At 34.6% G+C, this 72,089-nt stretch overlaps 1 protein-coding gene across 3 annotated transcripts; it reads left to right on the top strand.

Moving 5' to 3' along the window:
• The first annotated feature begins 29,042 nt into the window (after positions 1-29,042).
• Positions 29,043-67,725, top strand: LOC107841216 (NEDD8-activating enzyme E1 catalytic subunit). Of its 3 annotated transcripts, none has more exons than XM_016685198.2 (9): positions 29,043-29,344; positions 29,455-29,618; positions 30,704-30,906; positions 38,469-38,701; positions 38,781-38,843; positions 38,954-39,010; positions 41,616-41,737; positions 42,397-42,514; positions 44,152-44,662. In XM_016685198.2, the coding sequence occupies exons 1-9, from the start codon at positions 29,102-29,104 to the stop codon at positions 44,425-44,427; spliced, it is 1,479 nt and encodes a 492-aa protein (XP_016540684.2). In that variant the 5' UTR covers positions 29,043-29,101; the 3' UTR covers positions 44,428-44,662. The 3 variants fall into 3 exon arrangements, with proteins under 3 accessions (XP_016540684.2, XP_016540690.2, XP_016540694.1); XM_016685204.2 differs by lacking the exon at positions 44,152-44,662 and adding an exon at positions 67,353-67,725 and having other exon boundaries at positions 29,096-29,344; XM_016685208.2 differs by having other exon boundaries at positions 29,096-29,344; positions 44,057-44,662.
• The last annotated feature ends 4,364 nt before the right edge of the window (positions 67,726-72,089 follow it).

Raw genomic sequence — 72,089 nt, 5'->3', positions numbered from 1 at the left:
AGCTCTCGACTGGCGGATCTATTTGAAAGGTAATAGCCTCTCGACTGGCGAGGCTATGAAGAGTTAAGAGCTCTCAACTGCTGAAGCTATTTGAAAGGTAATAGCCTCTTGACTGGTGGGGCTATGGAAATATAGGATCTCTCGACTGGCAGAACAATAAAAGGTAATAGTCTCTCGATTGATGGGGCTTTTGAAATAAAGAAGCTCTCGACTGGCGGAGCAATTGAAAGATAATAGCCTCTCGACTGGCGGGGCTATTAAAATAAAGGAGCTCTCGACTGGTGAAGCAATTGAAGGGTAATAGCCTCTCGACAGGTGGGGCTATTAAAATAAAGGAGATCTCGATAAGAAGGAGAACACCTAATAGAAAAGCAAAGTATCTATGTTTGAATGCGAGAGCTTGAAAAGAAAAGTCAATTGCCTATATTTCAATGTGGGTGTGTTTAATGAAAAGTGTAATACATGTATGTGAAGGTATGTTCTTGAAAGGAAAAGCTAACTACCCGTATTTGGAGGTAGGCATCTAGAATGAAAAGCATAATGTATGTATTTGAAGGTGAATGTCATGAGAAAGAAAGAAAACTATTTTGTATTTTCTTTCAAAAATATTGAAAGATGAAAAATACAGAGAAAGTGCTTTGTATTTTCTTTGTGAGAAATGTGAAAAGGTGAAAAATGCAGAAAATTATTTTGTATCATCTTCGTAAGAAATGCTGAAAGGTAATAATGTAGTAAATTTTTTGTATTTCCTTTGTAAGAAATGCTGAAAAGTGAAAATGTAGAAAATTGTTTTGATTTTCTCTAGAAGAAATGTTGAAAGGTGAAAATGCAGAAGATTGTTTTGTATTTCTTTGTAAGAAATGTGGAAAGGTGAAAAGATATAATCGTGTCTTGACTGCAGTTGGTACCAATAATTAGTAGTGTGTATAAGAATTCCCCCATCTCTTGCTCAGCTAATCGAGATTGACTTTTGGGTAATTCATATAATTTTAAATGGTACCTCAGATATACCTAAGTATCGACAAAATTTATTCATCTTGCTTCAAACAAAGATTTTCAACTATTCCTATTCTCATGCTTCAAATGTACTCTCCATAAAGAATGTCTCATTTTCACACCTATTTGAGTAATATTTTTTTTTGAATTTTGGGACGTCTAGAGATATACACTCACACTCAGAAAAAAGTTCAATGAATGCAATTGTGATACCATAGGCTTGACCTTTATGTAAATATTCACCAATGTGAGAACACTTTGAATAAGATCTTGTAGGACTTGTTATTGGCTTGTAATGTAGGCTTGGGGACGGCTAGCATGATATTTGAGATAAAAGTGACTAATTCCTCAATGATCATTGCGCTGTATCGCTTTTGACATTTGTTGCGCTTTGACATTCGATCTTCTTTGCCCCTTGTTTTGTATTTGCTTCAACTCCTTTTGAATATTGTGTTAGAGTTTTTCCCCTTTCTTTTCAATATATTCTTTTTTGTTGTTGTTGTTGTTTTGTGATGATTCTCCACCTTTGTCGAAATTATCTCTTTTTTGGGGAGGGTTTTGCTCTTTTTTCTTTGAAGCCATCCTTTCATCTTTGCTCTTCTGGGACACATGTCCTTTGTCTTTGAAAGCTTTGATTTTGACTCTTCGTCTAAATTTGTGCGTATTTAGTGTGCTCACAGAGGTGGTCCGAGAGAGGGATAACGTGTGTAAGCACTCAAAAGGTATAGACTCAGATGTAGTTATCCAAAAAAAGGTTTCGGGCTCAAAGGGAAGGTGTGAAATACTTGGGATTAATGTCATTTGATAGGTTGTAGAAGGCCCAATCGGGTCAAGGAAGCCCTACAATCTTTACCCAAACTAAGTGTAACTCTGACTTTTACCTCAACAAACATTTAGGCCAAGTTTTAGATCAATAAATGCAATGCAATGAACTAATCTAAAGCTCACCATACAATGCACTTGAAATGAGTAGGTTGGCTTCGTTCTTGTCTTAGATTTATACAAGAGAATATTTCAAGTGTTACTCAGGTGTGATTAAAATGTACCAAAATAATCTATGGTTTACCATGAAGTCGGTCCTTTCTATCATACCAATTGGTTCTTTCTTAGACACACTCTTAACTATGCTATATCAACCAAGTCTAAATTCTAATTTTTTATTTATTTTTTAAAAATTAGACCAAATCTAAGTGAGGGTTGCCTATGTATCTTGTGAAATCAAGAATCAAGTCTGCATAGTTCAGGCGGATTTATGAATTTGAATGTGTCATGTATGATTAAAAGAGTGGTGGTCATCCTTGAAAATGATGTGAAAGACGGCCAGGAAGTAATTTCCTATAGCATAAAAATTACTTTGATTAGACGATTAAGAAGAAGGATGTCAAGCATGATAAGAGTTTTGACACTACTTCAGTATGTTGACAAGATTGAGAAGGTCGGACATTGAAAAAGTTATGACATTATTTCTCCGCAGTTGGCAGGATTGTTATGACTAAAAGGGTGTTGAACCCTTGCTTTTGAAAGTGAAGATCGGTACGTGATAAATTTAATAGTTTGTGACATTCAAAATAAGAAACTAGGAGTTCTCGAACCCAAAATAGGGTGGGGATTTGGAGATAGGTCAGGTAGGCACTAATGTTATTGAGATTTGGATTTAAGGAGATTTTTATTCGCGCTCTTTAAAGACCTTCGGAGAGCGTCTTTGAACTATAACAGAAAAATTACCTCAGTTTGAATACCGAGAAATTATTCTTAAATAGTAAAGAGACCAAACCTCAATATAGGGTTGCTTACGTATCTTGTCAGGATAAGAATTAGGTCAAAATGTAGTTCAACCTATTTGTGAATTTGTATATGGCATGTCCTATATATCTCTAGAATAGGAATTTTTCCTAAATAGTTCAGAGAGGGACTGAATAACTGTGAAAAGGCATACTAACTTAAATGCGTCAATTCTAAAACTATGGAATTCAAAGAAGGTTTGGGGGAGTGTAAGACACCCCCGCGTAAACTAAAGTCTATGAAGTGTATAGCCAAAGACTCGATAAAATTATGATTATGATTAAATGAAGCAAAAAATAATGTGTAGTAGTTTACAAAGTACAGAAATAGTGTATTAAACTACTAATAAATAAAAGAATTTGATAAAATAGCAGAACCAATTTGTGCAAATAAAGTAAAGAATTTATGAACATAACATGTAAAGATTCAAAGAATTTAATAATTTACTAATTAACATATATAAAAATGTAAAATACCTCTCTAAATTGAAAAATTGAGTCTATCATGCTCAGAACCTGATGTGTAATCTCCCGCAACGTCACCATTTTGTCATGCCCTATTTTTGCTAAGTTTAAATAAAACATGACTTATGAACTCTAAAAGAGTTGAAATTTGCAGAGTCGTCACCAATTTTTTTTAAAAGGAAATAAGAAAACCTATTTATTTATTAACACGTATGACTTATGTTTTAGTTTATGAAAACCAATTTAGATTCTAGATGAGGATTCAAATTATTCCGAATGAAAGGGGTTAGGCACCCTTCAGATTCCGCAAATGTAGTACCCAGCTAGACTAAATTTATCAATGAGGATGGAGGTATAAATATTTGAAATAATGTAAAGGTATATGTATATTGAGTATATAAACAAACTTATTGTTATGAAAATATGTAAAAGGTATGTATAGAAATGCACAGATTTCATGTGAAAGAAAAAGTATTTTGTGTCGTATGAAAAGAAAAATATTTTTTATGTACTAAATAAAAAGTATTCTGCAAATAATACTATCTATTGATCGAAGTTACGGAGAGAAAAATAATTTTTTTACTTAAAAAGACAAACTATACAATGTTTATTATGTAAATATGTGAATTAATTGATTAATTTAATTTTTTTATGTAAACGTCCTAAGTTTGCCTAAACATGCATTAATAAATATATAAGTAAAGAATGTTCTTGCCCGACACCCCAAAAAGTAAAGTTTTCACTATGTTTAATGTGTACAATTGTACAAGTGAGATGTTAAACTACAAGCATAGAGCTCGAAACTCCCTTTTAAATATCACCTCAGAGTGTATTATCTGGAATATGTATAAAAATTTGATAGAAATATTAAAAATAAATAAACAATCAGTAAAGTAAATTAAAATTGTGTGAACACATACGTATATGTATATACAAAAATAGAACTTCATTATAAACTGGGATCAGATTAAGTTTTAGATACGCCATGACTGCAAAATGGTTGCTCGATTTATCGGTCATCCTAAATTGCCTTGCCAAGATACGAATTGTAAAAATCTTTGTGTTTTTGTGATATTGTAAAGATTTCATCATCAATTGAGTATATTTATTTTACTACGTATTTGTTTTCGTAACATTCGTCTTTTCATTTTGGGGGACTCGAAAACCGATGAGAGTTTCTTACTTGGCCATGTATTTATTTTGATATAAAGTAAGCAGACTTGATAAATAAAAAAATCATCTTTGTTTATGGGTGGCCTCAAAAATTTGATAGAGAGATAATGTCATTGGCCTGTATGTATTTTGATATAAATAAGTAAACTTGAGAAATAAAAATCTGTCTTTTGTTATGGAGTGACCTCAAAAATCCGATGGAGAGATATTATCATAGGCCCTGTATTGATACTTGAAATGAATGACTAAACTTGAGAAAATAAAGTTCGTTCATTGTAATGGGGTGGCCTCGAAAATCCGATGGGGAGATATTGTCATAGGCTTATTCTTATCAATGTAATACAACAAGGAGGACAAAACCAGTCAAAAATTATTTTTGAAGCAGCTAACAATGTGATGGTGAGCAACAAATTAGCAAAAACATTTATGAAAATAGTCCAATAATTGCTCAAAATTGACAAGAAAGTTAGTGGCGACAAACTATAAAAACAGTCCCAGAATGAACGCAGTAATGTTATTGTTCTCCAAAATTAGTCACAACAAATTGGAAAAAACACACAAGAATAATAAAATGTACACAAACACATATATAATATCTGTAAAAGGGCAAAAGTGGTAGCCGATTTCAATGAAAATTTGCTAGAAAATCCACCCCAGCCAGATTAATACAAGTAACCCGACAACATAAAAAAAAATCACAACTTCATTCAAACAAGTCAAGGCAACGGTGGCGCTGATTCAACGGCGTTCGCCAGAACAACGCTGAAAAATAAGAACGCAGCCAGATTTGGCCAATTTTTTGATGAACAGTGGCGGAAAGGGGAGTAAAATGAGAGGCGTGTGGCAGTGCGGCTGGACATTGGTATTGTTCATCGGTCGTTTGATGGTTAAATTTGATGACGTGTGTGGTGGTGCATTTGGCTGAAGCCCGCCCGCCGGTGGTCAACTGCGGCGTAGTGCAACAAAAAGAAGAGAGAAAAGGGGCGGCGCGTGGTGAGTTTGGTGGTTGGAAGCTCACCGGTCATTACCTCTGATGAGCCAGCGGTGAAACGAAAGAGGAAGAAGGGTGCGGTGCTAGTTCGTTGTGTTTTCCTACGTCAACTCGCCAGAGAAGAAGATAGAGAGGAGGGATCCAATTTTTTGTGTGTATATGCGTGTGTTGTACATTAAATTATGTGTATTTTTGTATTTTTTATATGTTTGAAAGAGGAGAAAGAGAATAAAAATATGTGTGTGTATTTATGTATGGGAGAAAAATATAAGTGTGTATTTGTATGTGGGAGGAGAAAATATGGGTGTATTTTGTCCGTGTTTTTTAGAGAGGAAAATTAGAAATCTTATGAAGCGGGGGTGTGAGGTGTATGAAAGGAGAAAAATATGTGTGTATTTGTCTTCAATAAAATATTAACCCCCACCCCTATTTATAGTCAAAATGGATTCATATTATTATCTAAGGGATAAAAAGGTGTCCCCGTTTTTTAGAGCACCCTTTGGATCTTGATTATTGACCGAAGGATTTTCATCCTTTTAACCAATAGGTAAAGTTATTATCCAAAAGATAGTGTCATTGTCAAATGTGATAAGACATTATTGTGCAGTCTTATCAGATGTGGCATGACACCAAACTACTATGTTGTGTAAAAAGATTAATCCAACTTAGCATTTATGGACTGTATTAAATAATGTACAAATGACGGTAGCGATATTTAATTACAAAAACTATAAAGAAAATTTAAAATATAGTCAACTTGAAAAAAATAAAAAAAAATGTGATATCATGTTGTGTATGTGTGCAGATGATTGTGAAAATGTTAAAAACGATAATGAATTGATAAAAAATCCAATATACAGAGAACTATCAATAAATTATGAAAAACAAAAATATGATAATAAATTGATAAAATCCTAAAGTAAGGATGATTATCAATAATTTGTTAACAATCCTAAAAATATGTATATGTATATGTATTTCGTGAACTTTAACAATCAGGAAGTGTGAAGATGTTACTTTTAAGCATGGAGAGCCAAAATTGGATATCAACACTAAGACATAAAGAAAATAGATGAAATGTCTAGGCCTTCTAAAAGATAGAGGCTCCCCACTTCACAATAACTCAATAGATATATTGAACCACCTAACGTCACACAGAAGCAACTAAACACCCTTCGGACCCTATATCATAAAATGATGTAGTGTTAAGGAATGGTCAGTGGGATAAGCACTAGCTTGTAACTCAAAGAAAGTAATAAAATAATGGCAATACCTTAAACCAGTCAAAATCATATATACATATATAGGATGTCGGATAGGGACAAGGATCATGAACATGTGAGTTTAAACTATTAACCTGAACTGTGCATCTCACTCTGTCTTAAAGGTACCATGGGCTATATGGGTTCAGCATCCCCTTCTGAAAGTGCCCCAATGTATGTTATTCGCATGAACCGAGAAATCCGAAGGAAGGGCTAAAGATACTAAGGCTCTAATCATTCCAAGAAAATATAGTGTGTGAACCATGCACACGGTTATATAGACTCCCACACCGGCAAACGTGGTTTTTAGTATTAGTCCTCCCGGGACTACACCTTTACGGTGAGTTACACAATTCCCTTTAAGCCCAATTTAAGACAATTTACACATAAACCCAACCATTAACCCAGGAATCTTATATTAAGATATTTACCACTTGGTATCGTCATACCAATTATGCTTGCAAGCTTACATAATCATGCCAAACCAATCCACGTAATCATTATACTCCCAAGTTCCATTTTAGAATCTAAACCATGGCCACCAAGGGCCTTTCAGATATGTTTTAACCAATTATCCATTAATGCAATAGTATGAGTTCCTAAATAAGTTGAATTATGTAATTATCCATGTTTTAAAAACCAAATTCACAAAGTTGGGGTTAATGCTATTACCAAGCCAAAAAGTCATCAATTTGGGGAAACCTTTTAATTCCCATAATAATACATCCAATCAGTCCAAAAATCATAAATTTAAAGCATAAATCAACAATTTAAAACATGAAAAAAGTCATTCAAGTAGTACCAATTAAAACTCCTGAACCCAATTTCAAATCTATCAATTTAAGCCACATGGATAATGAGTAAATAAATGTCATAATGTAATATTAAAGTTAGAGAATGAGATACATGCCTGAAATACATAATAAATTGAAAATAATTCAAAGTTTGGAGCTCGGATGATGGATTCACTGTAAATTTTTTGAATGTTCTTGGGTTTTGAGTTTGAGAGAGAAAGAGAGTGATTTGATCTTTGAAAATTGAAGGGAATGAGGTTATTTTAAGTTTTAAGGTCGTATATGGGGTAAAAGATTAAAAGCCCCTCACCCAAGTGAATAAAACAAAAATTGGACTAACTAAAACATAAGTGTGGCATGTCGTTATCACAATGGATAGCCTCTATGCCACACCAATATCACGGAGGCTAACCTCCATGGCACGCCAATATCACGGATCCTCATTGCCTCAGGATCCTAAAATGACCTCAAACCCCTTTCAAAATTCTGAAACTTATGACCTCGAACCCCTTTCAAAATTCTAAAACTTTTTTAAATTACTCTTTTAACATCCCTAAATATAATTCAAATAAAAAATTGACATTATTAATGCAGGAGGACCAAAAAAAATTATTGGAATTTTGAGAAGTCTTACAATTCGTTAGTTGAATCACTTGAACTAAAATTAGGATCAGACAGTGAGTCTATAGCAATATTGAGAACTGGTATATGAGAATTATTCAACTCAACTAAAACATTTAAATATATATGGTTCACTAGACTTGATTGATTTTGTCTTGTATCCATTGTTGTTTGAAATCTCATGTCACTAAAGCATTTTTATAATGAAATATTTGGTGGGAAAGTTCAAAATGTTATTATACAAATAATGCAGAAGTTTTAGTTTTTTCCCTCTAAATTTTTTACTACAATTCCACTAAAAAAATTTTTTTTTTAAATTCAATTAACAAAAATGGATAAACTACCATTAAGAGTATAAAAGGCTACCATTAAGGGTATAAAAGTTTGATATACTCTTCACCCAAAAGATGCTTTGGTATCTTTCAGATAATTACTCCACCAAGGTTGGAATTTGACTTTAATAAAACAACATGGCATAATCATTAATGGGAAAATATTGTAAAGTTATACTACCAATCATTATTTTCTTAATAAATGTGTCATCTCAATTTGTGACGAGTAAAATCGAACGGGGGGAGTAGTTGTAAACTTAGAAAAATTTAAACTCGTGGAGAAAATAGATATTTTATCTTCATTGATGATTTTTCTAAGCTTACATATGTTTACTTAATAAAAAATAAAAGAGATGTTTTTGAGAATTTTAAAACTTTTCTCCATGAAGTTGAAAATCAGTTTGGTAGAAAATAAAAAGAATTAGAAGTGATAGAGGTCGTGCATATAAGTCAAATGAGTATAATACTTTTGTTAGATCATTGTGTATAATTCATGAAACTACTACTCCTTATTCTCCTGCATCTAACGGAATAGTGAAAATAAAGAATAGAACTTTGGTTGAGTTGACTAATGTCATGCTCATTGAGTCAAGTGCGCCTCTAAATTTTTGAGATGAAGCACTTTTGAATGCTTGTTATGTGTTAAATCGTGTGTCTTATAAAAAGACCAAATTAACACCTTTTGAGTTGTGGAAAGTTCATAAGCTAAATTTGAAATATCTAAGAGTTTGGGATTGCTTAGCCTATGTAAGGTTAATGGATCCTAAAATCTCTATGTTTGGTAAAAGAATTACTACTTGTGCTTTTCTTGGTTATACGTCAAATAGTACAACATATAATTTTTTTAATCTTGAAGATTGTATTATAATAGAATCTGATGATGCTATTTTTCATGAAAATAAATTTTCTTTTGATTCTAAAAATAGTGAGGGTCAAAGAATTAAAGAAAATATTTTGTCACTACCTAGGTTCTCTACTTCTATTTTGAGAAATAAGGAAATTGATGACTTTCAGTTAAGACGGAGTAAAAGACTTAGAGTAGAAAAAAAAATGGTCCTAATTATTATGTTTTTAATGTTGGAGATGACCCTCTTACTTGAAAAGAAGTTTGATCTTCTCATGATGCTATTTTTTGGAAAGAGACTGTAAATGATGGAATGGAATCACTAATTTCCAATAAAACTTAAAAGCTAATTGGTTTACCACCGGGTTGTAAGATAATTGGATGTAAATGGGTCTTACATAAAAAATTAAAATCGGATGGATCTGTTGATAAATACAAGGCTAGGCTAGTGGTTAAAGGTTTTAAGAAACTAGAAGGCATAGAATTGTTTGATAATTTTTCTCCGATAACCAAAATTACATCCATTAGACTTTTAATTGCTATTGTTGCAATATTTGATTTATAAATTCATCAAATGGATATAAGAACTGATTTTTTTTAAATAGGGATCTAGATGAGGAGATATACATAGAACAACCCGAGTGTTTTATTAAAGTAGGACAAGAAAGCAAAGTATGTAATTTATTAAATCCCTATATGGCTTAAAACAGACACCAAAGCAATGACATGAAAAGTTTGATTCCTGTATGATTGATAATGGGTTTAAAACAAATGAATGTGATAAATGCATATATCATAAGTTTTGGAATAATTCACATGTTATTATTTGCCTATATGTTAATGATTTTTTTTATCTTTGGCTCTAACATGAATGTTATTGGAGAAACTAAAAATATTCTTAGAAGCCATCTTGATATGAAAGATCTTGGTGCGGCAAATTTTATTTTAGAAATAAAAATTACTAGAACATATGATGGAATTTTTCTTGACCAGTCACACTATATTGAGAAAATTTTGAAAAAAATATAATTTTTGATTGCAAGCATGTTGTAACTCCTTTTGATTCTAGTGTTCACTTGTTTCCTGTTGAAAGTGAAAATGATGTAATAAACTAAAAGGAATATGCTAGAACAACTGAAAGTTTGAGATAGGTGACTGATTGAACAAGGCCTGATATTACATGTACAGCAGATATATTTAGCAGGTTTACTAGCAAGTCAGGTAATGAACATTGGCATGCTATAACGAGAGTAGTGAGATATTTAATTGGAACAAAAACTTGTGATATGCTCTATAAATAAAATATCTTACTGTACTTGAAGGCTTTTGTGATGCTGATTAGAACACTTCATTAGTTCATTCCTTATCTACTACTGATTATATTTTTATTTTTGGGGGTAGTGTTATTTGTTGCAAATTAAAAAAGCAAACAATTATTGCTAACTCTACCATGGGGGCCAAACTAAGTGCTTTAGCGTTAGCTAGTAGCTAGTGAGGAAGATAATTGGTAAAGAGATTTGTTATTTCAAATATCTTATTTTGAAAAATAATTTCTTCTATTTTAATTCATTGTAATAGCACCACTGCAATTGGTAGATTACAAAACTATTATAACAATGGCAAATCCAAACTTATAAGGAGAAAACACAATAATGTGAGCTCATATTTGACAAATGATATCATTAATGTTGATTATGTCAAATATTGTGATAATCTTGCAGATCTGTTGACTAAGGTCTTAGCAAAATAAAAGCTCTGGAGCACATCGAGGGGGATGGAAGTGAAGCCAAGAAATTCTTAAGTCATATGTGAGGAAACCCAATTTGGGAAATAGAGATCCTATAACCACGTTCAATGAGAAAAATGAATCACATGATAACTTTTTGTAAAAAGAAAAATACACTATTTTTATTTTTTCTTATGATATGAGTGCATCTTATTGTAATGATTGTGAGGTTGAGTTTTAAGAACTCTTAATAAAAATTTGTATCTCGTATGAGTGGTGTGCTAAAATTATAGGAGAACTCTCTACATATTTCACCTATGTAAGTGTAGAAGTTGGTCGTTTTCTATGAGAATTAGGATCATTGTCAAAAAACACTCATAAAATCAGGATACCAGAAGGTTGTAACGTGTTATCTATAAAGTTCATGTCAATACCTCAGCTATTATGTGCAAGAAGTAACTTTTTATTTTCATCAAGCAATCATAGTTCAAGTCAGAGACCACTACAACTCCGGAATAAAAACTTATTGTTTTACTAAGTAGAGGTTCATTGCAGAGTACACCTTCATTATGTATGGTAGGCTTGCTTCAGCTAGTAGACTCTCTTATTAATATTAAAATGAGTGGGAGATTGAAGATTCATAAGAGCATTTTAATATTTTTATTAAATATGTCTCTTAATGAAATGTTTTTGGAACTGCTTACTAATTGACTTTATGTTAGATTGTTTTTTAGTGACTTAAGTTACAGTGACTTTTGGAACAATTTTCTTAATCCTTTTACTGCCACTATCGTGCAACAGTAGTATTACTCCTCATTCATTGTTGTCTTTATGCTGATTACTAATGACATTATATGTCAATTAAGTTGATAGTAGTTTAAGGCATATGGACGTGTTGCAACTTAATTACATTTGACTCTTGAAAAGCAGTGGTTGAAGGGACTCTCCCATTCAAGTACCTTGGAGTTCCACTTTTCTTTAGAAAACTAACAGTACAACAATGCTTTTCTCTAGTGAAAAAATTCTTAAAATAAGGAAGTATTAGTCAATAAAGTTGTTAGCGTACTTAGGCAAGCTTCAACTGATAAGTCTATTGTGTTTCGCATACAAACCTATTGGGCGCCGGTCTTTATACTTCTCAAGAAGATCATGAAGCTTATTAATATCCATTGTAAGATGTTCCTATGGACAAGTCTGCCTAAGGTAGTAGGGGGAGAAATATACTACACTATATAATTGGAACAAGTGGGGGGGCGGGGAATATACTAAACATATGTAATTAGAACAAGGTTGCTATGGCTAAACAACTAAGACCTTAGTGACTGAAGTTAATAGTATTTGGATAAAGTGGATGCATATATACTATGTGAAGGGCAATGGTGTTGAGAATTGTTGCATTCCTAAAAGTGCTACTTGGGCAATCAGAAAAGTGATGCAATCAAAAGAGTTACTATGCAAGCTCCTGGGTTGCAGGGTAATTTCCATGCAAGATTAGCCATTTAACAGTGAGAGGGACAACTATGCTACTAGACCTCCAAAAATTCCTTGGAAAAGTATTGTTCTCCAAGCTAGCATCCATTCGAGGCATAACTTTATCTTATGGCTTGCCTTATTTAAAAGGCTTGCAAGAGTTGATAGACTAGCAAAATTTGGAGTTTTTGATTTCTGTTGTGTCTTCGATCATAGTTATGATCATTTTTTTTGGTAACTAGTGGATTGTGGTAAAGAATGTTATTATGGCTTAGTGTTCATAGGACTGCAAGTAGCTAGCAACAACTAGCTGGGAAAATCAGAAAAAATGTTATTATTTGTTATGTATTTTCTATGGTGGTCAATACTATTAGGAGAGAAAGGAATAAAATTGGGTTCCAGCAGAGTAGTACCAGATTGATAGAGTCTGCAAAGAGATAATTGTTCATATACACATCAGAGGGAGGTAATAAAGGAAATGGTCTACCCATCTACAATAATTGATTTCAATGCCATGAGTTTTTTTATATTGTTTGCACTGGATGATTGCTGATATTGTACTGATAGCTCTTAGTTCTGAGTAATGACTCTCTAGGTTTCTTGAGAAAATTGAAGGAAAGGTGTCTTTTAAGTCTTGAATGTGATATTGGTGACATTGACCAATTTAAAGGGTCAAACACTATTAAGAAACTTAATTAAGTTTTTGGTAGAATTGATTAGTATTTTCAAAACATTCTAATCTTTTTAAAAATACAAATCAACCCACACCCCTCTTCTCTCCAAGTCAACCATCTCCCTCTCCCCTCTCTCTCTTCGATAGTTTCTCTCAAACTTCTTGCTACCAATAGTTCTGCAAATTTCTCTCTTCAATCTATAGTGATAAATAGTTTTGAGTTCCTTTTCCACTCGTAACTGTCAACCGAAGTGACAACATTCTGTCAACCAAAGTGACAACATTCTCTGGCGATAACAGTTTTGAGTTCTTCATCATTCCTTTTTAACTTTCACATGTAAAAAGTTAGGCTTTTAAATTATGAAGAAAAAAAAGAAACTTGAGTCAACTTCTCCTCTAGTATTGGTTAACAATTTAAATATTTATTGCTTAAATTTTAACTGGGGACTCAAGAAAACCCCAATTTGTTGCTGTTACTATAGTTCTTATTGTGGAACTGTTGATTCAATTTGTTGGTGTTTGTTATGTTTTCTTGAAGTTTGTTTTTTGGTGTTTGTGTTTGTACAAACAAAACAACAACATTTTTTATCAAAACAGATGGTTCTTTGTGTGGGTGTTGTGTGTGTTGTGTTGCTGGGTTGATTTATTATTTGTGGGTTGTTGTTGTTCAGGGTAAAAAATGGTGCATTGATATTAAATGGTGAGTTATTGTTGTTGTTCTATTGAACAAAATCTTGCTACTAGTTTATTTTTTGTCAATAGATGAACTATCTGTTGTATCAAATAGTTCATCTAATGCAATATATGACAATCTGTTATATCAGATTAACCATCTGTTGTGATAGATAAATCATTTGTTGGATGAAATCCTAACAACTATTCCAATATATGACATGTCCAAGACTTTGATTTCATCCAATAGATCATTTATCTGTTGCAACAGATGACCCATCTGTTGGGAGAAATTTAAATAATTTGATAACAGTTCCAACAGATGACTAACCTATTTCAATAGATGATATATCTGTTGAAAATTATCAAACACTTATAGACATTGTTACAACAGACGATCAACCTATTGCAACAGATAACGTATCTGTTGAAAATAATCAAAAAAATATATACATTTATTGCAACAGATTACCAATATGTTGCAAATTATCAATCAGATAGAATATCTATTACAACAGATTACCTATCTATTGGATTTATAATAAAGAAATTTTCTTTTCAAAATAAAATAAAGATAAAATGAGCTCAAATAGTTTTAGGATAACTCAAAAGTCAAAAGTCTCTTCTCTTGTCTTATTTTTTTAATGACATTGTCTTGTCTTTTCAAAATAGGTCTTTCTAGTTGTTTGATTTGATCCAACAGATCACTAACCTGTTGGAACATATGGGTTATATGTTTAGAAGAACTCAATGGAGAGGGTTATTATTAATTTAATATAAATAAACACTTATTGAAAAGGTGAAAAGTCATGACTATTCACCTTTTTTTTAATTAATTAAGGGATGTAATTATTAAAAAAAAGGTCAACAGTCATGGATTTTTGATTAACACATTCAAATTTACTCATTTATAAATAGGTCCCTCCTTACTCGTTCAGTCAACTCCACTTTATTTATTTATTGCATCTTGTCTTTTATAAAAACACCATTACATATTCAACCGCTTCTCTTCAACGAGCATATTCCTTTTTCGTCCATTGAGGTATTTTTTTTTGTAAAACTGACAGTTGGTAGTATACGATGTATTACATTTTGACTCTTTTCTTTTCTTTAGTTTTTTATGTTTTTCGTTAATCCAAGCATATTCTAGATATGACTGATCCGAATTGGGACACAATTTCGTGCGGTACCTTGCGGGAACTTAAAAGGCAGATTCATGAACTCCTATAGGATTTGGGCGCCATGAGAGAAAGGCTAAGGAGGGCCCCGCTGCTGTCGGTTGACAATTGGCTGGTTGACAACAACAACAACATTAATAATAAAATAGTAGTAGTTTTTTATGTTTTTCGTTAATCCAAGCGTGTTCTAGATATGACTGATCCGAATTGGGACACAATTTCATGCGGTACCTTGCGGGAACTTAAAAGGCAGATTCATGAACTCCTATGGGATTTGGGTGCCATGAAAGCAAGGCTAAGGAGGGCCCCGCTGCTGTCGGTTGACAATTCGCTGGTTGACAACAACAACATTAATAATAATAATAATAATAGTAGTAGTAGTAGTAGTAGTAGTAGTAGTAGTAGTAGTAGTAGTAGTAATAATAATAATAGTAGTAGTAGTAGTAGTTAGGTTATGTTTTTTATTTTAGCGTATGTATTTCGATTTATTATATCGGATCTACCTAAGGGAGGAGGAACCTTGTGTAAACATGTATGTTCTGTTTTGTTTTATTTTTTATTGTATTTTTGTATGTAATGGATTCAAAAATCTATATTTGGTCGATTTTGACTTTATTTCTTATTTAATGGATTTTTATTGTATTTCTTTTTTTTAACATGTTGAGGGTTGGAGGAACCAGGTTTGGTTTGAGGGTTTGACACAATTTTGAATCTAGTAGTAATAGCAAGAGATTTGAGTTCTTCCAACAGATAGACCATCTGTTGAAACAGATTGGTCATCTGTTGGAAGATCACAAACCAGTGGCTAGAACTAGGGAAGTGTATTGTGTTCTTCCAATAGATGGCTCGTCTGTCGCAATAGTTTGGTTGTCTGTTGGTTGAACACAATCCCAATTTGATACACTATATTGTGTTTTTCTAGCAAAAGTCAATCTGTTGCAACATATAGATAATCTGTTGAAAATATTTTTGTAGACTGTTGAATTTAGTTCTCTTAACTTTTGTTAATGATGCGCAAGTAATTAGAACATATCTTATATAATAAATAATAACATTTATATTTCCACCAATGAGTTAAAATTATCAAAGTCCATAACAAACAACACAAGACTATTACAACGATCGTGGTGCATTATGATCTGGGTATGTTGTTCTTTTGTGGCCAGCGTTCTTTCATACAGAGCATTTATTTTTTTCTTAATGGAAATGATTCTCCGAATCCATGCATTTTCTTATATCGCCTTCTTCCCGGTTTGATAGTGCCTGGGTTAATATATGGAGGAGGTATTAGTCTCTCCAAAATCTCTATAGGACAACCCAATATTCTCAAGGAGGCATTGAATTAATATTGAGATGAGTACTCATGCCATTATATATATTCTCACTATATTCCATTATATATCTTTCCACCAAATATTATAGATATGAGTACTCATGAGTTTGAGTTCCATATTGAGCTCGAAGCACTGCCATAGCACGTGGACAGGGTATTTTGTTGCAATAGGTTATTAACCTGTTATAAAATATGAGTGATCTCTTGCAAAAGATGACTCACCTATTAGGATTCATGTTACAACACTATATATAACCTATAACACGAATCCAACAGTTGTTTATCTGTTCAACAGATAACTACTCTATTGCAACAGATGACTCACCTATTACAAAAGATGACGCATCTGTTAGATTCATATTCAGATCCTATCCATTATTGAGAAAACAGAAGTAGCGGTGTACCCATATGAGATTTTCAACTAAAAATCATAATTTAACTTACCAAAATCACCTAAGAAGTAATGCCCAAGTGATAGACAAACAAAATTTGACCTCAAAATTTGGTCAACTAGAAGCAGATGATGATGATGAACAAAGAAGAGATGATAATGAAGAAGAACATAATGATATTAAAGAAGACGTTTATGAATAAAGCAAGCAAAGCAACAAAAAGCAACAATGAACAACAAATCAATAAAAAATCAAAGAGAGAGAAAACAATAATAAAAATACGAAGAAAGAGAAACGGAGGTATTTTTTTCCTCTATTTCTAATTATATTAGGGGTTACATTGGATCAAAGTGTAAATTAAAAACTTATGGGTCATTCTCAACTTTCTTAATCCATAATCAATTAATTGTCACCTATACCCAATTATTAAAATTGAGTCACCTACACCTCATTTTCAAACTCTTTTTTTACTTTTAACTAAAAACCCTTCTTAGGGATTGAAGGAAGGGTGTCTTTTAAGTCACCCCTCCACTCCACTCCTCCTGGTTTGTTTTCTTCCAATGAAAACATTTGTTGCAATAGATGGAAATCTGTTTGAAGACCTATTTTAATATCTCCCAACAGTTGTTTCACCTATTGCAACAGGTAGGTCATCTCTTGAAAGTTATTAAATCAAGTAGCAGTTCTGTTTTGATAACTTCCAACAGATTACCCATGTTTTGTAATATGGACCATCTGTTGGATGAAATTGAATTAGGTCTTTCACATTTCCAATACCACCACCAACACCAACACCAACACCATCAACACCACCAATACCAACACCACCATCAATACCACCACCATCACCAATATCAATACCACCACTACCACCAATAACAACAACAACAACAATACCACCAATACCAATAATACGAAACACCACCTACAGCCACCAACAACACCACAAACACCATCCAACAATACCACGACAGTCAACAGAACACTGCGACGAAAACTAGGATTTTCTCGAATTCTTCCTATGTTTTTAGTATTAAAACTTAAAATTGTTAACTCATTCTCGAAGATAATACAACTATAAATCTTTTTTTATTATTAACTAAAAAATCCTAATTTTTAGAAAAACAACAAATGTAGAACTCTTCTCAAACTTTGTTACCTGTGAAGAGTAAGAAAATGACACATACAAGCAAGAAGGAAGTCGAAAATAACAACTAAACTATGTGGTCGGAAATGGGAAAAAAATCGATCTGTTGTGAAGGGTTGAGCAATATGTTGAGTAGTTGTTGTTTGTATTATTAAGAGAGGAATAAAAAATAGAGAACTCGAGATTTGAAATGATGAAATATTTTTTCCACAAATGGATGACTTGTATAGGTTGATTTATATTTTGAAAAGGAATGACAAGTTTTGAAAATATTAATTTGGTTCCAGTTGATCTTAATTAATTTTTTAAAATGGATAAATTCTATCTATTTTAAAATAAATAATATTAATTTCACTAAAATTAGTTTTCATTTATTAAGTTCAATTGCAACTAAAAATAAATTTAGTATTAATTTAATATTAATATTAATTAATTACTTAGTTAATTACATGTCCATATCTGTTTGATAATTTTCAACATAAGAGTCATCTGTTGAAACAATTAAAAACATCTGTTCTAATATATTGCTCATATGTTGCCTCAAATGGGTAATATTTGGAAATGACCAAACAGATAAAATAATCTATTGCAACAGATATGTTTGAAATGACCAAACAAATAAAATCCTCTATTGCAACGAGTATGCCATTTGTTGCAACGGATAAGTTTATCTGTTTGATAATTTCTAATAGATGAATCATCTATTACAGAAGGTTAAATCTGATGTAATAGATTATACAACAGTTGATCATATAATTGCAATGAGATTAATTGACCAATTGTAATTGAACGTATCAATTCATCTATGATTTTAGATAAATCAATTTAGTTATTACAATTAATGGCTTGATTTGAACCATTTCAAGTAAAATTGGTCAATTGATCACCCTACTCAGAACGAACATAAAGTTGATCATATAATTACAATGAGATCAATTGTTCAGTTACAATTGAACTTATCAATTTATCTTTGACTTTAGCTAAATCAATTTAGTTATTACAATTAATGGCTTGATTTGAACCATTTCAAAAAAAATTCATCAATTGATCACCCTACTCAGAATGAACACAACAGTTGATCATGTAATTGTAATGAGATTAATTGTAATTAAACGTATCAATTCATCTTTAATTTTTGTTAAATCAATTTAGTTATTATTAATAATAGCTTAAATTGAACAAACATATGACTAACATGTTGCAACAGATGACAAATCTGTTGAAAATTATCAAATAATACAGATGTCTGTTACAACAGATGGGTAATCTGTTGCAACAGATGAATTATTTGTTAAAAATTATCAGACAGATATAGATATTTATTGCAACAGGTGACACATTTATTGGAATATATCAAATAGATAGAATATCTATTGCAACAAATTACCCATCTGTTGGATAAAGCAATTTTCTTTTCGAAATAAAATAAAGATAAATAAGCTCAAACATTTTAAGGATAACTCAAAAGTCAAAAGTCTCTTATCTTGTCTTGTCTTTTCAATGACACCATCGTCTTTTAAAATACCAAAACTACCGCCAATAAATATTCAAACCATCTCTATAATTTTCTCTCTCAAAAAAATACTTTTCTTTTCTCCTCTCTCTTTTTTATTTAAACCAACCGCAACCATCTCATCTTTTTCTGTCTTTTCTCCCCTCTTTCGCCTGAGAATTCAGATCTCATCACCACCAAAACAAAAATAATAGATCTATATACAAGAGGTATGTGTTTTTACTGGTTTATATTCTATGATATTCTTGCCTTCTTGTCTTTTTCTCTGTTCTTGTCATGTTATCATTGAAATTTATCATGTCTTCTTTGATGTAAAATAGTTATTTAAATTAAATAGATACAAAACAAAATCTTGTGTATATCATATTTTTCACTTATTATTTATTTACAAATCAATTTTTAATTAAATAATTGAAGTCATGACCCTTGAGATCTTCCAACAGATAACATATCAATTGCAATAGGTTGGTCATCTGTTGAAAGAACTCAAAACCTGGATGTTATAAACTAAAAATCCTTGTTGATGTTTTTTTGATGTTGTTGTTGATGTTGGTGTTGTTCGTATTGGTGTTGGTGTGTTGGTGTTGTTCGTATTGGTGTTGGTGTTGGTGTTGGTGTTGCAATAGGTGAAAAATCTGTTGGAAGATATTAAAATAGGTCTTCCAACATATTCCCCATTTGTTGCAACAAATGAAATAGATAATGGAATAAATAAAAATAGATCTTCCAACAGATTCTCCATTTGTTGCAACAGATGAAACAACTACTGAAATAAATCAAAACAGATCTTCCAATAGATGACATATTTATTTTAACAGGTTGGTCATCTATTACAATAGGTGTGTAATCTATTGTAACAAGGGGGTCAGTTGTTGCAACATATGGGTCATCTGTTGGAATTATTATTGAAATGTGTTGTATTTATTGAATTTTGTATTACCTTTTTTTTTAAATTATGCAGAAATCAATTGTAATTTTTTTTATTTTTTTCTTGTTTGTAGATAAAAGATGTCTCCTAAACAAAGGAAAGTAAAAGCGGGATCAACTTTTGATCGACCAACTTAAAAGGCTAGAGTAAATATGGGTTCTCGAAGGAATAAGCTGCTTGTAAATCGTTGTACTTTATATGTGCGAGGTATGTTTTACTGATCAATTTATCATGAAAACACATATAAAGTATAATGATTTTGCGAATGTTGTTTTTTACCGATTAGGTATTGATCATTAAAACAAGATCTTGCCTTTTACAGTTAAGTTTGGTATGTCCAAACTGATAAGGCAGGGGGACTTAGAAGATGGTGTGGACACTTTGCTACAGTCTAATGATGGTTTTGATAATATTTATATTTATGTGTGTAATTTGGAGAAGGGATACAAATTTGATGGCAATGCAGATGTTTAATAGTGATAGGACTGGTTTTAAAGGTTCAATAGATTGTTGAAAGGCCTTTGAATTCTCTCACTGTAACAATCATGACTAGAAATCCCATAGAAATTGCACATGTCCAAATTTATATGGATGGATTGCTCAGGAAGATGATTATAGAGCAGAAGGTGTTATAGGAGAATATCTGTGAGAGAAAGGAGGGAGCTGTTGAACACTATATCATCTCAAACCTTATTACAGAAGAAACACAAGGTTTGAAAGAAACTCATCTAAAATGCACACTGTAAAATGTACTTCGAGGGATTATTTTTTTCGTGAGAAATTAGATCTCAGACTGTAAAATGCACACTCATCTAAAGTACAGATTGAAAGTATCCACACCTATTGTTGCATATCTCCCAACTTTAGATGAGTGTGCATTTTACAGTCTAAGATCTAATTTCTCAAAAAAAATCATCCCTTAAAGCATATTTTACAGAGATCATTTTAGATGAGTTCCTTTCAAACCTTATGTTTCTTCTGTAGTAAGGTTTGAGATTATATATTCTTCAAAAACTCCCCCCTCTTCCCTTCTCTCGCAGATATTCTCCTACAATAACTTATGCTTTATAATCATCTCCCTGAGCAACCCATCCATATAAATTTGAACCTTGGGCAAGTTTTATGGGATTTTCATTCTTGTTTGCTGCAGTGGGAGGATTCAGAGGCCTTTCAACAATCCATTGAACCCTTAAAACCAGTACTATCACTATTAAATATCTACACTGCTATCAAATCTTTATCCCTTCTTCAAACTACACACATAAACATAAATATTAGCAAAACCATCATTACACTGTAGCAGGGTATCCACACCACCTTCTAAGTCCCTCAGCCTTATCAGTTCAAACCTACCAAACTTAACTGTTAAAGGCAAGATCTTATAAGATATGAGCTGACAGCTTATGTTTTCTGGTATTTTGTTTTAGGTGAGATGTACACCAAAAGGAATTGACGCTACAAATAATCAATCTCTAATCGATAAAAAATAATATTTACAAAATCATTATACTTTATGTGTGTTTGTCATGATAACCTGATCAGTAATACATATCTCACACATATGAAAGTGGATCCATTTTCACAGACCTTATTTTTCCTACCCTATTTGTTCCCATTAATGCCAGAAATAAAATAATGTTTTATCTTTTGTTCCCCTCATGAAGTAGTGTACAAAACACAGAAAGGTAGTTTGATTGAATCAACAAATTAGCTAGCTGTTGCAACAAATGACTCATTTGTTGGAATTTATCAAACAGACAGGTAAACTATTGCAACAGATTACATATCTGTTGGAAAAAAATCAAAATAGGTCTTGCTAGTTGTTTAATTTAATCTACCAGATAACTAACCGATTGCAACAGATGGGTCATATGTTTGGAAGAATTCAATGAAAAGGGTTATTAATTTAATATAAATAAATGGTTATTGGAAAGGTGAAAAGTCATAATTGCTCACCTTTTTTGTATTTAAATCCATTTTTTAATTTAAATAGTCGAAAAGTCATCAATTTTATTTAATCAAGGAATGTAATTATTAAAAAAGAGGTGAACAGTCATGGCTTTTTGACTAACACATTCAAATTCAATCCTCTATAAATAGGTTACTCCTTACTCGTTCAATCTGCTCCACTTTATTTATTTCTTGCATCTTGTCTTTCATAAAAACACCATTAGATCTTCAACCACTTCTCTTCAATGAGCAGATTCCCTTTCCGTCCATTGAGGTATGTTTTTTTTCTTTTTGTAAAACTGTCGGAATCTTTTTCTTTCTTTAGTTTTTTACGTTTTTTGTTAATGCATGCGTGTTCTAGATATGGATGATCCGGATTGGAACATGGTGATTCTGCGAGACACCGTGCAGAAACTTAAAAGATAGATTCATGAAATTCAGTAGAAGTTGGGCACCATGAGAGCAAGGTCACTCTCGATTAATAGGAGGGAAGGTTGAGGAGGACCCTGCTGCTGCCGGTTGACGATTGACTGGTTGGCAATAATAATAACAGTAGTAGTAATAATAATAATAATAATAATTAGGTGATGTTGCAATAGATGACTCACTTGTTGAAATCAACTTCGGGTTTTGTTGATACATGTGAGTCATCTGTAGCAACAGATGATTCATCTGTTGCATCGATGATTCATTTGTTGCAACAGATGACTAATCTATTGCGTCAACTGATTAATCTGTTGCATTTGATGATTAATCTATTGCAACAGATGACCCATCTGTTCAATTCATGTTGCAGCACTATAGAATCATAAATATGAACCCAACATATGAGTCTTTCGTTGTAACAGATGACTCATCTATCGCAATAGACGAGTCATCTATTGGAATAGATAACTTATTTATTGAATTCATGTCCAAGTTCTTCTTTTCATTATTTTAAAAAATAGCAATAGCAGTGCACCTAGATGACAAAATCAACTAAAAATCATAATTTTACTTACCAAAGTCACCTATGAAGTAATGTCAAAGTGATGTACGAAATAAAATTTGACCTAAAAAATTAGTCAAGTAGCAGCAACAGCGGTAACAACAACAACACTGGTCAACAACAAGAAGATGAAAATGATAAGGAAGAAGAAGATGATGAATAAAACAACAGCAACAATGAACAACAAAAATTGCGAAGAGAGAAAAAACAACAATGGATGAGAAGAGAGAGATGCACGCTTTTTTCTCTTTGTTTCCTATAATATTAGGTTAACATTTGGATCAAAGTGTAAATTAAAAAACTTGTAGGTTATTCTCAAACTTCCTCAACTTTCTTAATCCATAATAAAGTAATTGTCACATACTCTCAATTATTAAAACTTGAATCACCTACACCTTATTTTGAGTCTTTTGTCACTTTTAACTCAATTGTTAAAACTTGAATCACCTACACCTTATTTTGAGATTCTTTTGTCACTTTTAACTCAATTGCTTAGGTTTGTTAGTGTGAGTCCTACTTTCACTTACAATTGATTTTTCTTTTCTTTTTTGAGACAGTTGGTTAGCTCTGTCTAGTTTTGTAAACTCTTTACTTGATGGAATAAATTATTTATTGTTACCAAAAATAAATAAATAAACAAATAAGTATTAATTGTCACTAATGAAATATTTTTGAAATTGTAATTTAAAATACAAATAGATAATTATCTCTTATAAATTTATTATAAAATATATCTCTATTTTTATTGCTTATTGTTTGTATTACCTACTTAAAAATATATTTATAAAGTTATAACTCCATACCAGTTTTACTTATGGAAATAGATATTAAAGTTTCATTATTTTCTTAAAAATTATTTTTTATCATGCTTATTTATTTCATTATAAAACGTTATTAACTTATATTCTTAATTAATATTCTTCATTTATTATTTTAAAAAGTAATTTGTTACGTCAATTTTTAAAATGAAAATTATCATGATTTCTAAAAAGTAAAAATAAATAAATATTGATAATATATATATATATATATATATATATATATATATATATATATATATTAAAAGTGTGAAGGACGTTAGAAATATGGTTTGAACTTTTTGCCCTTCATTAAAAGACTCTATTTTAGACAATATTGTCTTTATACCTTTTTTTTATTATTATTTTAGTAATATTAAATATTGACTATATTACCAAGGAAAAAGGACCTTAGAATATTGTTTGAACTTTTTGTCCTTCAATAAAATATTCCGCTTTACAAAATCATCTTTTTTACCTTTTTTTATTGCTTTAATAATATTAAATATTGACTATATTACCAAGAAAAAAAAAAGCCCTTCCTCATAAAATTAGGATTCCTTTTCAACCATCTAAAAAAATTAACCATTTCTAACTAAAAGAGGACAACCCAAAAATTTCAAATAGAATATCTAGAAACCAAAAAAATAAAAAAAAATAAAAAAAAAATAAAAAACTTTCCTCCAATAACATGAAACCAAAAAAATAGTAATAAAAAAAACGTGAAACCAAAAATATAATATAGTCTGTCTATATATATATATATATATATATATATATATATATACACACACACACACACACATGTATACTAATTTAAACATGTTATGTGAAAATATGCATAATCATCTTTTCGAATTTGCACAATGTGTAGTAACTCTAGCAAGTAACTTCATATTTTCTTCATTTTTTTGTCGCAAAGTGTTGAATAATTTTTTATATTAATTATGTGTTTTTACTCTCTGTAGAGATCAATCAGTTGGATTTAATCATCACTATAACAAATTCATTGATTCGATGTTGTTCAATGGTAAGTTTAGTAAACTCAAATTTTCAGAAGTTGATATTGATATCGGTTGACCTTTGAACTAGAAAATCATATTAGAGTTGTGTGGAATCATATTAGAGTAGGTAAGCGGTGAATTTAAAATGAATTTATTCCCTTGTCAACTTTCGGGGAACGTGTTCTTATAAAATGTGGGTACTACACATCTTACATCAAGTCATTTGATACAAACCTTTCACGCCTTATCAAAAAAAAAAAAATAACTAACGCCATTGTTAACCGATACACTAAGGCGTGTGATTTTCCATTACCTTTACCCATTTGGTTTGTTACCATTTTTTGTTGTCTCTTTAGAAATTTTGATAAAAAAAATTATCCTTTATGCTTCGAATTCCATATCCAAGTATATACTTAATTTGCTCTTAAATTAGATTACTATATATATCACTAAAGTAGCATCAAGAGTACAAAAATATTTAACTAAAATTAAGAATTGTTACTTTTTTATTATTTTAAATTTTATTTTGTAAATATATATGTATCATCTATAATATACCATTAGCAATTCAAGATTTGTATTAAATAACATGGATGGTTTCCATAGACTAGTGTTCGGTAAAATAGGTAGTTAAAAATATTAAGTTAACATATATGAAAAAATATCTAGTATTATTTAAACTTGACAAAGTTTGATTGGAGTGTAAATACATAAATAGGGAGAAAATTACATGTTATAACCTCAATAGTGGGTGACTTTGAATTTTTGACCCCAAAAAGAAAAGTGTTTAAGACTAGCTTTCCTTCCCTTTTTAGTATAGTACAAGTACAATTTTGCCCTCTACTCCTCAAATATTTTTAAACTTTCCATACTCATTTGTCTCTCAAATTCTATTTTTATTTTTATTATTTTCAGGTTTTTTTGTTTTTTTTTCTTTAATTTTATTTTCATGTTTTAATTCATTTGTCTCAACCTTTATTTTTTTCTCTTTTTTCTTTTTTTCTCAAACATTATCTATTTCTTCATTTTTTTTAATTCATTTGTCTCAACCTTTATTTTTATTTTATTTTTATTTTTTATCATTTCTCTTTTTTTTCCCTCAGTTTTCTCAAATTTTACTTTTATTTTTTCCTCTCATTTTTATTTTTCTCAATTTTTTAAATTATTCACTTCTTTCTTAATCTTTATTTTTTTCTAGCCTTTTTTTTTTCTCAATCTCTATTTTTTTATTTCTCTATTTTATTTGATCGCTTTTTTCCTTTTTCTCAACTTCTATTATATTTTGTTAATCAATAAAAAATCTGATAATCCGCAAAGGGATCTTTCTTTTTTTGACATCAAAGCAAATTTAAGGGCATGAATTGTTGTTAGGAAGTTCTTTGGGATAAGTTTTGCCTCTAAGATAAAAATTATAGAACAACTCATAAATCAAGGCACAATGTGGTAGTGTCAAGTCTTGCTTGTGGAGCATAACTTGTTATTTGGAAAAACTTGAGTTAAGTTTTGCTTTTAAGACAAGAGTTATAGAACATCTCGTAAATAAAAAAATAATGTGGTAGTGTCAACACTTGTTCATTGGGCGTAACTTGTTCTTTTAGGAGGTTTTTGTATTAAGTTTTGTCTTAAAGGCAAGACTAATAGAGCATCGCATAAATCAATATACAATATAATAGTGTCAACTCTTATTCATGGGGCATAACTTGTCGGCTAAGTTTTGCCTCTAAGGCGAGTTATAGAATATCTTATAAATCAAGACACGATGTGGTAGTATCAACACTAGCCCATGGGGTGTAACTTGTTGTTTGAATGTCCTTAGACTTATTCGAGCCTCTAATGAAAGAGTTATAGAGCATCTCACAAATCAAGACATAATGTGGTAGTGTCAACTCTTACCCATGAGGCATAACTTGTTGTTTAAAAGTCCTTGATTTATAAAATATCTCATAAATTAAGACACAATGTAGTAGTGTCAAATATTATCCGTGGAGAGTAACTTGTTGTTTAAAAGTCCTTGGGCTACGACTTGTCTCTAAAGGAAGAGTTATAGAACATCTCATAATCAAAACATAATGTGATAGTGTCAACTCTTATCCATGAGACATAACTTGTTATTTGAAAGTCATTGGGTTAAGTCTTGCCTCTAAGGCAAGAGTTATAGAATATCTCATAAACCAAAACACAATATGGCAATTCAACTCTTGCTAATGGGGCACAACTTGTTACTTGAGAGTCTTTGGTCTAAGTCTTGCCTCTAAGGAGAGAATTGTAGAACATCTCATAAATAAAGACATAACATGATAGTGTCAAATCTTGCCGGTGGGGCATAATTTATTTTTTGAAAGTCGTTGAGCTAAGTTTTGCCTCTAAGACAAGAGTTGTAGAACATCTCATAAATAAAGACATAACGTGGTAGTGTCAACTCTTGCCTGTGGGGCATAATTTGTAGTTTGAAAGTCCTTGAACTAAGTCTTGCCTCTAAGGCAATAGTTGTAGAACATCTCATAAATGAAAATATAACGTGGTAGAGTCAACTCTTGCCGTGGGGCATAATTTGTAATTTGAAAGTCCTTGAGCTAAGTTTTGCCTCTAAGGCAATAGTTGACCTTTCGGGTCCTACAATCCCGAGAAGCATAGCTCAAATAAAACAAATCCACCATATCCAACTCGCATCTCATAAATGAAAATATAACGTGGTAGAGTCAACTCTTATCCGTGGGGCATAATTTATTGTTTGAAAATCCTTGAGCTAAAGTCTTGCCTCTAAGACAATAGTTGTAGAACATCTCATAAATGAAAACATAACATGGTAGAATCAACTCATACCCATGAGGCATCATTTGCTGTTTGAAAGTCCTTGAGCTAAGTCTTGTCACTAAGGCAATAGTTGTAGAACATCTCATAAATGAAAACATAATGTGGTAGAGTCAACTCTTGCCCATGGCGCATAATTTTTAGTTTGAAAGTCTTTGAGCTAAGTATTGCCTCTTAGGCAATAGTTATAAAAAATCTCATAAACGAAAACATAACGTGGTAGAGTCAACTCTTGCTCGTGGGGCATAATTTGTAGTTTGAAAGTCCTTGAGCTAAGTCTTGCCTCTAAGGCAATAGTTGTAGAATATCTCATAAATGAAAACATAACGTGGTAGAGTCAGCCAGTGGGGCATAATTTGTAGTTTGAAAGTCCTTGAGCTAAGTCTTGCCACTAAGGCAATAGTTATAGAGCATCTCATAAATGAAAACATAACGTGGTAGAGTCAACTCTTGCCTGTGAGGACATAATTTGTAGTTTGAAAGTCCTTGAGCTAAGTCTTGCCTATAAGGCAATAGTTGTAGAACATCTCATAAATAAGAAAATAACGTGGTAGAGTCAATTCTTGCCCGTGGGGCATAATTTGTTGTTTGAAAGTCCCTGAGCTAAGTCTTGCCTCTAAGGTAAAAGTTATAAAATATCTCATAAATCAAAATACAATGTGGTAGTGCCAACTCTTGCCCATGAAACATAACTTGTTTGAAAGTCATAAGTCGTGCCTCTACAAAATGGTAGTGTCAACTCTTATTCATGAAACATAGTTTGCTGTTTGAAAGTTATAACTCTTGCCTTTATAATGTGATAGTGTCAACTCTTGCTCATGAGATGTAACTTAAATGGAAGAAATCGAAGAAAAGAACAAAAAAAATAAAAATTACAAAAAAAAAAAGAAAATGAAAAAAATATTAAAAAAATAAAAATTAAAGAAAATATAAAAGTTGAGAGAGTGAAAAAAAATAAAGGTTGATAAAAATAAAAAGTAAATAAATAAAAGTAAAGGTCGAGAAAAATTAAAAAAAATTAAAAAAAATTAAAAAAGTTTTTTCTTTTCTAAAAATAGACGTTGAGAGGTGTAAAGAAAAAGTAAGAATTTAGAAAAACTAAAAAGAAAAAAAAAAACTAAAAAAAAAAGTTAAAAACTAAAGTAAATAGAAAAGACAAAAAAAGTTAAAAGAGGAAAAAAGGAAAAAAGTAGGATAATTTAGAAAGAGAAAAAAAATAAAAGTTGAAACAATTCATTATAATTAATATCATTTACTTTTATGAAAGGGAGATATAAATACTCCCTCTCATATCTTTGTTGTTTTTTGACAGGTGCATCCATCCTGCTTAAGGTCGAAGCTAGCAGGTCCACCATAAGGCCCCAAATTCTTCTTCCCCTGTTTGTTTCCCCATCAAGATCATCAATGGCGGATTCGGCTTCACAAAGCAGATCAAGGGACCTCGATAAGCTCCTTCTCCGCTCCGGTAATCTCGTCGGCCCCACCTTCGAGCCCGGTACTGAGGTAAAAATAACCCCTAATCCAAAACCCTACGCTCGACTAATTCCACGAACAATTGTGTTGAATTACGCTATGATTATAAGTGCTGATCGTTTGTTTGTTTGTTTTGACAGTTGAGAGATGCTTTGAATGAGTTTGTAAGAGTGTTGGTGATAGGTGCTGGTGGATTAGGTTGTGAATTGCTTAAGGATTTGGCGTTCTCTGGGTTTCGTAACCTTGAGGTTATTGATATGGACCGAATTGAGGTTACCAATCTTAATCGCCAATTCCTCTTCAGGTGCCTATAGTTTATGACAACATTGTGCAATTTCGAATTTATCCTTGTGTTTGTAATGTGTATATTGTTGAAGTTTTTAATTTCATAAAGACTGAGTTTTTATCTCCTGGTTTGTCTCTAGAGCAAATTTCCTTTATCCGTGCAAAACCAGCTAAAAATTACTCCTTCTGTTCATTAAGAAATCCATAAATACAATGTGTGGTTTGAAAATTGAACATATTAAGAAGATGGAGTATAAGGGTATAGTTGGAAAAAATTACTAATCTTTTGTTTTGAATTTACTGAGGTAGACCCTTATTTTGGGACAGAGGGAGTATTTAGTACATAATGAAAAAGAACCAATAGGGGATATAATCTAGTTGGTATTATGGCTTGAATTGTTTTGTGTTCTGCATTGGGTCAGATGCTGGAGTCTTTTAGCCCACTTCAGAACTAGTTTATCAGTGTAGGGCTATGCATGAGACGAAAACATTATACCCAGTGTAATCCCACAAGTGGAGTCTTGGGAGGATACTTTGTAAGAAAGTTTCACCTCTACCTTGTAATGCTATGTGTAAAGGGCAGTCCAATGCGCTAAGCTCCCGCTATTTGCGGGTTCCAGGGTTACCCTACATTTTTGCAAGGGACTGTTTCCTTTGCTCGAACCAGTGACCTCCTTGTCACATGACAGTAACTTTACTAGTTACATCAAGGCTTCCCTACAAAGCTATTTTAGAAATCTATAATTTACTTTAAATAACACATTATGTAGTGTATCGTAATGAAGGTAGTCACCTCAATACATAACAAAACCCAAGAAGAAGTGAGTGGGGGGTACAATTCACATTTTATTCGCCTGAGCCATGATCTTCAAGGAGGATTGTCCTTATCACTGCTCATAAAAGGAGGGTTATGCTTCTTCTGTTTGGGTAGTTTCTTATGTCTGATCATAATTATTGACAAAAAACAAAATTCTTGACTCTGCTGTCAATTTGGATTTAGGTATATATATGTATTTCCCTTAGTTTTTTACTTGCAGTTACAATTTTGTGTATGAATTTTAGCAATAATATGTCTACTAAAATTTCATACTTCTTCCTATGTAGACTTGGCGATGTGGGGAAACCAAAAGCAGAAGTTGCTGCGAAAAGAGTGATGGAGAGAGTCAGTGGTGTAGATATCAAGCCACATTTCTGTCGGATTGAGGACAAACCTATAAGCTTCTACAATGATTTCCATATTATTGTTCTTGGTCTTGATTCTGTTGAGGCACGAAGCTATATAAATTCTGTTGCTTGCAGCTTTCTAGGTTTGTCTTTTCTTATGTTTTTCAAACAAGTTGCATGGGCTGCATTGGCTTGATCAAATTTCATTTTCTGAGTACTTTACCTAACGCTTTCAGTGTTGTGCCTAATCTCTTATAATTGCTTAGGAGAACAAAACTTCTAATTGAATAGTTGTAGATTGCTAGATTTTTTCTGTCCAACCATTCAACCCCTCTCTCCCGGAGTTCCTTCATTTTATTGCTGTTTCAAAACATGTCCAACCATTCAACCCCTCTCTCCCGGAGTCCCTTCATTTTATTGCTGTTTCAAAACAATGTGTGGGTGAATGGGTAGGTTGTACGTGATACTTCTTCGTAAAATGTCAGAGCCAGTCCTTTTTTCTTTCTTTGATAAATAAAATGGATAGCTGTTCTCTGTACTGTGGAACTTCAGATCCTTAGGTTTCTAGCTAGACGTCTCTAGCCTAAATATAGATGTACCCCAGATCAACAATGTAACAATTATAAATCCAGTTCTATTTCCCTTTAAAATTTTATGACACATGCATATTGAGACCAATTTCTATAGCTTCTATGAAGGCAAAAGTGGAAATAAGAAAAATGAGATAAGTACAAAGTAACAAATATCAGATTCCAGTTTGAAGGTAGAGTAGTTTGACTTGGATATTTGTCTAAGCATAGATTAAAAACAATGAAATTGAGGTCTGTCATGCATGGATTTCGACAAAGATGCTTCTTCCATCTTATAAGAGCGTTCAAATTTGAGGATTGTGTGCAACTACTGAAATGAGTAATATACTGAACAATTTAAAATTCAAAAAATCATGTGTACATTTATGAGGAAAAAATGGCAAAATGTATCAACATAGTGTTCAAATGGGCAAAGTGTAGCCAAATCTCCTAAATTTGGCATCAAATGGCCAAAGTTATCTTTTTTGGCCAATTATCTATAGCCAAAAGTATTTTATATCTCTCCGTTTAAAATATATTTTAATTATTAAATTAAATATTTTCTCTCTCTTACTTTAACATAGTTTACATTTTATTTTCAAAATTACTTTCGAAATTAATCGTGCTTTTCTCTTCTTCATATCTTCTCCTCATTTTCTTTTCCATTTCTTCCTTCAATCTCTCCATTAATCTTGATTCACTCATCTCTAATCCGCAAAAGCCTTCCACTTCCTTTTAAGTATTTCTTAGTTACCATATTTTTAACCCAAAAAACTCATCAATTTTTAGGGTTCTAACGCAATTCAATTGTCGTGATTTGTGCACAATTTGATTGATATTGTGTTTATTTTCCTGAAAAGCAATGGGTAAGGAAATTTTCATGAAAAAATTTGATAAAAGTGTGTCTAGTGATTCCGATTTTGAAGATTCTCCTTCAAAAGTTTCAATTTCTCACATGCAAGATCTTTTAGACAATATAGTCAACGTAATGTGAGGGAGAAATTGTATGTTTCTCCGCATATGTCTAAAAATTGTTCAAAAAAAGAGGAAGGTTGTTGGCAAGAATGAAATAGGTGTCGACATGGAGGCTAAGAAACCCAATGCTAGCGGGAAGGAAAAAGTTGTGAACGGTGATATTTGAATTTTACTAATTTTGTTCTTGTGATTTCAGGTTGTATACTTGTGTTTTTATACTATTGCAATTTGCGTTGTATCTATTTTATTGTACCAAATGCAAACATTGATTTGGTTTTTATGGTTTTTTCTTTTTATTGTTATTTTTCTAGACGTGTTTGCACAGTTTTTTGAGTTGTGTTATATGAATTTTTTCGACAAAATGCAGGTATTGATTTAAGTCTCGTCATGTAGAAGTGGGGATATTATAATTAATTAAGTTGTGCCTCTTTTAAGGGATAATTATGTTTAAAAAGTACTAAATTCAAGTGAATTAGCTAGCGTTAGGCTATAGATTTCCAACTACTTTTGGCAAGTAATTTTTGGGTGAAGTTTCACCATGTGTTTGGCCATAGTTTTGGGAAATATATTTCACCTTTTTAAGAAATGTGATTTATACCCGTAAGTCCTAAAAACTATTAATAAGTACTCATAATTTGTATTATCATTTTATAATGAACATGTTTCGTGAAAAAACCAAACCCATAAAATTATAAGCTTCAACTATATTCAGTTTACACTGCAAAACTATTTCATAGATCGGTTTAGTAGCTACTGAAATTTTCTCATCTCACAAAGAAGCATCCACTGTGTATATTGAGGTAGATATATGCATTTTCTTTATAGAGAGAACAATTTATTAGTGAAGGGTTGTTGACAGATGGATATTAGTTGGGATTAATAAATAGTGGTTTGTTTTTATAAAATATATAAATTTGGGGTAAATTTTAAATTTTTAAAAGCTCCCCAAAACTGGAATTTGGCCCGAAACTACATTTTTCTAGTTTTTGTGAACTTTCGATATTTACCAAGAATTTTTGCCAAAAAATGACAAATTGTATGTCCAAACAGTTTTGTCAAGTTTTTTCCCAAAAACTACTTGCAGTTTTTATGACCAAATGCTAAACGGGTCTTTAATTATTATATCCCCACTTCTGCATAATGAGACCCAAATCAATACTTGCATTTTGTTGAAGACTTGTATACGACACAACGCAAAAAACTGTACAAACACTTGTAAACAAATAACAATAGAAACAAAAAAAATGATAAAACACCTAATCGATGTTTGCATTTTATACAATAAAATGTATACAATGCAAATCACAATAGTATAAAAGCACATGTATACAACCCGAAATTACAAGAACAAAATTAGTTAGATTCACAAATTACTTTTAAGTGGGTTTTGGATGGCTCAAAAAAGAAAAAGAAAAAGAAGCTCCACACATGAACAAATAAACTACATACCCAATGTTATCCGACAAGTGGGGTTTGTGAGGGTAAGATGTACTTAGACGTTATCTCTACCTTTGTGGGGTTAGAGAGGCTGTTTCTGATAGACCCTCAACTCAAAAGAAATGTATCTGATACAAGAAAATAAGAAAGAAAAGAGACGACAAAATAGCAAGTGGACAAAATAAGTGTAGCAACATATATTAATAGGGAAAAGTCATTATTTCCACCCTAAAATATACTCGAGAAATTGAAGACACACCTAAAATATTGAAGTGATCTAATACACACCTAAAGTACTTAAAAGTGAATTTTTTACCCCCTAAAAACGTGGAAAAAAATAATTATTTAAATAAAAAAGCACGTCTAAATCATAAATTAAAGAAAAAATTAAAAATTGAACTACCCCCCACACATACACCAAGCCCCCGACATCGCATCTCCCCTCTTCTCCCCTACCCCTAAACCACCATCTTCTTCTTCATCACCCCAACCCCTAACTAACACATCTTCAGCAACCCCCCACTTCTGCCCCTCTCCCTAAAACTCCAACCCCACCTCCAATTAACGCACCTTCTTCGCACCCCATCCCCCACCAAACGACGCTAATTTCACCTACCACCACCAATTTCCATCACGATATCACTGATGGTACAACTATGATGATACACCATAACAATGGAGGTTTTGTGATGGATTTAGAAGAAGAAAAAAAAACGTTCAACTTTAAAAAAGAAACGAAAAAATTGTGAAAATAGTAAATTTATTATTTTTTTCATATTATGCTGACGTGGCAGGCGTACGTAAAACACCGCACCTCTTGCAAGTGGTATAATACTTTACATAGTGTAGAAAAATTCACTTTTACATAGTATAGGTGTGTGATAGGTCACTCCCATAGTTTAGGTGTGTCTTCGACTTTTCGAGTATAGTTTAGGGTGGAAATGATGACTTTACCCTATAGTAATACACAGGAGAAAAAGGAAACTACGTGATACTTAGTTTATACTACTTGAGGTACGACAATACTCGATCACCTACTAACCTTCTACCTTAATCCTCGACCTCCACTTCTTCCTATCTAAGGTCATATGCCTAGTCAGCTAAAGCTGCGCTATGTCCTGTTCACAAAGGTAAAAAGGAAGGGATTGAGTGTTGATCCCTCCATCACGACCCAAAAGTGTCCTACTATCCTAACTTGGTTTTTGCTCCAATGTCCATGTCCTTAAAAGCCCTAATATAAGCCACATGTACACCTCTAGACTTTAAACATCTCCCAAGGACTAGGCACTTAATCCTATGCCTTTTCTAGGTGAATTGACACCATGTATAAGTCCGTTTTCTGTCCTATATTGCTCATCAATGTCTTTACTAGATGGATGACTTTTATAGTTGAGTATCCCGACATGAATCTGAATTGGTTCTCAAAGACTAGGTTGCTTGAACTCTTTGAAAATGTCATCGTGTGCGTGTCTGATCCTTTAAAAGTAGTGCATTCTTGGAAAATGTGACACGAGTGCAACGACATTTTTAAAGAGTCCAAGCAACTTAACTCAAAATAGACACGCTCCTCTTCATCCTCATTTTGACCACCATCTCTTAGACTTTCATAGTGTAGCTTAGTAGCTTGATACCACGGTAGTTAGTGGTCACAGTGTTCTTTTACAACGACACCATAGTACTCCACCTCCATTTCTCTGGCATTTATGTCGTCCTAAACATGTCAATAAACAACTCAATCAACCATTCCATACCTTCCTCAAATGCGTTCTTCCAAAATTCCATCGAGATCTCGTCTGTCAAATCGCTCATCATCTTATGAATAGCCCCCTTAACCTTTGCAACCTTTATGTACCTGTAGTTCCCAAAATCACTACGCTTTTCGGATTGTTCTAAAACCCCTTAGCGCAACATCTCTATCTCTTTCTTGATTCAGTAGCTTATGGAAACACATTTGACGTCTCCGTGTAATGTGTGCCTCTTTTACCAACATTTCTCCATTCTCATCTCTGATGCATTTCACTTGGTCTAGGCTACAAATCCTCCCCTTTCTTGCCTTGGCAAAGCCTATACAACTTCTTATCCTCCCCTTTGCATTCGAGCTCTTTGTACACAACAACAACAACAACAACAAAGCAACATAAAAAAGGGCATCATGATGCACTAAAGCTCCTGCTATGTGCAGGGTCCGGGGAAGGGCCCGAACACAAGGGCCTGTTGTACGCAGCCTTACTTTGTATTTTTGTCGGAGGCTGCTTCCAAGGCTTGAACCTGTGGCCTCCTGGTAACATGACAACTACTTTACCAGTTACTCCAACAACAACATACACTTACGCAATCCGTACCACTACCTCAGAAGTGAGCTAGAGAGGCCGTTTCCGATAGAACCCCAGCTCGAGACAAAAAACAGTCTAGAAAATAACATAATATAGGTCCAAGAAACAATAGGTAGTAACACAACAACAAATAATAACAGAAATAAGACCACCGCAAAGTGATTCTACAATCGATCTATCCTACAACTAACATCACAGAAACTCCAAAAACAAGACACTACAAGCACAACTCTACGACTACTAGCACGTATAACAAAACAAAGCACTCCTACCTACTAGCAAGGACGCACTCCTTCCTACTATCCTTCTACCCTAATTTGCATACTCTACACCTTCCTATTTAGGATCATGTCCAAATTGTAGTTGCTTCATGTTTAATCACCTCCCTTTAATATTTCTTCAGTCTACCTCGCCTCGCCTGAATCCATCCATCGATCATACAAATGCTCAAAAATTAGCGTTTTGGCTGTCGAGACTGCTAGCTCGTCGTTGTCTTATACCTCTCCATATTTCTCCTTGTCTAGGCATTCGACCAACACCGTATAAGCACCCTTCGTTGCTTCGACATTTCCTTGGACCTTTCTATTCCTGTATTCCACCACCACCAGTTCCCTTTATGCTCACTTGGGTAACCCCTCGAGACCCCTAATACTTCTCTAGCTGCTTCCTTGACGCAGCCAATTGTTCTAGCCCATATACTATCCCTACTCCAAGCTCCCATGCCACCAACTTCACCCCAATCTCTTGAGCGTTAACCCCAGCCAGCCCTTCCCATCGGATTTTTGGCTGGTTATATGCAACCCCCCCCCCCCCACCCCCCCCCCCCCACACACACACACACATCTACATTCATAACCACAAGTTTATGTTGGACTTTCAGATTCTTGCTCAGGATCACGTTGCAGCCCTTACTCACATCTCTGTCACCCTTCTAAAGGAGCAAGTAAACTGTCCCGAGTCTTAGCCACTCCCATCACTACGGAAGCTCACCAAATTTTTCTCCCTCTTCTGGAAGCTCGAGTTAGCTATGGCAACTCAAAAACATTTATGAAGTCTAAGAAATCGCACATAAATTTTATTCCCATCTTCCTAATAACCACAATCAAGAAATTGCACTCAAGGGGGGTTGGGCTGAGAAGCTCAGGTTCAAATCCCAGTAGAATCAGAAAACACTAGATAATTTCTTTCTGTCTGTTCTAGTAATGGTGGACAGAGTTAATTGGTACTTATTGGTGGCGGGAGGTAACAAGTATCTCATGGAAGTTGAGGTGTGCCCAAGCTGGCCAAGACATCATAGTTATTTAAAAGATCCTTAATCAAGAAATTACCTTTACTAAAATAACTTTACATTATAAAAAACTATCTATAGCTCAGGAAATGTGGATAACTCAAGATAACCTTCAGAGAAACAGGGTTAACATTTCTAGTAGATGCATTGTGTAAGAGGCATAATGAGGATGCGAATCAGTAATCACCTTTTTATTCACTGCATTCATTAGACAGATCTGAGATTTATTCGCCTTTTTATTCGTGGGAGGTTAGCTGGAGTGTCTAGAGCAACAGAAGAACTGCCACAATGCAGGCGCTTCATAATTGATAGGACTGGGCAAGATAGAGATGAAACAAGAAAAGGAACACAAGAATTTCCGGAAACACATTAGAATCTGGTGTTAGTATTAAGTATAAGTATTGGTGTTTTTCCCTACTGTTTTTTGGTATGACATACCAATTGCAAATGATATAGAGGCAACGGTAGATTTGTTTGAGCTCATTACACAATATGTAATGTTGCTACTCCTTGTAATTACCTCACAGCACCTTCTTGTTGCTGGTTACTCTAAAAAATATTTTTGACGATGGAAAAACACTTTACTGTTATAGATTACTATCTATATCATCTGACATACTCAATATTTTCAATATCTTTGGTATTCTACTTATTTTCTTATTGAAATATGTAATTTGTTACACTTTTTCTTAAATATATAACTTTACATTTTATACCTTAAATTTCAATTTTCAGTTGAAATTAAAAACGTAAGGTTCTTTGAGGAATGGAATCATCTTTGCAAAAGGGGAAGGGTTAGATAATCTCGAACCAGCTCCTCCTGGAGCAGCCCCTTTGTATGATATAGGAGCAATAAATGAATTAAACATACCTGACATTAGAAGATACCAATGTGAAGAGGGATGCTGGGATCTGATTGGATAATTGTAAATAAAGATATTCAACTAATTAGGCATCTTCAGAACCCAAAGGGTGGGTTGCAGCTCTTTCAGCCCCTGGGACATGTGTCTTATGCTCCTGGCTAGTTTTCATACTTAGTGTAAGGAGGTCCTTGAAAGTTGAAAGTGTACCAGATTTGGCTCACTATCTGACATTTCGTGTAGAGTACGATTCTGATGACAACCCACGGGAAGAGTCAATTAAGCCTATGGTTGATGGTGGGACTGAAGGATTTAAGGGCCATGCAAGGATTATAATGCCTGGTGTCACTCCCTGCTTTGAGTGTACAATATGGCTCTTTCCCCCACAAGTGAAGTTTCCTTTGTGTACCCTTGCTGAAACTCCTAGAACTGCTGCTCACTGCATTGAGTATGCACATTTAATCAAATGGGATGAGGTAAATATTGAAGTTCATCCGTTGTTTTCCAAGCTTCTAAACCACGTGCTCTGTTTTTCACCCCAAAAGTTTTATGCAGGCTCATAGTGGCAAAACATTTGATCCAGATGATCCTGAACACATGCAGTGGGTGTATTCTGAGGTTAAAATTTATGTCCTTTGCTTTCTCCATTCCTAATAATTAAGTCTTATGCAAACATTTCTCATATTTCCTTTTCTAATCCTTGACTTCCTCTGATCCATGTGCTGTAGGCTGTTAAAAGAGCAGAACTTTTTGGAATTCCGGGAGTTACCTATTCTTTGACCCAGGTAAGCTCATGGTATGAAAGTTTGTCTTCTATAGACATCCTCCATTAATATGGGCAAACTTAAAAGGTATTTTCTATTTATTTCCTTATATGCATTGAGGTGTAACTTATTCTATTCCAGCCATATTATGCTGTTATAGTGGTTTTTTGCAGTTTCATGTGTTTTCAGTGCGGTTATCAAGAAGGGCAAGTTGAGGTGGGGTGGGAAGGGTCGACCTAGAGTTAGGTGGGGCAGTCTGACTCCGGGTAGTGCTTTGGAGATAGGGGCGAAGTTGGAGGGTATGGGGGTATGGGATAGTAGGGGGACGTGGATAGTATGTGGGATAGGGATGCTAGTTGCATCAGGGAGTCTGCTAGAGAGGTGTTGGGTGTTTCGAGAGGTGGGTCTGGCCGGTATTGGGGGGATTGGTGGTGAAATGAAGCTGTTAATAAGGAGGTGGAAATGAAGAAGGCGACTTACGTTAAGTTGGTTGAGAGTAAGGATGAAGAGGAGAAGTGGGTGAGCAGGGAGGAGTACAAGTTAGCTAAGAAGGAGGCTAAGTTAGCAGTTACGGCTGCTAAGACAACAACTTTTGAGAGTTTGTATAAGGGGTTAGAGGAGAAGGGCGGGGAGAAGAGGTTGTTTAGGCTTGCCAAGGTTAGGGAGCGGAAGGTTCGGGATCTGGACCAAGTAAAGTGCATTAAGGGGGAGGATGGCAGAGTTTTGGCGGAAGACGTCCTAATTAAGAAAAGATGGTAGTCGTATTTCCATAGGCTCTTGAATGATGAGGGGAACAGAGGTGTCGTGTTAGGGGAGTTAGAGCAGTCCGGAGAGTGTCGTGACTTTGGCTTTTGTCGGCGTTTTAAGGTAAAGGAGGTCAGTGAGGCTATTCGCAAGATGCGAAGGGGTAGGGCGATGGGACCCGACGAGATTCCAGTGGATTTTTGGAAGTTCTCTGGCCGGATTGGTTTAAGGTGGCTAACCGACTTATTTAACAATAATTTCAAGTCAGCAAAGATGCCCGAGGCATGGAGATGGAACACGATGATTTCTTTGTATAAGAACAAGGGTGACATTCAGAGTTGCAACAATTATCGGGGTATTAAGTTGTTGAGTTACACGATGAGGATTTGGGAGAGGGTGGTGGAGCGGAGGTTGAGAAAGATTGTGTCTATTTCAGAGAATCAATTTGGTTTTATGCCTGGTCGCTCCACGGCTGAGGCAATTCACCTTGTGCGGAGACTGGTAGAGCAGTACAGAGAGAGGAAGAGGGATCTTCACATGGTGTTTATTGACTTGAAAAAGGCGTATGACAAGGTCCCTAGGGAGGTTCTTTGGAGATGCTTGGAGGCGAGAGGGGTCCCGGTGGTGTACATCAGAGCGATTAAGGACATGTATGAGGGGCCGAAGACTCGGGTAAGGACAGTGGGAGGAGATTCTGAGCATTTCTTGGTCTTGACAGGGTTGCACCAGGGATCGACTCTAAATCCGTTTTTATTTGCTTTGGTGATGGATGTGTTGACGTGGAATATTCAAGGCGAGGTGTCTTGGTGTATGCTTTTCGCGGATGATATTATTTTGATTGAGGAGTCGCGACAAGGGGTTAACGATAAGCTGGAGGTTTGGAGACAAACCCTAGAATCTAAAGGTTTTCGGTTGAGTAGGACCAAGACGGAGTACTTGGAGTGCAAGTGTAGTGAATCGAGGCAAGAGGAGGTGATAGTGAAGTTAGATTCCCAGGCGGTTTGCAAGAGGGATAATTTTAAGTATCTCGGGTCTATGATTCAGGGGAATGGAGAGATAGATGAGGATGTCTCTCACCGTATTGGGGCAGGTTGGATGAAATGGAGGCTTGCTTCGGGAATTTTATGAGATAAGAAGGTGCCCCCAAGTTGAAAGACAAATTCTATAGAATTGCAGCCCGGCCTGCTATGTTGTATGGAGCGGAGTGTTGGCCGGTTAAAAATTCTCATATCCAAAAGTTGAAGGTGGCGGAAATGAGGATGTTGCGTTGGATGTGTGGATTCTCGAGGGATGACAGGGTTAGGAATGAAATTATTCGGGAAAAGTTGGGAGTAGTGTCAGTGAAGGATAAAATGTTGGAAGTGAGGTTGAGGTGGTTTGGTCATGTGATGAGGAGGGGCGCAGATGCCCCAGTTCGTAGATGTGAGAGGTTGGCCTTGGAAGGTTTCAAGCGGGGTAGGGGTAGACCAAAGAAATGCTGGAGAGAAGTGATTGTGACTTGGAGCAGTGACAGCTGACTGAGGACATGACCCTGGATAGGAAGTTATGGAGGAATAGCATTAGGATAGAGGGCTAAGGGTGTGAATGAGTCGCAGCAGTATTTAGGTTGAACTTGGTGTCCTGTGTTTGGCAATGTACAATATGTTTGTGGATGTCGTACATATCTTATTTTATCTTGTTCTATGCTTTTGTTGCTCTTTCATACTGTCTTTTGTCTTGAGCCGGGGTCTATCCGAAACAGCCTCTCGACCTCTTTAGAGGTAGTGGTATGGACTGCGTACACTCTACCCTCCCCAAACCACTATGAGGGAATATACTGGGTTTGTTGTTGTTGCATGTGTTTTCAGTGCGCATTTGAATAATCTTTCATTATTTCTTACAGGGTGTGGTTAAAAATATCATACCTGCTATAGCATCCACCAATGCTATAATTTCTGCTGCCTGTGCTTTGGAGACCTTGAAGGTTGTCTCTGGATGCAGCAAAACATTAACAAATTACTTGACGTAAGTCTGTTTTAACTCGTAATTCATGTAGCTCCACAATGTTGTAGCTTGTTCCCTTGTCTATGAATCAATGATCTTATCGTCAACATTGCACTTTAATTTGATAACATCTTGAAATGTTACCTTTGTCAAAAAAAAAATAAAAAAATTTGATAACTTCTTGAAAGTTAATCTTGTTGTATGACTTCACATTTAAAAGAAATGAAATTTTGTACTTGTGATTCATTTGAAAGTAAGGACTAAGGGGGTGTTTGGATTGACTTTTTCTAAGTAGCTTTTAATCTAAAAGCTAAAAGCAATAATTTTTTCCTTTCCCAAACACCTCCAAAAATAAAAAAGAGCTTAAAAGTCAAAAACACTTTAAAAAAGCCGATCCAAACACCCACTAAGTGATCATCCGGATGGAGTAGAAGTCTTAGTTTCATATCTTCTGTGTTTAAGGTCTTGCATCTTTCTTTCTATTTGATCAATGAGTTTATTACTTTGTTATGTGCATAGCCTTATCCTACGATTTTTTCCCTAATTTTTGTTGCATGTTTGTACCCTTGCAGCAACCCATCTGTGTTTTCTCTTAATTCTTGTTGGAGTATCTTATGCTTATGAATTGAATTTCCCTTTAAATCATTTGACAAAGTTCTGTTGACGTGCCCCTTTTGAAGGTACAATGGAGTTGAAGGTCTGCACACCAAAGTGACCGAATTTGTGAGGGACAAAGATTGTCTTGTTTGTGGTCCAGGTGTCCTTATTGAGCTAGAAACTTCGGTTACTCTTAAAAAGGTTCTTGTTCTTTTTATTTCTCAGCTCCTTACAATTCTTATCACTCACAAGATTGTTCAGTATAAAACACTATAATGCCTGATCAGAAACTTTTTAATGTATCACACATAAAGCAGCTTAATAGAGGTGCTTCCTAATCAAGATTCAGAAAAAAGAAACTAGCTGAGAATTGGGGAACAATGTCCTTATATTGGCCTAGTACACTAATCGTGCATGTTTCAATGCACCCTTAATATGATGACTATATTGTTGCACCGAAGGGTGTGACCTAGTGGTCAAGGAAATGGAATTGAGGTCTTAGGTTCAAATTTCATTAGACAAACACTAGGTATTTCTTCACATCTGTCCCAACCAAGACAACGTTGGTGGACAAAGTTACCCGATGCCTGTGTTGGTGGGAGGTAGCAGTTACCCCGTGGGATTAGTTGATGTGCATGAGAGCTGGCCCAGAAACCATGGTTATGAAAACAAAACTATATTAGGTCACTCTCGATAATGGTCATTTTAGAGGCGTTAATGCTGTTACTAAAGGACAGCTAGTGTCAAAACCACATAAAAGCCTTTATGAAGCTGAGTAGTAGGAACTAGGAATAAGCAAGCAATCCTAAGGCCCTAGAACCTGTTGAAGTGTAAAGGGAAAAACTCGTCCATAAAAGTTTGATCATGTCTGAAAGCTGATGTATACAACCTCAGGCAGATTAACTTTAATCTTAACGATGAACAAGTTTTCATCTTAACCACCCAATATAATATTAGTAAAAGAACCCACTTAAAGAAAGGATAATTGCAAAAGGAAATAAGCTTAATGGAATTTATGATCACTTGGCAACTGCAACAATTATATTAAACAATAATCCAAGTATAGCACCCTTATCCTGAAAAGAAGAATCTCTTGTACAGCAGATAAGTTGGAAATTCCAAATCTTCAATGTTCATTGTGTTATTTATAGTCGATGTACGTAGTAACTTATCTGTTATAGATTGCTTGTGGTCAAAGTTGGAATAATCACTTAGGACCTGATCATACTCGGTTGGGAAAGAGCTCGCTTGGACGATCTTTTGAGAAATTGAATAAGCATAAGAGAGCAGACACCATCTTATTTTTTTTATTTTTTATTTTTAAATGTGGGTGGGGATGGGGGTGGGGCGCAATAATAGTTATCTTTCTGTTGGAGTACACTACTCCCGCTGCTTTGCCCTTTAAATGTCTGGAAGAATCTGCGATTGTGACTGCATCTCATTCGCATAGTTTCTGTGTTTGAAAGTTGGGACATGTTAAAGGATTCAGAATTACTCTGATATGTTCAGTTAATCTGTGACTATGGCTGCATCTCATTCGCATAGTTTCCTGTTTGAACGTTGGGACATGTTGAAGGCCTTTCAGAATTACTCTTTGATACGTTGAGTTATCTGCCTTAAAAATCTCCTCAGAAGATGCCATATATTGTGGATTTTAATGCCTTTTTGTCATCAGTGTGAAGACCATGTAGTTTGATGCACTTTCCTTCCTGTTGATTTCGTCGTCTTGTTTGAGCATGTCAGACATTCCACCACAACAAAAGGGTGATAAACTGGTTGGTTGGTTGGTCATACAACTAATAATGCGCAAGCTTTTGTCTCTTTCCGGTGTTGTGCAGTTCATTGATCTGCTAGAAGATCACCCTAAGCTACTACTTACTAGAGTAAGTGTGACGTATCGAGGGAAGAATCTATACATGCAAGCACCTCCGGTACTGGAAGAGATGACTCGATCTAATTTGGATTTACCATTATTTGAACTTGTGTCTAAAACTCCAAGGGATATCGTTCATGTTACTGGTGCAGCGGGAAAAGGAGATACGAAGCAGTCTTGTTCAAGGAAGTTACGTGTTGTTTTCAAGGGAATGGATGTGGACATGGCTGGTGGGGCTTAATTTTCAGTCACCCATTAGCGTTTTATTTGTTCCTGATAAGCCTACTTCTAGGAAGATAGCTTCTTTTTCTCTAATTTTTCTCTAGTGCAACACATGAGTAAACTGCAGAAGCAGACGAGGTTGATAGGGAATCCCTCCATTTTTGTAACTCTTCTTTACTTGTCATGTGGACGTGAAAATTGGTGAATTTATCTCCAACATGTGAAATGAAATGAGAGAGTTCTAGACCTCGTAATTACTTTACTAACTATATAGAAACGCCAGTGAGCCGGCAACTGGCGGTTGTCATTTCCGCTTTTAGCGGCCTCCTGCTTCTGGTCGAGGATATTTTTGTAATTTCATATTTTCACTTTAATTTATTTATTTTCTTTTTCTTTTTAACCTATTATATGAAAAATGCATAAAAAGTACTATAAATTATAATAATTAACAATTTAAATTATTTTCAAGACAATTTTTTAATTGAGTTGAAATTTTGTCAATGCAACATAGAGGAAGTTATGTAAGGTAAAATAAATTGTAAGCTGAAGGGAGGAAACATTGCTGCTGCCGCATGCACTTGATTGGCGCTTCAAAACTTCTGCAGTACAACAACTTATACGGGGTAGATGCTTACCACGAGAAGGATAATGAACCACTGTGACTCCTGTCTTTTTTGATACATAACCAACTATTTCTCTGAAGAGTACACGAGTTTGCCTCCTACTTTGGGCACTGGTCCCAAACCGTTGTATGCAACTAGAGATTGAATAGAAAAGCACGTAAAGTAAATGAACAACAAACACAACAAATTTTATGTGGAAACTCCTTGCTCAAGGGAGAAAAATCATAACCTGTCTCCAAGATTTTCAAACAACTCCACTAATATTCAAACAACCTTGAATACAGATTTCATGACTTCAAGGAGTAAACTCCTAATCCTTCAACAGTTTGTAATAACTCTATTACAATGAAATCAGTACAATAACTCTACTGCACAACCACCCAGCTACCTCAAATTGAATCGACAAGCTAACTCTAGCTTCTAAGTCACCTAACTCTAGATGACACTCTTGTCAATAAGAATTGAAAAACTGACCACCTACTAATAATGAACAAAACCAGTAGGCAACGTTTACAACCATAAAACAAAGACTCAATTACAACAAGAACTTAAGACACAATGAACGAGCAAGCAAGTCCCTTGTGCGAGTGAGCTTTGATCTGAGAGCTTCAAGAAATTTTTATGGTGAGAATATGGAAGCTTGGTTTTCTTCTTGTTGGAATGAGCATATATAAGAGGCAAGACAACCTAGGATGAATCTCATTGGTTGGGACAAAGAGTGCAACAACCTTTCCACCAACTTTTAGCAGAATTTTACGATTTCCAATTGTATTGCTGGACCACTGAGAGTGACGTGAATGCATTCAACCAGGTTCCTGAGTTGTTGCAGCTTAGTCATCACAAGATCTTCAGGAATCAATTTTCAAGTGATATTATGTCAATCATCAAAACTAAGGACTTAACAATTTTCTCCCTTTTGATGATGACAAACCCATATATAGCCTCAAGCATTCACAATTTGTTCCCTTTGTCACTGATACCATCTTTATACATTTCCCTTGCCTGTTGGCACCTTTTGACTTCCCCCTAAGTATGAGGACCTGGTTCCACACACTATACCTCATCTTCCTCCTTTGACATCATCAAAGTGACAAAACAGTAAACCAAGTAAAGATAAGCACACATGTTAACACATGACCATTGAGGCTACACTCACATGAGCAAAAAAAATCAGAAAAAATAAGAGAGCTGATAGCATAAAGCACATTTATTCATTAATCATTGGAGAAAGTATCATACAATATTCAAAAACAACAACATGAAAACCAAAAACAGGCAGTGCTAGGACAACAAGAATTAAAAGAAAAGGACTAAAAAAACTAGACGTGACTGAGCTTAAGAGGGAGACACATATCAGGGACCAGGTTGGAGACACTCAGACTGAAGGACCGGATGGGGCATGGGATAACTGACGAAGAAGCATAGTCATTCTTTCATTCTCAGCAGCATGATTTCTTAGAAGTTAGTAAGTCAAATCCTCAACTTTTGCTAATTTTTTAACTTTATCACACAATGTTTCATTTTCAGCACGCAGGTTCTCTATTTGACCTGGTCCCTCATTATTTTATTTCACAGTGGTTGCCTTCAAAGCCACAATCTCAACAACCTTCCTTGCCACAATGGCAGTCATTTCATCCAGCTCTACCCTCAACCTAGTTTGCACCCCAATTAGACCAGCAACTATGGATTTTGACTTTGTCCCGCTCTTCCTTGGAATGCACTCATTATCCTCCAAGGTTGTAACATTGAACACTTGCTTCACAGAGCCTAATTTCCTAGGTCCACTTTCCATACTGAAGTATGCAAAGATTCTATTTAGCTAAAATCCATAAGCCGATCCATGCTTTCTATCTTTGGACGTCATTACCTTATTCCTATGCTCAATAATGATGGCTGGGGGATTCACTTTCTGAAACTCGAATGGGGTTTTCATGAGGAATAGGTTGGGACCTATTACTGTAGTTCTCTTTTTACTTCGTGGGAATGATGCCCTAGAATTCTACCTCTAGAGTTTTCTTACTCAGATTCTTGATGTTCATGTCATGCAATTTCCCACAGATTCTCAAAAACTTCTTAGAACCCTTTTCATTTCCCAGAGACCTGATCCAATCTGTAGGCAAACCTAAAACTTCAAACAACACCTACTCATCAAAAGAAATGTTCACCCCATTAACTTGACTAGTAAGATACACAGCATCATTAGAAAACACAATATTGTGATAAAATATGCTCACTTCCTTCTCATACAGAGTGGGAACTAGGGCTCAAAGAGGTGTTCCCAACTCTAAAACTTTACCCACTGAACCAAATCAACCATTCCTGGCATAAAAACAACTTTAGGGTCAAAAATTTGACCTTTCAATACCTTTCGGGTCTTGAGAATCTCTTGTCTTTATGCTCTTGTCAACCCTTTCTTCTTTGCCTTAGTTGTAGAGGTTGAAACTTTCCCAGAGGGACTAGTTTATTTTGCTGAGACCCTAGGAGCTCCTGGGGTCTTGGCAGATTTTGAACTGGGACCTGGTCCCTCAGTGCTTGACTTCTCATCCTTTTTTCTCTTATTTGTGCTAGTAGGCACAAGCTTTTTGATTAGTACTCCTTTTGATTTTCCTTTTTTGGGGGAAATAGTAACTCTTCCTTTGGCCTTGGCTTTATTGACAACCACACTTCTCTCAATATTAGAATCAATATCATCATCTTCAGACACACTCTCAAAAAGACTATCAAAATCACTATCATTACTATCATCAAACTAACTCTCAGTCTTTTTCTCTGATTCATCAACAGTTACAACTTTCTCAATCGATACCTTAATTTTAGTCAGTTCCTTTTCTTTCAAACTCCTTCCCTTCTTAGTATTATTTTTGTTAGCTACTAATGTATCTGCCATCAATTTCTAGAACTCAACCTGGTCCTTTGCACATTTGCTAGCTTAGGTGGGACTTTAACAGTCTTCATCTCACTTTTTTTAGACATCCTACATGACAGAGGTAAGTCATCCTCACTATCAGTGTTACCCTTATCATCTCCTTATCTGACAGGTAGATCAAGAATCGAAGGCAACACCAAATTTTAATCTTCAACACCTTCAAGGGGATCATTTTGCCTTCTTATAAACAAAGTGGAGAGGTTTGTATCCCATTTTGGAGAACAAGGTGAACTAGAGTCTCTAGGGGGCTCTCCACTCAAGGCTGTTAGACCTTGAATCCCAATTTCCTCACTCATGACCAAGATTATTGAAGAAGTTTCCTTAGAGATGGGCAAAATCTCCATCAAACATATTCTCGTCCATAGAAGCACTCCTAAACTTACTAGGCTACTCAACCCTTTCAGGGATTAAACTTTGGAGAAAGGATTGAAATTGACTCGGAGGGAATGGGTTGGTCTGAGATTGGTGGAATTTTATCTAAGTCCTCTTTTTTAGATAAAGAGATTTTAAGGTCAGGGATGGAAGGATTGTCTTGGTCAATTTTCTCAGTGTGAGATGCTATTGGGGCATCCGTCTCCTTTTGAGACCTTGACTCGCTTGCAATATTTTGAAAAGTGGGTGAAGAGAATTTTATTATAACAAAGGGATTTTGAGGGTTAGACTTAAGTGGAAAGGATGGAGGAGAGATTACTTTCATGAAGGTTGGTTTCTCTCGTGAAGGAAATAAAGGAGATGGATTTGACACGATAACTCAGTTTTTTTTATTTGAAAATCCTTGGTGTCTCAAGAAAGATGAAAAATAGAAAACTATTTGGGAACTAAAATGGCAAGAATGTAGGGTTTAAATGAGGAATAAAGAGAGTGTGAATTATATTTGAATAGGGGTGAAAGAAACAGTTTAGATTGATTTCAAAGAGTGTAAAAGACACGATGTGTCTAATCGAGTGGTTATGATATTTGGACTTAAAGGGAAATGACAACCTTTTGAGAATAGACGGGAGAGTGATGTAGCACACCTATTATTAATTTTAAAAAGATACCGTTTGAGAATAGGGTATGATTCTAACCTGATGAGGGACCTGGTCCCTACATGATTTTTTGAACACAATGAGCTTTGAGCTATCTCACCCTTCTCCTTATCTTCTTTTCCTTGCTATGGGTGAATATCTGCAGAAGATATGAGACTGAATTAGATATGTGCTATATTATTTTACGTAGATACCTGCTCATCAAATCAAAGACATTTTGGGAGAATTAAGAGGAACAACATGCATTCATCTTGGTCTCATTAACCCAGCTTCATCCTATTATTTTCAAACTGTTCCCTACCAAGTGCCTTAGTGAATGTATCAATAATTTGGTTTTCAATACTGTAAAATACCATCTTGATTAAACCTTCTCCATATTATCTTTGAGTAAATGATGCTTGATGTGATTATGCTTGATCCTCTTATGTTGAATTGGATTTTGGCCATATTTACAACATTTGTGTTGTCACAGAATAGAGGAACACAATCTGAAAGAATATCAAAATCTAGAAGTTGTTGTTTGATCCAAAGTAACTGAACACAACATGAAGCAGCTGCAACATATTCAGCTTCAGCAGTTGAGAGTGCCATTGAATTTTGCTTCTTAGTACCCCAGGAGATCAGGGATGATCCAAGAAAGTAAGCCATTCCTGAGGTACTCTTTCTACCAACTAGGTACCCAACATACTAAGTATCAGCATATCCAACCAAGTCAAAAATTTTCATGACCCAAACCAGGGCCTAGCGGTGACGGGTATCTCAAGTCTCACGTGGACCAGAGGTCGCCCCCGTACCTATCCAAACCAAACACACCACACCCCAAGGTAGGCTGAATTTCGAGCATATAATAAGATAGGAGAATATTAATTAATAAAATATTAGAATAAGTCTATAAACAAAATCAATCAATACCAGTATCAATGGCAATACCAATACCAATGCTAATACCAATACCGACACTACCCATGCTAACAGTAGTCCGACAAAGCCTGTAATCAAAATCAAAGAGTATCCAATCGGACATGCCCCCGACTATAGCCAAAACCAAAACCAAAGAAATAGTTAAAATTTAAAGGAAACCATAATCATGAAATAGGGTCTTTCAAAGTATGGAAGCTTACCACTTCAATTTGACTCGCTAGCTGATCCTGAATCTGAGTCACTAAGCAGAAGGAGCAGAAGTATGAACAGTTCCTGCATCACATGAGGATTCAACGTCCAAAGACGGTTAGCGGGGTGAACGCTAGCGTGAAACTTAGGGATAAAGATAACATAATGATATGATCAACAATTTAAAATCATTCAAAGCTAGTGCACATAATCAAATGCTGAAACATATATATATATATATATATATATATCACATGCTGGGATAAGCAACAAGGCTTAATATGCATTTAAAAATCTTAGCATGGATTGTGTAGTTCAACTATCATATAATAGTACCCACGGTCTATATGGGCCCCAACTCTCACCCTCTGGTCATGCCCAAGTGAGTGTAGCCATACGAATCGGAGAATAATCTCATATATATGCACATGGAGGACTCAAACCATCCAACATATACCAAGGTGAATTAAGCACCCGATCATATAATGATTTACGGGGGACTCGAACTTCCCTAATCATGAAATAATATTAAAGGGGGCTCGAACCTCCCTAGTCACTTTGACCCCCGCATCGACAAACATGGTTTTTAGTATCGGTCACTCAGACCTTTACCTTCACGACTCAGCTACACAACCCTTATTAATGCCCAATTAAAACAATTGTCACACATTCCAATTCAATGAACTACAACAAACTTTTAGGCATACATTGTTGGTATCGTCATACTAACTGCACTTTCAAGGTAACATATTATGCCAAAATAATTTTCATTAACTTGGGGAGAAAAACTCCCTTTATTCATTAATACACATTGGGGAACACCGATTCCCTTTGTTCATTAAATCATACCATTGTATTTCAAATACTTCTTTATATCATGCAATAGTTCAAAACTAGTTCAATTTTATTAATTCCCATAGTTCTCATAACTAAAACCAATTTCACATTTTGGGGTTGGGGTTATAACCACTTCAAGCCATAATCACAATTTTCTAATTCATTCACCATACCCATGTACCCACAAGTTCAAAACCATATTAAAAGCATGAAAATCATATATATAAACCATGAGGAACATTATTCAATTCATAACACTCAAACCCCCAACCTTTGTTTTCAAAACCAAACAATAATCTTGAACAATACATTAAATCACATGCTTTTGCAAAATTAACAATGAGGGAAGATTAGCATGCCTGAATCACAAAGATTTAAAGAGAGAAATTAACCTTTGAGCCTTTAGATGACCAAATTGGTGAAACCCTAGCTAGACTTGTTTGAGAAGATTTAGAGAGAGTGGTTAATCCGTTAAAGTGTTGAATAAATGCTCCAAAAATGTTTTATGGACGTGGGGTCTAAAGGATTTTTAGTGAGAAATATCTAAAGTGCCCCAACTTAAAAATTGAAAAAGTGCTGCCTTTGACCACGAGTCGACCCCTTGACTCGTAACCACATCATATGGCTCGTCACCATGAGCCATAACCAAGATAGTGACTAGGACCCCAATACACTATCTTCCTTACGACTCGACCAACCCACTCGTAATGAGACCCTACGACTCGTAGGGTCCTACTTTTTACCAGAGCAGAACCAAATAGGGTGAACACTGAACATCCTATGATTTGATCGTTATGACTCATAACGAGTCCTTACGGCTCTTAGTGAGACACTGTTACCCAAAGCAGAATCAAACCTCAAACTTACTATTTTGTGTACGATTCATCCCTACGAGTCATCAAGACACCCTACGACTCTAGGGGTCCAATCGTAACCAAGGCAGTGAGCCCAAAGCTTAAGAAATTTTCAAGGGCCAAAATTTGGGGTGTTTCAGTTCTCCCTCACTTGGATCATTCATCCTCGAATGATGGGACAAGGCAATTTCTAGCACGATTTGACTCTATATTTCCCTACTCTTACCTTTAACAAACTCAAAAAATAAAGATTCCAAAGAAATCAATCTTTCCTTTAACAAAGTCAGAAAAAAAAGATGTTAAGAATAACACATACCTTATGCACGATTATCCAGAGCGAAGAACAAGAATGGATATTTGGACTTCATGTCCTCTTCGGATTCCCAAGTAGCCTCTTCAACCTTGTGGTTCCTCCTAGAACCTTTATCGAAGCTACACCCTTCATCCGCAACCGACGAACTTGTCGATCCAAAATCTCAACTGGGGCTTTCTCAAACGATAAGTAATCTAAAATACCCACCTCCTCTAAAGGAACAATCGTTGAAAGATCACCCATGCACTTTCTCAACATTGACACATGGAACACCGGGTGAATGGAGCTCAAACTAGGAGGCAACTCCAACTCATATGCAGCCTTACTGACCCTCTTCAAAACCAAGTATGGGCCAACATACCAGGGAATGAGCTTCCCCTTCTTCCCAAACCGCATTACTCCCTTCATGGGAGAAACCTTCAAGAACACCCAATCACCAATCTTAAACTCTAACTCCCTAAGCCTTACATCCGCATAGGACTTTTGGCAACTTTGGGCTGCTTTAAGTCTATCCCAAATCACCTTCACCTTCTTCATCGATTAGTGAACCAAATTCGAACCAAACATCTCCGCCTTACCAACCTCAAACCACGCAATAGGAGACCTACACCTCCTACCATACAACACCTCAAATGAACCATCCCAAACTAGAGTGGTAGCTGTTATTATATGCAAACTCTATAAGAGGCAAATGAACAACCCAACTACCACCATAGTCAATCAGATAATCTCAAAGCATATCTTCTAATGTCTGAATAATCCTTTTCGCTTTCCCATCCGACTACAGGTGGAAAGCAGTTCTAAGGCTCACTTTAGTTCACAAACCTCTCTGAAATGATTGCCAAAAGTGCGATGAGAACTGAGTACCGCGATCTGACATGATAGAAGTAAGAGCCCCATGCAATTTCATAATCTCTTGGAGGAACAACCTCGCATAATTCTCTGCCGAGTAGTTAGTCCTCATTGATAAGAAGTGAGCAGACTTACTCATCCTATCCACGATGACCCAAATTGAATCAACCTGATTTCGAGATCGAGGAAGACCGATAATGAAATCCATATTAATTATCTCCCATTTCTACTCCGGCAGTCTAATCTCTTGGGTCAACCCACCAGGCCTTAAGTGCTCAACCTTCACTTATTAGCATACCATGCATTTAGCCGTAAAATTAGCTATATCTCACTTTATATTATTCCACCCATAAATCTCCTTAAGATCATGGTACATTTTCGTTGACCTAGGATGAATAACATAACACGACTCGTGATCCTCAGCCAAGATCCTTTCTCTCAACCCATCCACATTAGGAACACATGATCTGACTTGGTATCTCAAGATACCATCGCCACCAATCTCAAAAGCTACAACCTTTTACTAACCCATCTCTCTCTTAATCTTTATTAAGACAGGATCCAGTACTTGTTTTTTATTTATCCCAGCAACAAGGGATGACTTCGCCACCTCTTGCACAAATACATCACCATCTGCAGAGTCTAAGAGATGAATACCAAGGTTAGCTAAATGGTGAATATCTTTCACCAACTCCCACTTATCCTCATCCATATAAGCTAGACTCCCCATGGATAACCTGCTAAGAGCATCAACAACCATATTAGATTTACTTGGGTGATAGTAAAGACTCATGTCGTAATCTTTCATCAACTCAAGTCACCTCCTTTGCCTGAGATTCAACTCCTTCTGGGTTAACATATATTGTAAGCTCTTATGATCAGAAAAGATGTCTACATGAACTCCATACAAATAGTAATGCTAGATCTTCATTGCAAACACCACATCCAAAAACTCCAAGTCATGAGTCAGACAATTCTTCTCATGAACTTTCAATTGCCTAGAAGTATATGCCACCACCCTACCATGATGCATTAACACAAAACCAAGTCCCACTCGGATCGCATCCCAATAGACAACAAAGCCATCAGCTCCGTCAGGCAAAGTCAAAACTAAAGTTGAAGTCAACTTATCTTTTAGCTTCTCAAAACTTCACTCACAAGCGTTAGACCATAAAAACTTTACCTTCTTCTAGGTCAACCTAGTTAACGAGGAAACTATAGATGAGAAACTCTCCACAAATCTCCTATAGTAATCGAATAAACCCAAAAAACTTTGAATATCGATTAGAGGCGTGGGCCTAGGCCACTTCTTAACCACTACAACTTACTGTGGATCCACCATGATCCCTTCACTAGAAATGATATGACCTAAAAAAGAAACATCTTTCAACCAAAATTCGCACTTCAAAAACTTAGCATACAAATATTGGTCTTTTAAGGTGTGAAATACGATACAGAGGTGATTTGCTGTCACGATCCGAGGCTACCCCCTAGTCGCGACAACAGTGCTTATGGTCCCAAAAGACCACAAGCTAACCCATGAACTGGTACCTACTGTGAGCACTGAATAATAGTAACAAAATACACATGTTCGGAATAATTGAATATTTTAAATACTGAGAACATTACTGAATCATAAGTCTGAAAACAACTGTCTAAAAATTGATAAAAATCGATAATCTAACTAACTGTCTGAAGGTGTCTAAAAAGCCTCTAATTGACTGACTGTGGAGCTGATAGGACAAACCCCCAACTTATCCGACTGAATAGAAATACTGATCTATTGAGATGAACTGAAATAAAGAAAACATATCCGCAAAATATGAGGACTCACCATTGCTGCTACTGATAATTTGATCTGTCTAAGCGCAATCAGGAAACTGAGCATCCGAACCTATGATATTAAACATCATAGCGTAAAAAATGAGTATATGATCAGTACTTTAAATTTACTGGTATATGATATGAGGTTAGGCTGAATACATCGGTTCATGTGCATGAAACTAGTAATAACAAACATGCATGGAAATACTGAAATCTGACTGAATAAGACTGATAACTAGCTGACTGAATAGCATGAGATAACTGATGTATAGATACATGAAAATCGTAAGGTCTGAGAATGCATAACCAAGCATGTAACGTGTTTCTAAAATAGTCTATAAATTAAAGTACTGAAATCTGATAACTGAATAACTGATAAACTGTATGTTATAGTTAAGTGAAACTGAACCGAATACTAAAACTGAAACTGTGGGAGATATCATCTAACCGACATGCCCCATTCTGAGCTGATCGGGGTCCAACTTGTGACCCTAGTTGGAAAGGTGCTAGTACCGTGCCATGAGTACTAACAATGGTGAGTCACCCTCTTCTAGCAGGTGACCTAATGAGATACGTGTCACCCTCATCTGGCAAGTAAACACTTTGTCAACCTTCAACTGGAAGGCTGATATCTTTAACCTACATTGGCTACATAGTTTTGTAACCTAGGAACTACTACTAAAGGTCACACCCTCTACTGACAGGTGAGCCCCCATCCCTGGGTCCACTCGTTGCTGAATCCTACTCCCAGCTGAACTGACACTGATTACTGGACTAAACTATACTTAACTGAACATGTGACTAATCATGATGACTAACTGAATGATAATGCTCATGGTTTATCTGAAACTACTAAAATTATGTAAACATCTAAGTAACGGGTGTTCATAACCCTCCAGGACTCAATGGAAATATCAATAAGGATATATGCAAGCTTTGGAAACCACAATAGAACACTATTATTTAAAAACCATCACTTTGGCATTTTATAAAACACGTGGAGATCAATACTTTAACATGGGGATGCTTGTAAACATGATGAGATAGTACAATCACATGTCCAAATCATAAACTGCGAATTTATTCTGGTTCGCATGAACATGTTACGGAAACTACAACATTTAAAACATACTATAATCTATTTCGCGTGAAAATAACTGAAATCATAACTTGAAATCAAATTGCCAAGATATTGATGAACATATTTCAACTTTCAAATGTGTAAAGGCTCTTTCTATAAAAAAAAACTCTTGGAAACATAATACATGATAGAAATTCATAAGAGTTTCATGGAGGTAATCTATCATAGACATGTAGATTCATAATTTAGAACATAAAAACGGATTCTTGAACTCCATGGGTGAAAAGGACCCATGGATGAACATCACACATACCTTAACTGATAAATTCATGAAAGTTCTTGATGATTTCTTGAAGCTTGAGCTTAATTTTTTATGAGTCTAGGGTTTGTTCTTGGAAGAGAGGATTGCTTTCTTTTGAGAGAATTGTGAATAAAATGGTTAATTTTGCCTTTTGGGACCCTTAATCCCATGTTATGGATCAATTGGGTGAAGGGAAAAGACCCAATTGCCCTTAGAAAAATGGAAACAAAAGCTGGAAAAATTGTGGGGCGGGCAATGGAGAAGGCACCGCTGGATCTGGTGTGGTGCACTGGAGTGGACATTACGGGCTCTACTGCGGTACACTATAGGGCGTGCCACGGGATTATCCCGGTGAGGTTACTATTTTGGACTTCCGAACATGCCCTTACGCTAGTCTGAAAATTTCAAAACTCATCTGAGATGTACCTTTGATATCCCTGATCACGAAACAACTTTAAAATCGACATTCTAAGCCCAGGAAGGTTGAAAATAAAATCATCGAAGTTTAGGAGCTTTAGAAATGACTAAGTCCTAACACTTAGTGAAATTTTCTAAGTCTTGGACCCCTTTAACATGCAATAGTAAGCTGAAACAAGTTAGGATCTTACATGGTCTTACATTTGCATGATCCGCCTCACTCTTGGAATATACCAGACTATTATCTATAAACATGATAACAAACAAATCCAGAAACTGACGGAGGACCCTATTCACCAAGTCCATGAATGTTGTCAGGGTATTAGTCAAACCGAAATACATGACTAAGAACTCATAATAACCATACTACATTTGGAAGGCAGTCTTAGGGATATCCACTTCCTTAATCTTTAGCAGATGATAATTGGACCTAAGATCAATCTTAGAGAAACACCTAGCACCCTGATGTTGGTCAAACAAATCGTCAATCTAAGGAAAAAGATACTTATTCTTCAACGTAATCTTATTCAATTGACGGTAATCTATGCATATTCAAAGGGAACCATCCTTCTTACGCACAAACCAAATAGGAGCACCCCATGGGGACAAACTAGGGTGGATAAAACCCTTGTCAAGAAGGTCTTTCAACTACTCCTTAAGCTCCTTCAACTTAGCTGGAGCCATTCTATATTAAAGTATAAAGATAAGATGAGGGTTCGGAACAAGGTCAATCCCAAAATCAATCTCCCTATCGGAAGGGACACCAGGAAGATTATCAGGAAAAACCTCAGGAAATTCACCAACCACGGGAACAGATGCAATAAGGGACCCACCGATTTAGAATCTTTAACCCAGACCAAATGATAGAGACACCCCTTGGAAATCAACTTTCGAGCTCTAAGATATTATATAAAACCTTCCCTTAGGAACTAATGAACTCCCTCACTAAGTATATCGTAGCCTCTCCTTTATAAGTGTGGCACGCTACACACTCGTAAAAGAGACTCTACTTGATACAACTTTGTCAGACACTCAATGACACCAACCTAGGCTCTGATTCCACCTTTGTCACGACCCGAATCAGGGCCTGGCCATGGCGGCTATCTCAAGTCCCACGTGGACTGGAGATCACCTCTGTACCTATCTAAAACAGACGCACTACACCCCAATGTCAGCTAATTTCGAGCATATAACAAGATACGAGAATATTAATTAAAAAAAACATTAGAATAAGTCTCTATAAACAAAACTAACCGATACCAGTATCAATGCTAATACCAATACCAATGCTAGTACCAATACCAATGCTAATACCAATACCAACACCATCTATGCCAACAGTAGTCCGATAAATCCTCTAATAAAAACAAAAGAGTATCCAGTTGGGATATGCCCATGACCATAGCCAAAACCAAAACCAAAGAAATAGTCAAAATATAAAGAAAATCATAATCATGAAATATGATCTTCCTAAGTTTGGAAGCTCACTACTTCAATCTGACTCACTAGTTGATCCTGAATCCGAGACACTGAGCAGGAGGAGTAGAAGTATGATCAGTTCCTGCATCTCTTGGGGATACAACGTCCGAAGATAGTTAGCGGGGTGAATGCTAGCATGAAATCCAGGGATAAGGATAACATAATGATATGATCAAAAGTTTAAAATCATTCAAAGATAGTGCACATAATCAAATGCAGAAACATATATATATATATATATATATATATATATATCATATGCTGGGATAAGAAAAAAGCTTAACATGTATTTAAAAACCTTAGCCCGAATTGTGTAGCTCAACCGTAATATAATAGTACCCATGAGCTATATGAGTCCCAACTCTCAGCCCTCGATCGACCCCAATGCTTGTAGTCGTACGAATTGAAGAATAATCTTATATATATGCCCTTGGGGGACTCAAACCCTCCACCATTATCAAGGTGACTTAAGCACTCGATCATATAATGATTTATAGGGGACTCGAACCTCCCTACTCATAAGATAATAATAAGGGGGACTCAAACCACCATGATCACTTTGACTCCCGCGTCGGCAAATGCGGTTTCCAGTATCGATCACTCAGACCTCCACATTCACAACTCAGCTACACAACCCTTATTAAAGCCTAAATAAAACAATTGTCACATATTCTCATTCAATGAACCACAATACACTTTTAAGCATACATTGTTGGTATCGTCATACCAACTACACTTACAAGGTAACATATTATACCAAAATAATTTTCATTAACTTGAGGAGAATAACTTCCTTTGTTCATTAGTACACACTGGGGAACACCAACGCTCTTTGTTCATTAAATTATACCATTGTATTTCAAATACTTCTTTATATCATGCAATAGTTCAAGACTAGTTCAATTTTACAAATTCTCACAGTTTTCATAACTAAAATCAATTTCACATTATGGGGTTGGGGTTATAACCACTTTAAGCCATAAGTTTAAGAAAATCACAATTCTCTAGTTCATTCACCATACCCATGCATCCAAAAGTTCAAAATAATATTAAAAGCATGAAAATCATATTTATAAATCATGAGGAACATTTATCAATTCATATCATTCAAACCCTCAACTTTTGTTTTCAAAATAAATAATAATCTTATGAACAATGCTTTAAATCATATGTTTTTGCAAAATTAACAACGAGGGAAGATTAACATGCCTGAATCACGATAATTTACGAAGAGAAATCAACCCTTGAGCCTTAGATGACCAAATTAGTGAAACCCTAGCTTGACTTGTTTGAGAGGATTTAGTGAGAATGTTTAATCTGTTGAAGTGTTGAATGAATGCCCCAAAAGTGTTTTATAGACATGGGGTCTAAAGGGTTTTAAGTGGGAAATGTCTAAAGTGAGTCGAACCCTTGACTTGTAACCACATCATACGGCTCATCACCATGAGTCATAACCAAGACAATGACTAGGACCCCAATACACTGTCGTCCTTATGACTCAAACAACCTACTCATAATGAGACCATACGAATCATAGGGTCCTACTCGTTTCCAGTGTAGAACCAAATAAGGTGAACACTGGACATCCTATAGTTTGATCGTTACGACTCGTAAAGATTCCTTATGGCTCTTAGTGAGCCACTCGTACTCAGAGAAGAATCAATTCTCAAACTTATTATTTTGCGTACGACTCATCCCTATGAGTCGTCAAGACACCCAATGACTCTGGGGGTCCATTCGCAACCAAAGTAGTGAGCCTAAAGCTCAGGAAAATTTCAAGGGCTAAAAACCCAGGTGTTTCAAAATTATCACCAATAGGATCGAAGAGGACCAGGTTGGGAGTTTTCTTAAGATATCTTAGAATCCTTTAGCAGCTTTCAAGTGGGACTCTTTTGGACTAGCCTAAAATCTAGCATACATGACTACACCAAACACAATGTCAGGTCTGCTGATTGTCAAGTAGAGTAGTGAACCAATGATACCTTTGTACATAGTCTCATTAGCTGAAGGACCAGGTTCATCCAAGTCTAGTTTTGAGAAAGTTCCAATAGGAGTGTTAATAGGCTTTGTATCCTTCATTTGGAATTTTTTGAGCAACTCATGGATGTACTTCTACTGATATATACTTATGCTAGTTACACTTTGCTTTATCTGTATTCCAATAAAGAAATTAGGTTCTCTTATCATGCTCATCTCAAATTCACTACTCACTAGCATGGAAAAATTCATCACATAGAGAATTGGTTGTAGCTCCAAATATGATGTCATCAATATAAACTTAAACAATGAGCAATTTTGTTCCTCCTGCCTTCAAGAACAGTGTGTTGTCAATCTTTTCTCTTTTTAACCAATTGTCAAACACGAATTTTTAAAGACTCTCATACCAAGCTCTAAGAGCTTGATTCAAACCATACAAAGCTTTATCCAATTTCAGCACATGATTTAGAAATCAACATCTTCAAACCCTAGAGGCTGCTTCACATATACTTCTTCTTTGAGCAATCCATTCAGAAAGACACTCTTGACATCCATCTAGAATAATTTGAATTCCATGTAGGAGGAAAAAGCAATGAGAATCCAGATAGCCTCCATTTTATCCACTAGAGCAAATGTTTCATCATAGTCTATGCCTTTTTTCTGGTTTTAACTTTATACCACCAACCTAGCTTTGTTTCTGATTGTTTTCCCGTGCTTATCAGATTTGTTTCTATAAACCCACCTAGTCCTTATGCCTGATCTATCTGGGGACATAGGACCAGGTGCCACACTTTCTTCTCTCAAATTGATGTAGCTCTTCCTACGTGACATTAATCCAATCTGTATCTTTCAATGCTTCCTTTACATTTTTAGGTTCAATTTGAGACAAGAATGCAAGGAAAACACATAGATTTCTTGCCCTATTTCTAGTCTGCATACCTGAATCCAATGGGGTGAGAAGATTATCTAGAGGATGTGAAGTTTGGTGCTTCCAACTGGATCTTTGAGGAGTAGGTTGACTAGAACTGGGACCAATTCCTAAAGAGGTATTACCCTCCTGATAATCCACTGAGCTGGATGGGGATCAACAATTTTGTTTGTGGGTTGAGCTGAACCAGGTTCCCGAGACTCTTCAAGATCATCATTATCTTCATGAGCTGAACCTGGTCCCTAAGATTCCCCATCATCTTTGATACTTTTTTTGACTTGTCATCATGTTCAACTGACTTCTCTGGAACCTTGAGAAGTTCTTCAAGCTTTGCATCATTACTAGCATTGCTACCATTTACTCCGCTATCTTCATCAAACACAATATGACACTCTCTTCTACACATTTGATTCTTTTATTAAAGATTCTGTAAGATTTTCTATTTGATGAATAACCAACAAAAACATCTAGAACGCTCCTTAGATCAAACTTTCCGAGGTCATTTTTCCCATTAGCACATAACATTTGTATCCAAAAGGTTTGAAGTTGTTCAACTTGAGCTTTCTTTTGGTTATGAGTTCATAGGATATCTTATGTAGAATAGACTTAATAAGACACTTATTAATCACATAGCAAGTTGTATTTACTACCTCAGCCCAAAAATTTTGGGCAATTCCTACATCAATCAGCATTGTCCTAGCAATATCCACCAATGTCTTATTTTTTCTCTCCACAACACCATTTTTCTGCGGTGTTCTAGGAGTTGAGAAATTGTGATTGATTTCAAGTTCATTGCAAAACTGATTGAACCTTGTATTTTCAAACTCAGTGCTATGTCTAATCTGATTCCAACTATCTTCTCATTGTATTTCACCTGATCCTGTTTTGCAAAGGCTTTAAACACTAGAAAGATTTCTTTTTTGGATTTCAAGAAGAATGTCCATGTGAATCTGGAGTAGGCATCAACTATGACCAGGATATACTTTTTTGGTAACTCTGCTTGTGACTTTTATAGGTCCACATAGATCCCAATGAAGAAGCTAAAAAGGTCTAGAAGTGCTTACTTCTTTCTTTAGCTTTAAGGAGGACCTGGTTTGCTTACTCTTCACACAAGCATCACACAGTTTAGAGCAGGCAAAGTTTAGCTGAGGCAGTCCTTGAACCAAGTCCCTACTGGCCAATTTGTTCAGAAAGAAACATCTCACATGACCTAATCTTTTGTGCCACAATTCAGCAACATCTTCTTACATACCCAAGCATTTCAAGTTTTTGGGTTTACTTGACCACAAATCAGCTACATACATATTCTTATTTCTTAAGGCTGTGAGGATAAATTCACCATCCTTGAGTCTTGTGACCATACAATTGTCTGACATATACCTCAAACTTTATTTCCCTTGTCACAAATCCGTGACACACCAACTAGGCTGAATTTTAGACCATCCATAAAATGGACTTCATCAATGGCTTCACCCAAACTGTTCCCAACCTTGCTAATACCTATTATGTACCTCTTCTTTCTATCACCAAAAGAGATACTTTCTTCTTCATGGGCTTTGAGTGAGAGAAAGTCTTGAATTATTTCAGTCATATTCTTTGAACAACCACTATCCATGTACCGATGATGGCTGCTTCTTTTTGTTATACCTTGCAGGCACATTAGTTGTTAGTTTTGGGAACCTATTACAGCTTGAGTTCCCAGTAGGGGAACAGAGGAAAAATCAAATTCTTTTTAGTCCAAGTAGGTAGAATAATATTATTTTTCTTAGAATTGAAGGATCTCTTCAGTTTTATTACAACAGTCATCCTTGAGGAGCACAGGTCCTTAACATGACCATTTTTACCACAGTGAGTGCACAACAAGTTGTTCTTAACTGACACATAATTTCTATAGGGGTTATAGGGTTCACTAGTGCTCTGGAAACCAAGACCCCTTCTGTTGTTAAACTTCTGAGTTGTTAAACTTGCCAAAACTTAGGGGTTGTCCATTTGAGAGCCTTTTCAAGATCAACTTCAATCCAAACCAAGTCCCTCTCAAGTTCAGAGTTTTTTTCCAGAGATACAGTTAAATCTGAATTAAATTTTGCCAACTTCTCCTTAAGCTCAAACTGAAATCTACTACCTTCACCTTTCCCTTTTGAATTAAACTTAGATATTTCACTAAAAATTTTATTTTATAGATTATTTTCAAGAGGGAGGGATTGTCAAGTTTCTTGGAGCTTGGATATTTGCTCAACTAATTTCACCTTTTCAACTTAAAATTCATTAAGATTTTTATTTAGTGACCCATTATCTTTTGTAAGCTCACACACGGTATCTATCAGCACATTAGCAAGAGACTTTAGTTCCTTAGGAGAGTAATCTTTGAGATTATCTTTGATATCTGGAAGAGTTACATTTTCATCATCATCATCATCATCATTTAATTTTGTATTAGGGCAAAAAGGGAGTCATAGATCTGGACATCATCCTCCACCACCATCATAGAGACATCACCTGGTTTCTCAGATTTATTAGACTAACTAGAGGAGTCTCCCCAAGCAGCAAAGACCTGCTTCACAACGTCAGCAACAACCCTTCTACTATACTTATCGGGGACCTGATCCTTCTTTTTTTCTCTTTCACCAGCTTGCTTGACATAATCCGTGTACTTCATTTTGTGAAGAGAACAGTCTTTGATGAAGTGATTCCGCTTTCCACACTTGTGACAGGTGTCATTTGCTTTGCCTTCCCTGTTATATTTGCTAGAACCTCCTCTTCTAGGAAGTGCATCTGTCCTTCTCATAATCTTAAGGAACCGTTTGGTAATGTAGATTGTTTCCTCATCATCACCACTGAAATCCTCCTTTGTTGACTTCAACACTAGATTCTTTTTCTTTTTTTCTGCTCACCTCTGGCTTTGTCTTATTGTTTCTTGAGCTCATAGGTCTTAAGATGACTTATGAACTCATCTATTATCATTGTATTAATGTCATTAGCTTCAGTAATGGCATTAACTTTGCTCTCCCAAGACTTAGGTAGAATACTCAGCACCTTGCAAACGTGTTTAGTGGGTCGAATGTCCTCACCCAAACAATGAAGCTCATTTGTTATAGTAGTGAATCTAGTGTGCATTTCTTGGATTATCTCTCTTTTCTTCATGCTAAATATTTCGTATTAGGTAGTCAACATGTCAACCTTTGACTCTTTCACGTGACTAGTTTTTTCGTGCGCTGTTTGCAAACAATCCCAAATTTCTTTAGTCGTCTCACACGCTGAGCTCCTATTGTACTCATCAGGACCTATTCCACACACAAGAAACTTCTTCGCTGTAAAGTTTTTCTCAATCTTTCTTATGTCAACATCATCGAATTCCTATCTCTTTTTGGGAACATTATAGGTATCCTCACCATCTTTAATAGGCTTGGCGGGAACAAATGGACCATTTTCAATAACGTCCCACAACTCACAATCTCCAGCCATAATAAAATTGTGCATACATGTTTTCCACCACCCATAATATTGTCCATTAAACCTGGGTGGCCTGGTAGTTGATTGGCCTTCTTCGAGATTAGAAGGAACATCCATATTAGAAGATCCTTCCTAGGTGTTAACCTTTTAGGAAGAACCCACTCTGATATTAATTAAAGAACTATGCGAGTTTGCCTTCTACTTTGGGACCTAGTCCCAAACTGTTGTATGCAACTAGAGATTGAATAGAAAAATAGGTAAAGTAATAAGCAATAAACCCAACAAATTTTACGTGAAAACTCCTTGCTCAAGGGAGAAAAATCATGACCTGCCTTCGGGATTTTCAAACAGCTCCACTAATATTTAAGCAACCTTGAAAACAGATTCCATGACTTCAAGGATTAAACTCCTAATCCTTCAACACTTTGTAATAATTCTATTACAATGAAATCAATGTCATAACTCTATTGCACAACAACCCCTGCTACCTCTAACTGAATCGATAAGCTAACTCTAGCTTCTAAGTCACCTAACTCTAGATGACATTCTTGTCAATAAGAACTGGAAAACTGACCACCTACTAATAATGAACAAAAGCAGCAGGCAACGTTTACAACCATAAAAAAAAAAGATTCAATTACAACAAGAACTTAAAGACATAATGAACGAGCAAGCAGGTCCCTTGTTGCGAGTGAGCTTTGAATCTAGGAGCTTCAAGAATTTTTTGTTGTGAGAATATGAAAGCTTGACTTTCTTGTTGTTGGAATGAACATATATAAGAGACAAGAAAACCTAGAATGAATCTCATTGGTTGAGACAAAGAGTGCAACAACCTTCCTACTAACTTCCTGCATAATAGTACTATTTCCAGTTGTATTGTTGGACCACTGAGAGTGACGTGAATGCGTTCAACCAGGTTCCTGAGTCATTGCAGCTTAGTCATCGCAAGATCTTAAGGGACTAGTTCCCAAGTGATAATTGTCAATCATCAAAACTAAGGACTTAACATTCTCGTATAGTAGTCTAACAACTAGATGTTCCAATTTAAGTAGGCGTTTGGCCATGCAAACTAAAACATTTTAGAGTTGAAGTTGTGTTTGACCATGAAAATAAATTGAAGTTCTTTTCGACTTTTTGTGAGAGAATTTGAGGAGAAAATAGATAAAACAATTTCATTGAATTTCAAATACAATTTCAAATGTTGGAATGCTTATGGCCAAACACTATAATCTTCACTGATTTGAAATGATTTTCTAAAAAAAAGTGAAAAATCCTCAAGGCCAATTGGGTACGTTGTCTAAGTTTGGTCGGTAGCAAGGAAAATGTTTCACCATACGGGGTTTGTTAGAGCTGTTAAATACGTAAATTAAAGGCAAGTGTTTTATACTAAGAAGGATCGGGATCTACTCGGCTGCGAACCGTGATGACAAGTATGGGTGTACATAGGTCGGATTGGTTTGGTTTTTTATTGAATAAAAATCAAAACAATTATATCGGTTTATTAAAACTATGAACCAAATCAAATCAACATAAACTCGATTTTTTCGGTTTAGGCTTTAGTCGGTTTTTTCGGTTTTTTTGGATTTTCTCGATTTTTTTATAATCTTTATTTTTTACAATTATATTGTGATTGAAGACTAGATCAAGTATGTTTTCACTAATGTGCTAATGAAAAAACTCAATTATGAAAAAATGAGGAGCGAAAAACTCTCCTGAAACTAAAAAGTAAGATAAGAGTGAAAAGTTTAGGTTTTAAGTTTATATTGGGTTTTGAATCATTTTATTAGCAATTAATGGACAAATATTACAACTAAATATATATATATATATATATATATATACACACACACACACCTACTTCTAAATATTTAAAATTAATAAAACTAATTGAAAAAGTATTTAAAAAGTAGATTATAATTAATATTTTATGTATAAAAAGTTAAATTATATATATGCATATATACATACATACACACACACAAACAGACACACTCACACACACACACATATATATGTGTTAATTATGTCGGTTTGATTTGGGTTCGGGTTGATTTTTTTTTGGTAACACCAAACCAAATAAAATGGTCGGATTTTTTTTCAAATGTCAAACCAACCAAACCAAACCATAAGTCGATTTTTTTTTTCGATTTGGTTTGGTTTGACTTGATGATTTGGTCTGTACACCCCCAATGACAAGTAATACTTCAACGTTTGCAGATGGTGTTTTAGTTTGGCCATTCAGTATTTGCAACTACTATTAAATAAAAATATTTCAAGTGAATAATGAATTTTATGGGCAAATCTTTAATTCTTTTTATTTTAAGTCATTTTCTTAGACGGCTCTACAGCGATTCAAGTTGTAGTGACACCTTACAAACTTCTTATTTGGAGCGCCTTACAAACTTCTTGGGGCCTATAATAGGCATTTGTGAGTGTTCGGATGCACGTATTTTGTGTATGTTCCTGCAAAAATTGTCAAGAGAGATTTAGGTTTAAATTCAACTTTCAACTTACAGAAATAATATACAACTTCAACAAAAATGCTGTCTAAATGTGGTCATAAAATAATTGATAGTGGGGGCGATGACCATGGACAAGCATAATTGTTCACATTCATAACATACAGCAAGTCTTAGATGCAAAGAAAGGGCGTTTTCTCAATATTGGCAGAAATATTGCCAAGTAGTATATTATCCACCAATCAACTAACTAGCTTATCCAGAATTCAATTCCAATAGGTTCTGTCAAATAGGATGGGCTTATTTGGGGCCTATGGTGATAAATGCATGATCTAGTAGTGCTGTTTCCAGTCAAACATTCTAATCCAAGATATCCGTAAAACAAATAGATCTAAAAAAGGGATTCGAGATCTATTCTATTTTTTTTATTTTTATTGCAAATGTTAATTATTGATTGCTCAGAAAGATAAATGGATGGTTTTCAGATACAAGAGACAGTGACACCAAAACCTTTCAGAGCTTTTTGGTGGGAGCTTTTTTGTTGGGGGTGGGGTCCTAATTGCTCTTTACCCAGCGAAGCTTGCGGTATGGTGGTCACATACGCACACTCAATTCACTAGCTTTTTAGTGTGTCCTACTGGAATTAAATATTGAAAATCATAAATAAGACATAGACATAGAAGTACAATAATAGTATATAAATTTTTTAGTTAAAAATTAAGATACATATACCGTTCGACTTCATTGTAGTATCACCAGTAGTAATCCATATTTAAATGCAACATCAACTTCAACTCTCTCAACAACTGGGTTAATTCATGAATTGAAGTTTACGTATTCTAAAGTCAAGCTTGTTTGAGTTATTGAATTTTAAGTTAATTTATGTGTTAAATAATTTTTTTTAAAGACAAACACACGAATTTGAATCAAAACTAGTGAATTCTACATTCTGCTCTCTCCTTCTGATTAAGAATCCTGCCTTTCAAGGTTTTATAGATCTCGATGAGATCTGTTAGTACTAAACATTCCACATTGTTCGAAGGAAGATGTTTTCTTATTATATCATTGGACATCTTCAGTTCATTGGATTACTTTTTTTGAGTTGAATTAGATCTAAAATTTATTATTTTTATATAGTAGTATTAAATGCAGACTGATTTTTATTATTGGTGTTTCTTTGTATAACTATTTGGTATTTAAAATTCACGATTTAACTAATCTAAGTTTGCACCGCATAGAATTCACTAAAATAAACGCGCTCCCTACTACGGGTGGGGAATTTTCTTACTCAAGATCCTAAAGACATCTATAATCTATAATATATTCTAAAACTATAATCTATATCTATAATCTATCTATATATCTATATAATCTATATATCTATATAATATATTAAAAGTGTGAAGACCCCTTAGAAAAGTGATTTAAATTTTTTATCCTTCATTAAAACACTCCGCAATAGATAAATCGTCTTTTCACTATTTTTTTTATATTTAAAACTTTTAAATTAACTAAATTTTATGTAATAAATCCTCCCTTATTTAAATTATGTAATATAGTTAAATTTATAAGAAAAACTAACACTAAAAAAAATAAGAACTTTCGTCACTTTGAAATTCTTTTAAATATAGGATAGGGAAAATGTCATTTTAATTTAGGCAGTTAGAATTTACGAGTATTTCAATTTAAATTTGCAAGAAAAATTTAACTTATTGATATTTTACAATGATATAGTAAATAAAAGTGCATTATAAATTAATAGTAAAATATATTATTATTAAGTGTTTCCTTTTTTACTCACCTACGAAATTTTAATATTTTATACTTCTAACTCACTTAAAATATTACTTTATCTAAACTATATTATATTTAAATAATGTTGATGGAAGAGATATTCTTATAATTATTTGTTTGGATGAACTTTGAAGGAGGCGTGTAATAATCACAAAAGATTAGGTTTAATTGTTCTAATATCTTGATTATCATATTATTTTGTTATAGTTTATATTTTATTCAAGTTTATTGTAGATGGATGTTTGATCGGACTTTTAAGAATTTTTTGTGTTAATGTTAGATTTAATGGTATTGTTTTAATATCTCAATTATTATAGTTTCTGTAATGTTTTTACCTATTGTTTTTCTGCTTAATACAAGTGGTAGATGAATGTTTGATCGGGCTTTGAGGAATTTCTTTGTAAAGGTTAGGGTTTAATCTTATCGTTCTGATATCTCGATTGTCATATTGTTTTGTTAGAGTTTATAAGTGGTAGATGAGTGTTCACAGAGGCGGAACCACATGTATCAGTGGGGGTTCACGTGCACCCATTAACGTTGAAAAAAATTATGTGTATATACCTTCAGAAATTGGGATATAGTTAATAGTACATCCTAAGATGAATGGTAGTGCACCTAGGTGTTGAGTTGTGCAATATTTTTGCTTTTATTTTCAACACTTGGCTTATTGCTAAATTTATACCATTAAAATTGCTGGATTGGGGATTCGAACCCATAACCATCTCGTAAAGTGAGTCATTCTTGACCATTGAGCTACCACGACTAATTATTCAATAATGTTAAAAGAAAGCATCATATTATAAGAAAGTAAAGTTATTAGCTTAGAACTCATATTTGTTCGATATATTTATTTTTTCAGTATTGTTCATGTCTTTGGCGATCAATTGAATATGATAATATTCCTTAATCGACACTGAAAGTTTTTCTAATGTCTTAAGATAATATTGTGCACCACAGTATTATCAAAAGCAATAAGCGTAAAAAAGCATCACTATCTATTGTGTTTAAGCACAAAGTATAAATAAAGTGTGAGATTTAACGAAAAAGGCATAAAGAGAGAAAAAAATATAAATATATGTCTAGTCTCAAGACTAATAATATAAGCATGAATGACAAATATATAAACAAAAAAATTATTTATTTTTTTTTGATAAAGTGAAACAGTCCGTCTCTTTAGAAAGCCTCATTGACAAGGGAAAATATGCATTAGAAATTAGAACCTAAGCTGCACATTAAGTGAAGCGAGCTCTCAACACATGTTGAGTCTTGCTTCGAGGCTTATGCGCGCCTTTGACAACACCGGTGCATCCACAGACTTCAAATTTTGGATTCGCCTCTAAGTGTTCAATCAGACTTTGATGAATTTTTGTATTAAAGGTTAGGTCATAGTGTTTTATTGTAGTTTCTGATCTATTACTATATATTATTTTTGTTATCATCCGTTATGTGATAGTTCATGTCGTAGAAGACGATCAAGATATCGATACTTCACACACGTCTGAATGCATAAAGTTGTCTATCTTCGATTTTTACAGTCAAATGTTATTTTTTCATAAATTAATTTTGAATATATATTTTATATCGATTAATGGCTTGACATAAAGCACACATGCAACACACGTACACTTACTAGTTAGAAGGAAAATAAGAGAGATCTCATCCATCTTACCCTACCTCTTAATAATCTTATCATTTGTTTATCCAATACAATTAAAATTCTATATTTATTATCCACACTACAGAATCATATCAATCATAATGGTTCAACAATTTAAAGGACAAATTCCAACGTCATTTTGGTTTAAAATATACAATTGGATCTAAAAATTAGTCAGAATGGAGCCTACTGCAAAAGAGTTTCTTGTACCTCTGGATGTATATTATATATACATTACATCCATGTGAAAGACTGGAGTAGGACTGAAGTAGCTGTACTATGATAAGAAATTAAGGAATCATGATGTTTTTAAAGAGCTGTCCCCTCATTGAATTATAGTGCTAATAGTTGAAAGCTGATGATGTGGGGAAGCGAATTAATAATATCTCCAACTAGCTCTAAGGTATATCAGCTTTGTGATGTTGAGTGGCAAGTTGTGGTTGACAACCTAACTAGGAAAAAAGATTTCTTTGCAATAGTGTCTTTTTTATCGTCTCGATCCGATTTTATGGGACTTCACTGGTTTTGTTGTTGATGTTGTTGTGTCTGTTTTAACATCCTTCCGTTTAAAGTTAAGTTTCAGGACTGAAATTTTCATTTCCCCCCTATAGATTCTTGGGGTCTTAGTCATTGTAGAAAATTACCTATGAGGTCGCATTCCATCAGTTTTTTAAGATTATTTTTATTGAGTTGAAGTGAATCTAAAACTTAAATGATCACTGAGATGAGAGTTGATCAAATTCTTTAAAGAGTTAATACATAAAAATAAAAATGACCCTAAACTTGACACCAAATTATAACTTTGATTTTAAATTTTGACATTGTACAAATATGACATTTAACTATTCAAAACTGCACAAATATGACCTCCAATCCTACGTGGCAAAATGCGTGTTCAACACGCAAAATTGAGCGCGTCCAGCTTAAAATCTAAGGGCATAATACATAAATATGATCTTAAACTTTGATAGTGCACAAATATGATCTTTAACTATTCAAAACTACATAAACATGACCTCTAAATGATTCTTCACTATTATTTTTTCATTATTTTTGGCTCAAAGATGAAAATGGCATCTAATTTCTTTTGTCATTGCGGAAAAAGAGCAATATTGAAGATTTATTAATTAGGGAATTTAGCCTCATATGAAAAAATCGAGCGGGTATATATATATATTATAAAACAGAGGACGAATTTAAGTTATATAATCTATCTAAATATTATTTATTTAAATATTAAATTAAAGATGAAACTATACTAATAATAAAAAAATTATAGTTTTAATAAAACGTTATTAAATTAATGTCATTAAGGATAGTAATAGTAGTATACTAAATTAACGTTATCAAATTAATGTAATTAAAATGTTATTAAATTAACGTTATTCAAACGTTATTAAATTAACGAGGGGAGGACCTACGTGGTTTCCATGGGGTTTATCCGAACCCCGTCGATAAAAAAATTACGTTGTATATATATAAGATAGAAAATGTATATTTATGTACGTATATTAATGTTGAACCACATGAAATAATACACTTAGATAGCCGGTGGTGTTATTTGCTCTTCTTGGGCGCTTCCTTCAGCCTACTTACTATGCGGGTTCGATCCCTGCTAGTGGCTGTTATAGAAATAAATAAAATAATAATAATAATAATAAATTTTTTAAATTAAAAAAAAGCTAGGTGAAATAAATAAAATAATAATAATAATAATAAATTTTTTAAATTAAAAAAAGTTAGGTGTTGCTGTTATAGAAATAAATAAAAT

Source organism: Capsicum annuum, chromosome 1, assembly GCF_002878395.1.
Source record: "Capsicum annuum cultivar UCD-10X-F1 chromosome 1, UCD10Xv1.1, whole genome shotgun sequence".
NCBI classification, from domain to species: domain Eukaryota; kingdom Viridiplantae; phylum Streptophyta; class Magnoliopsida; order Solanales; family Solanaceae; genus Capsicum; species Capsicum annuum.
The sequence above is the reverse complement of the archived record's forward strand: the minus strand, read 5'-3'. Positions and strand labels throughout refer to the sequence as shown.

Excerpts from the sequence above, each read along its gene's own strand:
- LOC107841216 (XM_016685198.2), top strand. The coding sequence starts at position 29,102 with ATGAAAGGGAGATATAAATACTCCCTCTCATATCTTTGTTGTTTTTTG. Across the intron at positions 38,702-38,780 it reads ATTTAATCAAATGGGATGAG|GCTCATAGTGGCAAAACATT; the intron begins GTAAATATTGAA and ends AGTTTTATGCAG. Across the intron at positions 42,515-44,151 it reads CTTCGGTTACTCTTAAAAAG|TTCATTGATCTGCTAGAAGA; the intron begins GTTCTTGTTCTT and ends GGTGTTGTGCAG.